Below are 72,089 nucleotides of genomic sequence, written 5' to 3'. Positions count from 1 at the left end.
GCTGGTATTTGCCACCTTTCGCAAACTTCAGGGACAATAACGTAAGGGTCCCATAACACAAAAGTTAACAATAAATCATACACTTGATTTTAAGACCGATTGTACATTATAGTGAAAAGAATCAAACGTAGAAAACTGTTCTACAATCATGGCTAAGCTTCGTGTTACACGCCCTATATATCTGATTTTCGTGTGCAAAATTCTTTCATGCGATACCAGCATGCCATTACAAATTTTTGAAATCCCGCTTTCGTCATCATGGTCATGTACGGCTAGTCTTCAGAACAAATTATGCCTGCCTGAGCTCGCGGCGGGACTGTACACTGTTAGAAAATTTGTCCTTAAAATAAAAGAAGTTCCTGCAGCAGAGTCTCGAGAACACCTGTAATCTTACCAAATAGCGTAATCTTACAGGAAATTGGTATTGGGTGTATGGAACCTTACATATTTCCTTTAATAAAACACCCTTTTCCCCTTTTTAAACAGACCTTATCTGTTAAATTGCAGAAAAATTCCTGTTTTATGAATTTACAGAATGATTCTGTGATTGCTCTTTGCAAAATAGTCTTTCTTTTTTTCTGTAAAATCAGGGTATTTTTAACAGTGTACCTGTACCATGGCTATCCAATCTTCAATTGAAGTGCCCCCGGGCGGCCTTTCGGGTTCTGGGAGGAACCCAATGTGGCTCTGGAAAGTCGTCCTAAATCGGATATATCGCTGTTACCATGGTAGCAACGAGATTTTTGCACACGACCAACAAATTGAATGTTTCCGTTTCAGTTGCGGATCGGAAAAAATTGCATTGTAGGACCAGTTGCGAAACGAAAAAAATATGCATTGCAGAACAAAGTTTTACGACCATGACGACGGGCAAAAAGTCTCTTACAAAATCAACTACCGTCGTTAATAAGCATTCGCGTTTTCCAACGATAGGTCAGGATTAGCAACTGTACAACTCTTAATTTGATTGAAATGCAATGTGAAATATACCTCCTTGATAATCTAAGTTAAATCTGTACAGTGTTATTCTTCCAAGCTAAGTATTAATATCACGTAGTTGACCAGCCTAGACATGTTTGCTTGCGTGCGTAGGTTTCTGTTGCATATTTCTTTTGGGGGGGTACACATCTGCATGTATATTTTTGCATTTTATGTATGTTCCTTCATTGTTTAAATCTCATTTAATGTCGGGCCGTACTCACAAGCTCTGCTATTTAGGAATCCTAGAAAACATTTAACATCTATCATATATCTTTCTGTACCATCTGTCCTTTGATTTTTACCAATGTCCGTTTTTTTTACAACTTGTTCAAGTTTAAGGTTTCAAATTCCTTTATTTCATTTCGAATCAATATATTACACAAAACGTGATGAAACAATAACCATACAAATCAATACAAGGGAATATGTAAACACTATGACCGTAAAAGTAATTTCTTGATGAATAAATGCTTTCGGAAAGTAATGCCATTAATATTAACCACAAAATTATGACAATTAGGGCAAAAAAAATGTATAACCATCTCGATTTAACATCTGCAATGTTATTTTTATTTATCTTTTTAAAATTTGAGGAAATGGACAGATCCACTGAAAAACAAGGCTTGTTAAATGTGATCTTAAGTTTAAATAATATCACCATGAGTGTTTCAGTGCGCGCTGAATAAGAGCATGGTAATTCACCCGAGCAAGTTAAAGAGAAATTCCAGTAGTTGCAGGAAACACTGATTTCATGAGAAAGTCTGTAAAACAAGGCTTAATTGTCAGTATATCATCGATGATCTAGATCTGGTACAGTTACATTAACTGAACATTGTGAAATCTTGAAATATACGCTAAAATGTTCACACAGAAGATCCCCAACAAAGATGAGCGCACGCTCTACCCGAATCCTGTGCTTATTTGCTGATTTCTCAGCAATTACACACTTTCTTCCAGAATCCTTTGGCACATGCGTTTTATTTATCAAATTGAGTACTGTCAGATTATAGACCATAAACATGCTACAAGGAGTAAAGATGCTGATCAATTATATCTCCCAATATGCAGAACCACACAGGGCCAGTTTTCAATTACTTTCATGGGATCAAAAAATTTGAATTGTATACCAAATTATATAAAGGAAAAGAGATCAAGGAACACTTTCAGAAAGGAATTATTTGCTTACCTAAATACAACCAACCCTCTAATTTAATTCTGACAAGAGAATAGGAAATATTTCAATAGAATAAAGAGTATTCTATATAAATCTCTAATTCTAATTATATGTTTTATATAACATAGTGATTTTTCAAACAACATTTATAGCATTATTCACTGTTCACACGTATTTCATTTATGTAAAATATCAAAGATTTGAAGGAATCAGTCTCGACTAGCACTTGTGCTACCTTCTGGTTCCTTCTTGACAACAACATTCAACCATATACGTATCTTTTTGTTCAATCGTCAATATTGGAAACTGTGACTAGGATCTTAAAATTGTTAAAACATTTGTTTTAGGTTTATAAATGCATGTCACATTTTATGTATTCAGATTTATCGTTTGTATTCTCATTTTATCCTTTATAATGTTAGCAAATTGCATCTGTATAATAGAATAGTTACGTTTGTGCTGTGATGTTAACACATTGTTATCGTTATTGATATTGTTGTTAAGTAAATAAATAAACTCAAACTCAAACTCAAATTTATACAAACAGACACTTTGGTTGTCATTTCATTGGATTCTGTACGAACTCATTTTGATATCGTTACCAAAACTAGCATTTACCTTTAAGAATTGATGAAGATGTTTGAGTTTCAGGCCCTGCCTAGTTAGGTCACATCTTTCGAATATCATGTTGAGGTTCAGTCCAGACGTAAAGGCATGGTCACACCGCCCGAGCGTTGTTTGAGCGGTCGTGGAGCGGAGAGAAAAAAAATAATCACCGATCGCTACCGTTCACCATTTTCTGTTTCGATTGTTTTTTTTTTATGTTTTCGATTCCCCCCCCCCAAATTTAGAAAGCGAAATTCGACCCTCTTTCCCTACCGCTCCACGACCGCTCCAACGACGCTCGGGCGGTTGTCACCAGGCCTTAAATTCTAGCACCCTTTTATTTGATTCATTTCAGATGTGATATCGGTTCAGATCGAAGCATCATACATACACAAACACACACCCACACATGCAAACACACACATATCCGCACTCAGATTCTTTTTGAGCACCCGCAGTGACAAATGTAGATAAACGCCTTGCCAAAACGCGTGAGGTCTGCTGTGGGATTCGAACCCTGGACCTTGTGTTTCAAAGTCCTGATACATACTCACTGAGTCAAAACACCTCTGCCAAAACCTCTCAATAACTTACATCCAAACGCCGTCATGGCAGAAGGCATACTGCACGCGAGTCCCAATGACCAGGCATCAGTTGAGAACACAACCAACATGGTCGGGATCAGGACCCCGAACGACTTCATTGTGGCTACCTCAACCATCTGGACGACGAATTTAGTCAAAACGATCAGGTACTTCCGTTTATCTTGTGACTCTCGATAATGCTCCATCTCAAATAATATTCACCTCTGCTAAAGCGCAGCACGTTGGCTCATGGAAATATAAAACTATTCTTGAATTGCAGCGGAAAGGCTATATCTACTGTAAATGAGGTATTTAGTCCACACCGAATGTCCCCGCCTCAGAACATGGCCCCAGGAAACTATTAAAGCGTTGTAAATGACATTGCTAGTTTTGAAAGAAGCCTATTCAGCGATGATGAAAATATATGCTTATATACTGAATAGATCATCCATGTGATCTAGTGCACTGGGAACCATTTTTTGTCAATGGGGGTGCTGACATGTGCTGAAATCTCTCTTCAAAGATTGGAGGGGGAACACAATTGAGTTTTCGCTGTTCTTTTATATACAATCATACATGCAAGGACCCACCACCCCCCCACACACACACACAGATAAATGTATACAAACTCCTAAAAAAAGGTATGAAATCTGAATTTGATCCGTAAGCGACCGGAAGACTTACAGGACTACCTTTTCTTCCGTATATTGCCGATGCTGATGTTGTTAATCACTCCTCGGTTTCAATAGAAATTAATTAAGTGCTTGATTGATACCGATTAACACATTATTTATTTTCTTTAAAATGATACCTTACGTGATGTGATTATGGTTCACATAGAGGTGCAGTGGCTTGAACTGTGGGGCAAGGTCAACATTGAAAAGTTGCAAAATAACACAATATTGAGAGTCAATGTTTTTTCCCCGTGGTGTTGAGTGAGTTTCTCAACGGTTTCTTTTGTTTCTATGCACCTTAACATTATGGAATCAAACACACCTCTGCACAAGCAAACACGTAAACAAACATGCATGGGTATTTCAAACCACGACTCAAACCATGTTACATGTATCTCACTGAACATTCACTACATATTCCACAACGAAACATCAAAAGCGAAGCAGGGGCTGAACAAGATTCGTTCGTAACAAAGAATTACTGCGAGCGCGATCAGCGCGAGCAGAAATTTTTGATAAACCCTCGAGCCTGATTGGAAACGAACCTATTATGAGGACCGTTTGCAGCTACCCATGAAGACGATATATATTTCAAAAATCAAATAATGCGAGCGCGAAGCGAGAGCTGATTTCTTTGTTATAATTGGACCTAAAAACTGGAGATTCTAAACATTTCTTTGCAATCATGAACAATCATGTGTGGCATTATAGATATATATGGCATTCTAAATACGTTTTCATTCCATGACTCAATAATGCCAAAGCGAAGCACTAGCTGAAAATACGTGTATTTCCGATAGGGGGGAAAAGAATAAATTTAATCACTATTTCAAACACTCTATAGGACAATTTTGAAGGAGGATTCCTTCATAAACGTCGTTAATTTTTAGCATCCCCGCTTCCCAGGGCCGGGGTGAACATAGCAACCCCACTTTTTTCAAAAGTGGAGAAATCGTATAATAACCAATATTATGTTTTAGGGCTTGCATGCTTATAAAATCATTAAGCGTAGCCTGGGTCGCTTAAGCCTGGGTGTGATGATTCTCCCGTCTCCATTTCAAAGATAATTAACCAAGTAACCAATAAACAAATTTTCAATGTTCCATTTATTCCCATTTCGTGACACAAATATGTTGGAAAATTTGTTTTGCTGCAGAATTAAGCAAACTTTACTTGGAGAATTGGTTGGCAAATTGCACCACAAAAGTATCAAAACTTTCCATTATGAATGCTCATTTTTTCATTGATATTCTTTTTTTTTATTTTGTGACTTTGAATTCAGAAGCCAACCGATGTGAAAGGCTATAGCTCCCCTTAAAGTGACCTTTGACCTTACCATGTGACCTCTGGCTGCAACATAACATGGACGTGCCCTATGAAGATCTACCATCCAAGTTTGGTTGAAAAGTGATCTACAGTTAAAATTTTATGTGTTATATGTGCCTTTCACGTAAACTTTAACGTTATCTGAAATGACCTTTGATCTTACCATGTGACCTGCGACTTAAAATAAAGGTCTCCTTAGTACAATTACTATCTAAGTCTGGGTGAAAATGGCTTCCAGTTGCGGAGCTAGGTGTCATGATAAAGTCTTTCATGTAAACTTTAACGTTGACGTGAAAATGACCTTTGACCGTACCATGTGACATCCAACTGCAGCATAACAAGCAGGTACCTCAAGTACATCTACCATTCAAGTTTTGGTTGAAAACATGGCCTACGGTTGGGGAGTTAGAAGTAATCAGAGAGTCTTGCATGTGAACTGTTTCGTTGGCCTAAAAATGACCTTTGACTTTCCCATGTGACCTCCGACAGTTACATAACATGCACGTCCCCTAAGTACATCTACCATCCAATATTGGTTGAACAGTGATTGGTTGTACAGTTGCAGAGTTATGTGTCATAAGGTTTGTGACGGATGGCGGACGACATTTGGATCCCTAAGTCTGGTGGGCGAGACAAAAAGTAACCTAATCATGAAGAACGCATGAACTTAAAAAAAAATGCCAAAACATTTCATAGAGCACCCCCCCCCCCTCTTCCCGACACCGAGGGCATCGTAGTGACATCTGCTTCACACGGAGCTGTGATTAACATAAAATGGCATAGGCTTGATTCTCGATCGGTTAATCGTTGTCAAGCATGGCAAAAGTATGGAGAAACAGGTATAAAATGGCAAAAATGTATTATAAACACGCTTTACCGTCGCTGTGTGATCTTTCTCAATAGATTTCTTTCAACTGAAAATTTCCTTTAGATTGGCGCTGTGCTAATGTGTGGCCCATTTTGAAAAGGGTTAATAAAGAAGACCCCGTTAATTATTGACCCATAACCCTGACTTCGCACGTTTGTATAAAGCTACTAGAAAGAATTGTTTACAAACAACTTTTTTCGTCAAATAAATGCTAACAACATCTCACATGACAATCAGCATGGGTTTCGTGAAAAGCGACCATGCGAGACTCAATCGATTGAGGTCATTCAAGACTGGAGTACCTGGTTGGACCCGAGGGTTACACTTCGTAATTCCGAAGGTTCGTAATTCTCAAACTCGTAAATTGCCTATACATGTACCTCGATGTTCGTTAATCCGAAAACGTGAAACGGTTCGTTAATCTGAATATTTGTGGCGTTATTCCGAAGGTTCGTTAATCCGAAAACGAAACAAGGTTCGATGTTCCGAAGGTTCGTTCGTCCGAAAACTAAATAAGGCTCGTTGTTCCGAAGGTTCATTAGTCTGAAAACGCAATAAGGTTCGTTAATCATTACTTTTTTGGACTAACAAACTTTCGGAATTACGAACCTCATTTCGTTTTCGTACTTACGAAGCTTCGGATTTACGAATGTATGCGGGACCCGGGTCGCAATGTTCACAAAGCATTTCTAGACTTCACTAAAGCCTTCAGTAGCGTGTCACACGCACATTTAGAGTTCAAGCTAAAAAAACTATGGTATTAAGGGCTCAAATTTAAAATGGATGATTGTTATATTTTTTCTGCGAACACAAAGCGTGGTATTAAATGGAGAATATACAAAATGGATTGACATGAAATAAGGTGTGCCTCAAGGGACAATCCTTGGCCCCATACTTTTTGTGTTTTATTTGGGATATATCCGATGGGATTGTTTCTGGAATGAAACTCTATGCCGATCTTATGTAGAATTTATCTTATACAGATAAATTCTACACAAGATTGAGTAATTATGCAAAATGATCTCGACACGTTAAAGAAACGGTCAAATAAATGTTTTTTTGATTTTGATGTGTCAAAACGTAAAATAATGAAAATGCCTCAAAAAAATATACACTATGCACATAAAATGGAAGGAAGCAACTTAACCATGATAAGTCTGAAAAGTATTAAGGCATTTTAATTAATGACACAGTAATGCCTCACAGCTAAGTTATGACAATTCTCGTTATATTATGTACAATTTAGAAACACACCTTAGCTCATAAAATTTTGTCATCAATTCATTATATACACAACAAAAACGTATGTCCCCCCTTAAACAAACATCAAAAATTTCCGAACCAATGCGAAATTTTAATATATTTTTACATGAGCGTGTAGGTAATTTTATAGGCTACCATCTGAGTAAATGTTAAGGACTTATTTTGCGTCATGCTTCAGTGAGCACCGTCAGAAGACAAAAATGTCACTTTTCAAAAGTCACAAGCCAAATATTATGACTTTGATTCCATTTTAATGGAACTAATTCCTCATTCTTATCATGGAAAAATAGTCAGAAGGCTTATAAAAGTTACTTTCTAAAGTACGATGCAACTTTTTTGGCTAAATTTCACGGTTGAATAAACACAAGTCCAAATTTGCAATAATTTGATTTTTTACACATTTATATCAGTAAGAATGAAATAATATGATATTTATTTTTGGGAAGAGTATTTTCAACAATATTCATCGTTTCACGGTTCAATGAACATTTAATAAAAACAATAAATACGATTTTCAAATATCATAGGCAAGTATTGTTTCATTTTGGTAACTGAAAATGATCTTTTCTCAACTTTTTTGCTATGTTCACGACCATTTAACATGCTTCAATGATTCAAAGGCGTTTAATTAAACATTCACGCTTGAATGAACATGTATAATGTGATGCTCTCTTTTTTACGTTATCGGAAAAAAATGCAATTCGTAACTATGGATATCTGTTAAAAACCACCTTGCACAGTTCATTTGATTTGATTTTTATGAAAATCCCGATGTTTAATGCATCAGGTAGCACACAAAATTCGAAAATTATGCAAATAAGAAGAAAGTTCAAAGCCTTGGCCCCACTCTGTGCCGTGTTGAATGGTTATTTTGGTGTGCGCGCCTTTTGGATAGTGTTACTCTGAAGCCATGTGCGAAGTTTTATGAAATAACTGTTGGCAGAAGTAGCAAAAACCGTCCATGAAACAAACCCTCATTTCATATTTGTGAAAATGTTGACTTCTTCTCTCATAGACTTGTGTACATTATGGGTGCATAATTATGTTTAAGAATAAGTAACCCCTCATTCAATATGGTGGAACTTTTTTTTCAAGGCTGTCTTTAGCAATGTCATTTGGCAGTAATGTTTATCAACCTATGGGCAGAATTCTGTGCAAACATGAAATCGAGATGTTTATTCATGGATGAGTGGCACGCATCAAAGTGGGGAAAATTTGTATTTTTAATGTCACAGACTCATTTTAAAGGGGAAATAAAGTGAATATTGAGGGCAAATACGGTTTCAATTTTTTTATCATCCATCATTTCTATCACCACACACTTTCCGAACATTTTCATGGTTGAGCGAGCACATTCGAAAACTTAGGAATGAATACTCTTTATACGGCATATTAATGTATTCTTTTCGTAACAATTTCTCATCATCAGTTTACTTTATGGGCAAATAAGTGGTGGACTCAGAATTTTAAAATGGGGAGGGGCCTTTAATCGGGGGAGCCACCAACATTTTCAAATTATAACATGATCTAGCAAGTTGTAAAGGATACTACCATAACGCCCTATGATGATACGTCACAATACAGGGGCCGCGGAACAGTTTTCAAAGTGGGGGTAGCTGAGCCTAAAGTGGGAGGGTGGGGGCTGACCATGCAAAAAATCACAATCATATGGTCATTTTTACATTTTTGTACATGCTTTTTAAAAAAAGTGGGGGGGGGGGGGCTGAACCCCTTCCCCCGCTTCCGCGGCCCCTGCAATACAATGTGCTCGCTCAACCATGGACATATACGATATCAAAATTGTGTGTGGAGTGGCTAAATGATAGAAAGTAAACTAGTATAACACCATACAATTCACCTAAAAACAACTGTTGTCCAACATTGTATTTGCACAATCTGAAACACGACTCTTGTGACTTTCAAAAATTGTCATTTTTAATTCAATCTTTTATTACTCATGCATGACTCAATCTCATATTTCTCCAGGAGCTGCCTAATGAGTGTAGAAACCACATACGAATTATCATATCTCAAAATTATTATGTTCAAAAGTTACAGCAATTTCATTTAGGGGGACTTACTTTTTTGTTGTATATATTTTGTTGTATTATCTTACGCTTGTTTTTTCTATTTTGTTTTTATTTCACAATTTTGATATTTCTAAATGTTTATGTCCTTTTCTTTGGTAATTTACATTGCTTTATGTTTTTCTCCCACTGTTAAACTTATGTTTTTATCTTGATGCTATTTTATTGTCATTATATCATAGGGATACTAAACTTGTACGGGTTTTTAAATCGTTTTTGTATCCCTCGACATGTTTTATTTTGAATTTTTTAATTGTCTAAATAGGTACAAATACAAAAATGCAAATACGTGATTACAAACCTAGTGAAAAAATGCTGGAGATGTCTGAAATATACATTGTTTACTTTAATTGGCTAAAAAATCAGAAAGGCGAGCCCTGTGTTTGTGATGATTTGTTTACAATCGCATGCGAGCTTGGCGAATTATATTTTATTGTATAAAACTTCCAAAAGAATGATACGATACTAAATTGAAGACAAAAATAAAGAACAGAACATAACTTTTTATTTAATAAACGGAACATGTTTCGAGGTGTCGCACCTCATCCTCAGCCTGAAAATTATTAACAGTCATTTGTAATTATACAGTTAGGATGTCAAGTAAAAATTTCAAGAATTACAAGGTGTAAATTCAATTGTTAAATGGAATGAAGTAAAAAAAAAAAATACAAAGTCTATGGATTTATCAGATAGGGGTGGGTTAAATTATTTGGATAACATTATTTGGTAATTGTACACCTGTTGGTTAAGTTGAGGTTGTTTCCTTTTGATGAAAAGCCCTTCTTTTATGTTTAGTTGAAAATCTGTTTGAGCAGTATCGAGAATTTTGAAACAGTGGGTACTGCATTTCAACAAGTATTGGGTGACGATTGCAAGTGTCTCCAGACATGCATGACATGGGAGACATTTTATTAAAACAATTAAAAAGAGATTTTAACATCCAAATGCACCGAAGTACAGGGCGTACGACAAGCTTGCGAAACATATAATGGACGTTATAATTGACTTCACGCAAAATTCCCGTGTTGTGGCGAACGGCGCAAAGCCTGCCGAGCAGATGCTCACTAGTTTTCCATATTTATGTAATACTTTCTTTCTAATCGCACGGATATTTACGGTATCCGCAATCACCGCAGAAAGCAACAGTTTGCATGCAATCAAATGGGGATCTCAGCCAAATTTTGTGCTATGCCCGTCGTTATGGGGCGGGTCAGGGAACAAGGGGCAGAAAATTTGTTAATTATGCCCGTTGCGCTTGGTTACCAAATTAGTTTGTTGATTTTCAGCCATGGTCGTTTACATGACCTCAGTTTTGACCAATCAGAGGAACGCATTAATCAATTCATTTTTTCAATACAATTCACTTTATTCACATCCATTAGAAAAAATATACAGCATTCAACATTATAAGAATAATAAAAAACAATCAATACATAAAAAAATCAATATAATTACAAATAAAAAGAGCAGAACCAACACGCGGTGGATGTAGGGGATTGGAATTACGAAGTGTAACCGTTTCTAGAACCTTCAGGGAAAAGTAGTGCGACTATGCCGGAGAGAAGGGTTTTGCCGGTGCAGTACCCGCCTGCCGTAAGAAACAAACATGTCTCAGGGGCGGATCCAGGATTTTAATATAGGGGGGGGGCGCCAACGGCGAGGGAGTTAAGCGACCGAGCGGGGGGAGGGCAAGGACTTTTTCAAAAAATCATGTCCAAAAGTCGTATTTTGAGAGAACCTTTAGAAGAAAAATGCACACTTAAATCACTGTAACTTCATGAATAAAATACACATACTGACTCATTTAGGAGCTGGTTTCCAGTCACACACCGTATAAGCGGTCATTCAAAACATACATTTGGCAAAGGCTCTTCACTTGCTTGCATCGTGTGATTGAAACGTCAAATTTAAATGATACGAAACTGAGACTTGTAATCGATAAGTTCCGAATAATCCATTCTGTTTATTGTCATTTGTGTATTTACATTGTGTGTTTCAAACGAGAATTGTTTAGTCGTATGGCAACATGCATAAAATTTGGTTCTTTTTCCCCCAAAATGCACAGTAAATTGTTATAAACTACAAAAAAAACGACATCATCTTCTGGTAATCAACCCTTTCCCCTTGTATTATTTTCAAATCATCTTCAATAATCCAGTCATTCTGCACAACCTCAAAGTAATATAATGCTTTTGAAGGGGATTCTCATCATTTTTATTGTTTACGTTCAAAGTCTCTCATCGCGTTGCCATCTTAACTTATGACAAGCCAGGATGAAATTGTATTCATATTTATTTTAACATAAGATAATCAATTTTTCGAAGCACTTGTTAAAACTATACCACAAAGTTGCCTCAAGTCACGTCAATCGGACGGGTGCTGCACGGAGGAACACATCCGGGAGAGGGAAATTTGTCTTCCACCAACCTCCTTGGTCAGATGGATTTGGGTTTACGCGCATATCATCGGCAGCGATCTGGGGGGGGGGGGGACGGGGGACGTGTTCTCCTCAAATATTTCGGGGGAGGTCGTCCCCCCCTAAATTTTAAAAACTATTTTTTTTTCGATTTTGCTGGCAATTTTTGGGGTAAGGGGGGTTAATGTCACAATTTCAACTATTTAACAATACACAATGTGTCCTCGGGACGTTTTTCCCCAGCACGAAAGTATTTTTATTCTCCCCCCAACCCCCACCCCCCCCCGTCACATAAAATCTTCGCTCCTTACGCTGACATATAGCTGCCTATACACAGCAAACGCGGAGTGGGGTCGACTGGTGATTGAGAATATACAATTTTGCTCCTTGATAATTCGTTGGAATGATTGCTTCGGCGAAACTTAGTTGGGGCGCCCTGGATAATATGCCTCTGAATCTACCAGAAAGTGTAAAATTTAGGGGGTGTCCAACTTAATTTTTTTGGATGGACACAGGTAAAAAATTTGACAAGCACCCCCAAAAACCTCAATTTTATGAGTTGCTAACCCAAAATTTTTTGACCAAAAAAAAAAAAAAAAAAGGTCATCAACGTAAATTTTAGGGGGGGGACAACACACGTTTCAGGGGGGTCCACGTGATTTTAGGGGGGACGCAGGAAAAAAGGTTGACAAGCAAAAAAAAACAAGCAAAAAAATCAAAACTAAATTTAGGGGGGGGGACCGTCCCCCCAACTAAAATCTAGGGGAGGGGGACACGTCCCCCCCCCCCGCTTCCGCCGCCTATGGTCTGACCTATACATTTCAGTGAAAACGTACATGACCAAGCGGGTGACCAAGGCAGAATGATAATGCTGCGCACGTGGCGCCCGATAGAGGGCTTCATCTTTGAGTGAAGAATAATCTCGGGGATAGACCTGGAATTGACGAACTTCGAGGCGGTCTGAAACCACCTAATAGGTGGTCGTTGACACTTTCTCTCGCGATCTGTTACTTACAATTTACATGTATTTGCCATAAAGACGGACAAACGCATGTTACAAAAAACACAAAATTTCGGGAAAAAATGATATCCAATCCAACATCTTCACACTGGTCACTGCACTGCAACTCCCGATTACAAGTGGTGCAACTTTACAACCAATCGACTTGCGCGCCCTGGAATTCCGGAATTTACATATTGCAATACAGTATGGCAGAGGTGCATTTGTGCGAACACAAAGGCCATGAGCGTAAGTTAAAATATAGTTTTGACTAGATCTAGCCCTTGAAATTGACTACATTGTACCAATCCAGTAAATATAACCATCCCCCCCAAAAAAAAAAAAATCCGGCGAAAATATATATATTGTATGAACCGAACTATTTTTCCAAACCTATAGTCTACATCTACATCATATCTAAGATTTAACGGAACAACTAACGATAGATCTAGAACAAGTTAGATATAAGGCTATACTCTAGACCTTGATCTACTCATACATTAGTCATAACCTTCCCTTATGTAACTTAGATCTCGCCGAACTCAAATTTTGCAAGCATATGACTTGAACAACAAGGCTTGATGGTTTAATAATTTGATTTAATTTCATGCAAGAATGGATGTAACATATAGAAAAGATTGTCACTCGTCCAAACTTTGAATTGTTGATTAATGATATTAAAAAGAGTGTAGGTCACATATTTCAAATGACAAAGAATGAATAGATTCGAGGTTTTAACTCTAGCTGGGTCAAGTCTTTCCGGGAAGTTAATAGTCGTCAGTCCAGACGTAAATCCTTTATATCTGATTGATATGATGTCAGGTCAGATTGTAGCCTGTGAAAACCTAATATACCATACAAACACAAACTTAGACAAACACCTTGCCAAAGAATGTAAGTACTGCAGTAGGATTCGAACCCCGAACCTTGTGGTTCAAAGTCCGGAGAATTATCACTGAATCACAACAACTCTACAATGACCTCTAGATAACTTACCTCCAAAGGCCATCATGGAAACCGGCATGCTGCAAGCTAGGCCCAGTGACATGAGTGACGAGGCATCAGTTGAGAACACATCTAACATCGTCGGGATCAACACTCCAAACGATTTTATTGTGGCTACCTCAACGAACTGGACGACGAATTTACTCAAAACGATCAGATACTTCCAGTTATCTTCTGACTCACGATTGTGCCCCATTTCAAATAACAATCACAATTTCTAAGGAACCTTAGCACGTTTGCTCTTGACAAATAGAAAATTAGTATTTAATTGCAGCGGAATCACATATATGTGTACATTTATATGGCATATATGTCTATCCTTACTTAAATATTGGGTACACAATCAATGTTTCCGCTTTGAAATATGGCCCTGATCTTCAGGGTTATAAACCTTTGATATCACGTTTATTGACAAAAGGCTTTTATATTTCATAGATCTTTTGAGGAATTGAATTTTTCATACATTTTTTTAGCAAGCCTATTCACTGAACCCTTTTCTGCTTTGATGATTCTTGCATCGAGAATAACGGCCATTTATTCCACTTGGGGGCACAGCGGGGTGGACTTAACAGCCCTGCGTTGGTAAAAAAAAATCACCGTTTTATCAAAATGAATTGGATTTATTTCACTTTACTTGCAAAAGGGGTAAGAATCACAATGACAATTAAAAAAAAATGCATACATACAAATTGAAGACAGGTAGACTTCTTTTATATCAAATTTTATGTTCACATGATGGGGTAGTACATGAAGACAATTTAGTTTCGGGCAGTTCCACGGTTACGGAGTGACAATCAGAAGCAACTCTTTTTTTCAAACAAAGATATCACCCATATTTGAATAGTTATTTGCAAAGAAATGGTACCTGACAGCAGTTGGTGAAACCCACCTTTCAAAATAATAGAATTCATTATTTTGATCCACTGAATTAATGAGAAATAAATATTCATAATCATGGGTACGAAGTGACGCAAAATGGACATGCATATGAGGAGAAAATATATTGCTCAAACTCTGTGAATTTTGAATTTCTATCATAAGTTTGATTTGTTGATTGGATTTCATGTTGTTCTAACTTTGATAGGCTGCATTGCATTAAAATATTGATGTATTATTCATTAATTATGACTTAAAACGCAAACCCGTACCCGTTTACGAAGTGACGGTTACGGAGTGACATGAGAAATATCCACTCACAGGCAGCATATAATGATTTTACATTTTAAATTTTTTGTTTGATTTGATGTAATATTATGACATTCAGATTGTCCGAAAGAAAATTTAATAAAACAAGTAATAGTTTTCTGTTAAATTGAAATTAAGTAAAAAACAAGATATGTAGTCCCATGTATAGAATTTCTTGTATGTTTCAGATTCTCCTATAAGGAGATGCATAAGAAAAAAAATGTGGCTAATTATGCTCCCCTTTTGTATTTATGAAATTCCATATGAGTTTTGATAGAAAATTTTGATTCAAATTTGAAATAGAGCAAATATAATCTTTTAGAATTGTCCATTTTTGCTTGGAACTGCCCTTTCTCATAAATATTGCAGTAAGTGAGACTAAAAACATGGTTTTCCTCGGAATGGTCCAAAGTGGACCCAACCCCTTTTGCAACTAAACTCTTCATAAATGAGACATCTTTCTGCAACAGGATTGAATGAGTTCTATTTGAAGAAAGGGTCGGCAACGTACACTCCAAAGTGATTAATTTAAGGGGGAATCCAAACCCAAATGAAATCTTGCTTTTGGAGGAAAAAGGAAAATCAGACAAGTTGTTAGGTGAAAGTTTGAACAATATCAGAAAGACAGTAAGAAAGTTATGATTTTTTTTTAAAATTGTAAATATTGGTTATCACTATACCCATGGAGACTTCGAATTGGCCGCATATGTGATATCATAAGGCTAACACTAAGACTAAAATGTCATTTTTCATAAAATTTTACCTCAAATTATTATTTTTTTCTTTTACGAAGAGATAAAGAAATATACTACTTGAGTTATATTTACATTATCGCCCCAGAGAAATGGGTAATTAGGAGAAACCCACAAATCGCCTATGGGAAAGTTATCCTTGCCCCTTGTCTTTATTTACTTACCCAGTAGCAAGTTTGAAATCTACATAGTCATGGGGATCTCAATTGTAAAGCAGCCATAACTTTCTTATTACTTGTTCGATTTTTTTTTCAAACTTCACCATTCATGCCATTCCGTTTTATTTATATTTCTCCTTTCCCACAAAACACTTTATGACCAAGGCTGGATTCCCCGTTAATATCATTATCTAGCACCCCCCCCCCCCCTTCACTTCCCATTCGCTTTCATCACATGAACATTATCGTGTATCTTTACCCATCTCCCAATTAAAAGGTTTATTATGAATAATATTGTAGTACACCTAACAACAAACTTGTCTAATTGTACCCTGCACAAGCAGTCATTTACTTCCTTAATACACAACCATTACCAATATACCATTTACATTACCACCACCTCCGCCTTTACAAATAACCTTTAATAATCTCTCCGTGGCACAATCAATTTTAATCTGAAAGAGAATAAGATATTATCTTATTTTAGTTTAATATTTGCTTCCAGCAATAACTGTAGACACTGCGACACATTGAGTGAGAGAGAAAAAAGAGTAAGTAGTTTTCTACAACACCTAGAATACAGTACATTGTTGTTGCTTTTTAAGTAGATCACCATGAATGATAAGTAACCCTGAATAAAAGCAGAAAGATAATGGATTGAAAAACGCATAATACCACAAGCACATAAATTTGTAATCAAATTTAAGTCGCCAACTACCCCCTGGATTTTTGCCTCCTCTTCCGTCTACGTCGAGCAACAGAAAGGCAATGGCCAGGAACATCGATTTGAAATAAGAATGAGGTCGTCAACTATCCCCTGACTTTTTGCCTTCTCTTCCGTAAGACTTGAAACGATTCCACCTATGTCGAGCAAGAAGAAAGGCAATGGCCAGGATCATCGTTTCAAACAAAATTAAGGTCGTCAACTCCCCTCTGGCTTTTTGTTTCCACTTCTCTAGGATTTTAGACGATTCCACCTATGTCGAGCGACAAGGAAGGCGATGGTAAGAAACACTACTAGACAGTTAATAACTCCAAGAGTAAGAAAGACTGACGTGTAGGATCCCGTCTTATCTTTGATCGCACCTGCATAAGATGACAAAAGAAAGAAACACATCCATACATCCAGCTAGTGTATAGGTAAGTTAGAAAAAAGTAAGATTAAATTTTTCAATCGTTTTTATTCACTATTATATTCATTAATAAATTGATTCATTCTATTGTTCATTCATTTATTCAATATTCAGTTTCAGTCTATGTTTTCTTCCGTAGGAACTGGGCAGGACAGCTTTTTTGCTGGTAAACGCCAAGCTGGTATATAACCAATTACCTATGAAACATTTTTCATCTAGGTTAATAAGTCCTTGTGGCTGACCCTTGAGACGACAGATATATGTTTTACTCTTAGGCAGAAGATTTCGAACTCATAACCTTGCGACTATGAGTCCAGTGCTCTAACCACTGGACCATCCGACCTGACATCTTTCCATTTGTTCACAGTTTTGATTCGTGGAGTACATATGCACGAGATAAGTAAAGGATCAGTATTGTTTTTCAATTTCTGGTGCAGATGCAGCAACATAAAAACATACAAAAGTTTGATATTAAACAAATATGAATTAATAGAACATTTGAATTATCATTGGAAATAAAATAAAAAAAATATACAAATAGTTTGAGTCATGTGTCTAATAAAGTATTATTAGTATCATCATGGTTATATATAAATATGTTTTCCTTTAAATTTTGGTGGTAGGTTAGCCATCGAACTCACCCCACTTAAAACACACCAGATTAACAATATTATTAAGAAAACTTTTAGAAACAAGTTGATAATGTTACCGAAATAGTTATTTCTCTTATTTGTTCGTGCCCCATACATGTCTCACCTGACATTAGACTCCCGAGGTTGCCACCAAGGCCTGCAACAAAACCAAAGATTCCAGAGCCAACCGTAAAGTTCTCATTTGAGACGGAACCCTTGAGGAGTGCAGCGTAAGAAATCACAAAGTTAAAGATACACACTCCCTGAAGGAAGGCAGCGACGCACATGACAGAGAATGAAGTCAGCAGTGGATCGAGTAAGAAAACAGTTGATGATATCGCGCCAAAGATCAGGAAAACTAAAATGAAGTCAATTTTGAAAAAGAGAGCTATGATGGAGATTATCCGTCCGATGAACCCTCCCGCGCCGGCTAGAGATGATAGTAAGACGGCTTTTGAGACAGGTATTCCATGCCATACCGCCCGAGGAACAAGGAATAGAAACCACGAATTTACAATAACTGCTGAGAGTAGAAGGCACGGTAATGACAGTAATAAGAGCGGTTCTTGTAGGATGATGCATTCTTGAAGCGAATGCCACAATCGAACCAACAAACTCTGCTTTCCTTGATTTTGCGGTTTGTCTGTTTGTGTTGGAATGTTGCATGGTTGTTCATCGTCGATTTCAATCACCTCATGATCGCAGTCATCACCGTCGATTAAAGGCGTTTGGCAACCGTCAATTGTCTTTGCCATCTTCACGGTTGTCTGTCGGCCCTGTTCCTCGGCTCTTGTGGGCTGTCTAGGAGAAACAGTGGTTCTCTCCGCACTCTTTGTTAATGTCTGACATCTCTCGACTGTTCTTGCGGACCCTCTGAGATAATCACTGCTCTTCTTCGCAGTGCTTTTGGATGTCTCTGAACCCTTCCCAACTGCTCTTTCAATCTGCTTGAGATAAACACTGGTAGGAATGGCATACATGCTGATACCTCCAAGAATAAGCATTGCACCACTGAATCCATATGCGCGTAGCGCCCTCTCGACGAAGAACGGTACGACCAGAGAACCTACCGTGCTTCCGAGAAGGGCGATCGTATTCACAAGAACGAAATTCTCCGGGAAGTGGTCGTTGAGTAAGACATTAACTGGTATATATACCATTGAGAGTCCTATTCCTAAGATTGAGAACAAAAATAATAAGATATATAACACTGTTAGAAAATTAATCTTTGAAATAAAAGCAGTTCCTGCAGCAGAGTCTCTAGAACACCTGTAATCTTACCAGATTGCGTAATCTTACATTATATCATGTAACATTACAGGAAATTGGTATTTGGCGTATGGAACCTTACAAATTTCCTTTGATAAAACACCCTTTTCCCCTTTAAAAAACACCTGCTCTGTTTAATTGCAGAAAAAAAATCAAAATTTATGAATTTACAGAATGATTCTGTTATTGCTTTGTGCATAATCTTTTTGTATGTAAAATCATGTTTTTTTAAAAAGTTTTTATCAATTCAAGAACTTCAAGGAAAAGATCATGGGCATCTTGAATTAGAATTGTAAACATGCTTTGGGACTGTGGTCTCATTCTCTCTATTCTTCTTTCGTATGAATATGTTTATAACTGACATTTGACAAATACTGAAATAGGGGGAAAGCCACAAGATTTCTGTGAGCAAAATATCTGAAATCTTTAGATTGGGAATGAATATAATGTCACGAATCTGGCTGGTTGGAACCAATCCAAAATTAGATTAGGGTTAGATTTTTGGGTGTTTTTGATATCTTGAATCACATTCTCGATGGGACCCTCGTATCAATCTGAAGAAGCTGAAATATCAAAAGTGTACTTATGCATCTTCTTTTACCTGTTAGTGAAAGGCAGAATCCCAGAGCAAATACAGAAGTCAGGTAACCAGAAATGATGATTCCTAAAGACGATGTAATAGCTCCCGTAACAGCCATCGCTCGAGGTGAGACAAAAGCACTCTTGAGTACATACGCCATAGGTAGAGCTGCAATACGTGAAATGGGAAATCAAAGCGTCATTTCGATGGGAAACTGCCTTAACACCACACATTCGTGCATCGCGTGCACCATGAAACACCCTTGGCAGCAGCCAATGTATAAGGTAAATGCATCACTGCATCGTAATGAGGGTTTTATAGATAATAATAATAACAAAGATGATAATGATAGCAATATTGATAATGATAATAATAATAATGATAATAATGATAATAGTATTAATAATAATAAAAGTAATGCTGATAATACTACTAATAATAATAGGTAGTTGCATTGCACCGTCTATCTAGAAACAATCTATTCTGAGGCGCATCGTTGTTATTATTATTATTATTATATTCATTATCCCGGCCTTAGCTCGAGCTGCTTTTCAGGAGGGCTCGTGCAGTCAATGAATTATTCCTGCCGGGTACCCATTCACCTCACCTTGGTCGAGTGCAGCACAGTGCGGATAAATTTCTTGCTGATGGCTAGGTTTCAAACCCACGACCCTCTGTTTGGAAGGCGAGGACCAGAACCACTAGACAACGGCACGCCCCTATATGAGTACAAGTCAGGAATGGATTACCGAGAGGAGAGGTATCATCGTCTCATAAAATTTTATTTTAACATTTGGTAAATCACCCCCAAAAATTACATTTCACTATTCCATTTCATTACTAAACCATACTAATGCACAAGCTCCTAAATGGTTGTTGTGTGAAGAGAAATAAACCAAAAATGTGTTTCATGGGATAAACAGACAGGGGAAAATTTCTTAACCCGGGTGCTCCTTTTTTTAGTAGAACCACTGGTATATGTATACAATATATAATTCTACCTGGCTTGTCTATAATAGACCAGTTCGTAGTTACTTCATGGGCAATTTTGGTCAAATGACCTTTGATTTCTTTCATCATGATAGGCAGATTTCAAAGCAAGATATTACGCAAGCTTGCCTTACATAGCAGGATGAAGAGATTGAATAGACCAGGTGACTAGAATAGCACACCAATGAACACTTAATAAAGGTATTTGTTGCATTGTTGTTTTTTGTGGATGTAAATGAAAACGACAATTCGAAAAAATATATGAATAATCAAGACATCAAAGTTGGTGCTTATCTCATTAGATTTTAAAGCACCATGTCACTTTAGTACAAATGACCTTCCTCTGATCATGCGTAGAATCTTTTGATCATGCGCAGAAAGGAACTACGAACTGGCTTATACTAGGAGGGTCAATCCACAATCAACTTTAAGAATACCTGAATGAAAACAAGATGCCAATGAACTCCCAGTCAGGTTTTAGACCTTTGCATTCTACTACTACATGTCTAACTGAAAGTACAGACTATTTGTTTCATAACATGTATCATGGGCTAATGATCGAAGATATTTTCCTCGATTTACGTAAAGCGTTTGATGTTATACCAACCAATTTAATTCTTGGAAAACTTGGAAAGTATTATGTAGTTTAAGGGTAACGAATACGATTGGATGAAAGCATATTTAACAGAAAGGAGACAGTTTGTCGTATTAAATGATTGTGAAAGTATTAAAATTAGATCAGGCGTCCCACATGGATCCATGTTGGGTCCATTGATATTTTGTATTTTATCAATGATAAATGTACCTTGAATTTTAATGTTATTTCCAAAATGTGTTTTTATGCAGATGATACTGCTCTGTTCTGTCATGATGTATTATCTAAGGAGGTTGAAAAAAATCTGCAAAGTGATTTTGATTTTATCTGTAACTGGCTCAACTTTAATGATATGCATTTGTATCCAAAAAAGACAAAAGTCATGGCATTTGGTCATACGAAAAGGTTGAGAAATTATGTTTTAATGATAAAATATATAAATGACGTGGCATGACGTGGGGAGAACATGGATCTTGTATTATTGTTAAAATATCTCGTAGGATAGGTTGTATAGAGAGAATCAAAGAATCCTTCCGCATAGGATTCATACGAATTTATATTTTACCATGATTTTACCTTACATTGATTATTGTTATACATCGTGACGAAGCTTTCCGAAATCGAGGGCCCTAGAAACGATATTTTTGACTGGGGATGCTGAAGAAGGACCAAATTCAGTGGCGGATCAAGCTTTCACTAATAAGGGGGAGGGGCGGGGAGTTGTTGCGAAAAAAAATCCACCCATATTTTTCCCACTCAAAGATAATTTTTGTTTATTTCAATCGCATCATTTTTCACATGAATATTCATCATTTTATTGTTTTACTGTTGATCTAGTCCCAATTAACGTACAATTGGTTTTCTATACATTTATGGTTAATATATTATTGTCAACCCATTGAAGTAATTTGTTTATTGGGAATTGAAGGTCGTTTTTAAGTACTGAAACATCTCTATTTTCGACAAAATAAAGCAGTGTCTTTGGCATATACACACAATTTAGAATTATTACCAAAATTCATATTGCAAGCATCATTTATTGAATATAATAAAGGAGAAATCATACTACCCTGGGGCATGCCTTTAAATAAAGGCCTAAAATCTGAAAAAAAAAATAAATTCAATACACTGTTCACGTCCAGCCAAGTAATTTTAAAACCAAATTGCCTCTGTATCTTAAAAGCCGTATAGTTCGACAACTTAGATAATAAAAGTGTGTGTGAAACTGAGTCAAATGCACTTTTTAAATCAATAAGAACAACCCCAGTCACCAGACCATCTTCAATATTGCATAATAAATATTCATTAACATCAACCAAAACAGTGAACTGGACGGAATCCTGACTGTAAAGGGCTGAGTAGAAATTTTTCTGTGAAATAGTTGTAAAGTTGAGAGTGTATTGCCTTTTCAAGGATCTTCATTATGTGAGGAAGAGCGAAAATGAGTCTGTAGTTATCAAACTCTTATTTACTTCCGCTCTCAACTCTTTGCACGCTGAATTAATTTTTGGGGGATAATATTGACTATTGTTTTTATGTTATTTTCTTTAATTCAAGATTTCCATACTGCACGATTTATACTAATGATTGTTTTATATATGTTAACTAAGAACAATTAGCTTCTCTAATTTGAAGGTAGGGGAGAAAACTAATTATTACAATTGTTGACTGTAATCGTACGAATACGCAAAATTGCAACATCAGCGCGCAAAGGGTTAAAATAGGGGTTACACGTGCCCTTTTCCAATCTTTCAGAATACAACCTGTACATAAAGACGTATTGAAAATGTGAGCGATTACGTCACAAATAAGATGAGCACTCTCCTATACCCTGTTGCACCCACAAATGTAATAATCGCCCACAAATGTAATAACGCCAACAAATGTAATAACACTTTACCCACAAATGTAATAACGCCCACAAATGTAATAACACTTTACCCACAAATGTAATAATTTTTGATCGCCCACTAATGTAATAACACTTTACCCACAAATGTAATAACGCCCACAAATGTAATAACACTTTACCCACAAATGTAATAATGCACTTTACCCACAAATGTAATAATGACTTTACCTACAAATGTAATGAATTTGAAGTGATTTTTGGCGAATTCGTTCTAAACTAATATCCTATAGTAATGCGTTCATATAGCACAAAAGTTCAAAGTCTTTTTTTCAGACCCGGTTAATGAAATATTACAGTACAAGTCTTTTTCCAGACCCGGTTTTTCAAAATTGTAATATACGTCCAAAGTCTTTTTACCAGACCCGGTTTTTTCAAAATTATGATATACGTCCAAAGTCTTTTTTCCAGACCCGGTTAATTCAAAAATTATAATGCAAGTCCAAAGTCTTTTTTTCAGACCCGGTCGTTTCAAAAGTTATAATATACGTCGGTGAGGGGTAAAGACAACACTCTAAGCCCAAGCATTTTAAGTGGGTTTAATTTTGAAGATTGGTCTCAGCTGTCATTTTTTTTTTCAATATTTCTTTATCTTTTAAATAACCGGGTCCAGACGAAAGACTAAGCATAATACTCGTGTTATTCCACAAGAATAATAATATGAGTCTTTTGTTTTTAGGATTGTTTAAATCATTTTTAAATCACCGGGTCTGGAATAAAGACAACGCTCTAAACATGTACTTTTCTACATGCATGGTCTTAATTTGGAGGATTGTTGGTTCTTAGATTCGTTGTTGGGGGTTGAGTTTTATTGATTTTTTATTCCTGAAATAATTGTGTCTGGAGGAAAGTCGATCTTCGACAATCGGTCTTCATGTTGTTCCACAGTAATTAGATTATTGGGTATTCGTTTTAGAATATTTGTAAAAAACTATTTTATTTTTCAAATAGTAACCAAGTCTGGAGAAAGGATGTCTGCTTTACCCACGCGTTATTACAATGTTTTGTAGGGGTAGTAGTATTATTTTAAAAAAGACATATTTTTACTGGGTGAAACTTTGGAAATTTGGTCTTAGATTCGAAGTTTTTCAGTTACTTTTTTTAATAGCCGGTTCTGGAGGAAAGAGTACGTTTTAAACTCGTGTTATTCCACGAGAATAAGAATATAAGGTTTTATGTTAGAAGATTTTTTTTCGTAACTGTTTTAGGTCTGGAATAAAGACAACACTCTAAACCTCTTTTTTAAACAGGTTCTTAGGTTGAAGGTTTGTTTGGTCTTAGACTTTGATTTTTTTATTCTTACTATTAGCGTTTTTTTAAAGAAAAAAATGGTCGGGCTGAAAGACTACGCTATATCCAGCATTAATAAGATTATGGGGTCTTTATACGGTTTTTAAACTGTTATTCATAATGTTTTGATAACAGGTAACCGGGTCTGGAGAAAAGACTACGCTTGATTCTCAATTTACTCTTAGTGCATATATTCACAATATACACCGTATTAGTTGAAACAACAACAAAGACATTAATTCCACCAGTTTTAATTAACTGGGTCTGGAGAAAAGACTAAGCTCTATTCCCCTTTTTTCCACAGGAATATCATTATCGTATCTTAGTTTGGACTTATATTATAAATTTTGAAATAACTGGGTCAGGAAAAAGACTTTGGACTTATTAAAATTCTGGAAACAACCGGGTCTGGAAAAAAGACTTTGGATTTATACTATAATTTTTTAAACAACCGGGTCTGGAAGAAAGACTTTGGACTTTTATTATATTTTTTTAAACATCCGGGTCTGGAAAAAAAGACTTTGGATTCATATTATAATTTTTAAAACAACCGGGTCTGGAAGAAAGACTTTGGACTTGTACTTTGATGTTTTATTAACCCGGTCTGAAATAAAAAGACTTCGCACTTTTGTGCTATATGAAAGCATTACTATAGGATTTTAGTTTAGAACGGATTCGCCAAAAATCCCTTCAAATTTATTACATTTGTGGGTAAAGTCATTATTACATTTGTGGGCGATCAAAAATTATTACATTTGTGGGTAAAGTGTTATTACATTTGTGGGCGTTATTACATTTGTGGGTAAAGTGTTATTACATTTGTGGGCGTTATTACATTTGTGGGTGCAACATACCCCCATTACACCAACGCTACGTCCATGCAGTTCTCGCTACGTCAAAGAAAAATTGCCATGACGCAGTGGGAACTGCTGCAGCGTACTGAGAGCGTAGAGAGAACTGTTATTGACGTGGCAATGTCTGCATGATCTCCGAAAACAAATTTCCGCTACGTGGACTTTGAACATGTCCAAAGTACGCGTAGCCGAAGCGCCGACTAAACCGAGCGTAGTAATGACGCAGTAAAGACCTACCAACAGCTTCATAGACGTAGCGGACACCGAAAGAACGTGGCAACAACTCTGTCCATGTCTACTGTACTGCCACTACGCGGCCACCACGTAAGCTCGGTTGGCTCTACGTCCAAATAAACGAAGGTACAGAAAGTCGCGCAATCTGCTGGATGTAGTCGGAACGTAGCGGGAACCGTTTCGACGCAGCATGGACAGGCTCTGCTCGCAGAATGAACTTTGTGGGCACACTACACACGCAGAATAAACGTCACATAACGTGATGCGGACGTAGCACGTGACAATTTCATATCTTTCGAGAAATTCAAACAAAGTTGGCGCCACGTCCAAGGGTTTCTTCTGAACTTCAAGAACGTAGCGGGAACTTCGTCTGGTGTAAAGGGGTATTACAAAAGAAGTGGGTGTAAAGAATCTAAACCTGGTGCTTTCTTTGTGTCTAACTTATTTAGCTCCTTAAATACGTAGTCAACCTTGATGGGCTCGAACTTGAAAGATTCGGAGGTGAACTGATCAGCATCTGCGTGTATGTCTATATTCTGATTATTACAGCAATCTGGTGTGAAGTGATTATTGAAAAAATTTGCAGCTTTTTTAGAGGATCGCTTTCTAGTTTGTCATTAATAACATCACGCATCCCATGGTAATAGGTTTGTATTTTTTCCATATTAAAAAGATTATTCTTATCGATGACATCATGTTTACCATCGATAAGGGTTATTGTTTCCATATTAAAAAGATTACCCTTATCGATGGCATCATGTCTACCATCGAATCTTTCTTTCAAATAATCTCGTTCTCAAGAAAGACACACATATTCATCAGTAATCATTGGAGAACGTTTGTGTCGCTGCCTGACGGATATGTGTTGTGCATGTTTATCACATCAACAAATGAACATATTTTTTATGCATTCCATTTTCCATCGATATCGCCATTTTCGAAGACATAATGCCAGTCTATTAGTGCACCTTCCTCCCTAAAACATCACGATTGAAATTTCGGAAAGATCGAAATGGTTTAATCTTTGTAGTAATGGGTAGCCTTGTCGCTTCGGTATCAACACAGATAAGAGAATGATCACTTAGTCCAATCGATACTACTTCGCAATGAAAATTGTTCGTCTCAATTGGAACTAAAATCAAATCAATGCGAGTTATGCTATTATTTTTTACTCTAGGGGATTCATTCACAATTTGTTTTAATTGCAAATACGTCCAACCTTTTTTTTCAGTTTTGCTGACAATGAGTTCTCGGTGAGCATATTACAATTAAAGTCTCCAAGGATAAAAACATTCGATGTATGTTGTCGAGTTTTTAAAAATTGAATTTCTGATTAATCGAAGAAATCATTTACAGAGTTTGGAGGAGGGTAAACAATAGCGATCATATAAGGTTGTGAATGTTTATGCTTTACTTCGACCCATAGTATTTCCAGATCTACAAGTTCTAAACTGTATCTGCGACTGTAAGTTGAGTTTGAAGTAATATAACAAGCCACACCACCACCAGTTGAATTTCTATCTTTTCTTTCAAGATTATATCCGTTTAAATGGATTTCAGAATCAAGAATGAAATGATCTAACCCAGTTTCCGTCAGGCCCTAACTTCAAAAGGGTTGTCAAAAATGAAATCTTTCACGTGATCAAATTTGCCCCTAATACTGCGTTAAAATTTATTTTAGCAAGCTGATATTTTTATTATTTCTATTTTGATCTAGGTCATGGGCATTCTAAGGACACTTTGTCAGCAAAGAAAATGATGGATTTCTCCTATTCCTCTTCCTAAGCGCGAAATAATTCATTCTTAAAAAAGGGAAAATTTAATATTACGAACTCAGGAAAATTTTATTTTATTTATAAATCTAATAAGCCTATTTACAGCTCTAAATTTTTTGACATTTATTCCTGAAAAATTGACATTTTAAACATTTTTGTAATTATGAATAGGATGCATGGGTTGATATTTTTTAACAAATTAATGAGAGTGGAAATCGCAATTTCGTGAAAAGGGGAATTTATTAGTTTGTTATAGAATTGTTAATAATCATAGAGGAAATTATTGAGGTATACATTATTCGCAAGTCAAAATGCGAGCGCGCAGCGCTGGCCGACAGATTTTGACCATCAAACCTCTAAAGGGACATTATGAGAACTTTATGGAATACACGAAAAAAACGGAAGGAGAAAAATTCACTTTTGAGGCACATATTCAGGCCTAGGATTACGAAAATGTTTCATACAAAATAAAAGACAAATATGAAAAAAAAATCTTTTTTCTATCTAATTGTGCAATGATATTCTCCCAAATCCCTTCTCTCATTTTATCTATATGTTTTTATACACATCTGCGTGCCGATGTGCGAATGTTTACTTACTCAACGCTAGTGGGCGTCCTTCCCAATGAACATTTATCGAGACTTTCAAAAAATAATCACCGACGTATCCGATTTCCCCTTGTAATATCGTTGATATAACATATAGAAAAAAATTGTCCCTCCTCCAAACTTTTAATAGTTTTAATTGTCATTTTATAATAAAAGTATAGGTCGCATTTTTAAAATGACAAAGAATGAAGAGGTTCGAGGTTCTAACCCTAGAAGTCTTTCGGGGATGGGGCTAAGTTAGAGGTCGGTCCAGACGTAGATCCTTTTTATGTGATTGATATGATCTCCAGTCAGATTGTAGCCTGTGAAAACCTGATAAAAAATACATTCACAAATGTAGACAGACGCCTTGCCAAAGGAAGCGAGTACTGCTTTGAATCTTGTGGTTCAAAGTCCGGAGACTTATTCACCCCTAAAAATACCTCTAGATAACTTACCTCCAAAGGCCATCATGGAAACCGGCATGCTACAAGCTAGGCCCAGTGACACGAGTGACGAGGCATCAGTTGAGAACACATATAACATCGTCGGGATCAACACTCCGAACGACTTCATTGTGGCTACCTCAACGAACTGGACCACGAATTTACTCAAAACGATCAGGTACTTCCATTTATCTTGTGACTCACGATTAAACCCCATCTCAAACAACAATCAATTTTTTCCAAGGAACCTTGGCACGTTTGCTCTTGACAAATAGAAAACGATTCTTGAATTACAGAGGAATTATGTATTTATATGTATGTGTAGGATCTTATTCAAAACCGGATAACTCTTTTGTTAAAGTCCATGTACAGATGTAAATTGTGTACTTTAGCATTCTGTAGTCATGGTAAATGTAGGTTGCCGGGCATTTCCATAGGCATGTTACCCATAGTAACAAGACTGTAGGCGTGACAGGTTGCCCGGTATTTCAGCAGGCTGGGATGTCATTATATTAAACTATAGATTAACAGGTGTGTAGGATTACGGACTCTTTGTGTTACATATTTATGTTTGATGTGCTGGCAAGAAAAGCCAATCCAGATCACTCTCACTTTTGATTTTGGAGAAGAAGGGGCCGATTGCATGAAAGGGTCTTTCCAAGGACCGTCTTTCGTGTCGCCCATCTTTTATGGTACGCTATAAGCGGAGTGTTTCTGAAATTTATGATAAAAATAAGATTCGTTAGCTTGTTCTTAAATCAAATTGTATACAATTTCATGATATATTACATCATTTTATAAACAAATATTTTGTTTATTTTAACGGACGAATAGTATATGTTTGCAGATAAAAGATGGGCTACACGAAAGATGGTCCTTGCAAAGACCCTTTCGTGCAATCGGGCCCTGGTCTCTGATTTCTAGTAGACTTGTTAACAGGTTGAACGCTGCATTTTTGAGTACAAATGTCCCACTTGACACAAATGTTCCTTGAGTCAAAAGACAAAAAAAAAACTTCCAAAAAGACACGCGCTGTATCTATGGAAATAAGCTAGTAAATTGCATAAATTTACATATATTTGCATATTATTTCAAAAAAGTAAAAACAAGTATTTCAGAATACATATTTGATCAGAACTGCCCTAAAATTGGAAACAAAGACTTAGGGTACAAAAGGGAAGAAAATTGTCATAAAATGATTGGGATATCCTTGTTAATTATTACCTAATTTACATAAATTATGCAAATTATAATTTAAAACAGAGTATTTTTCCATGATTCCTGAACTGTTTATAAAAACAGCAACTAATACACAATGTCAACATTCTACATGTAAGAGAATATATAAGCGAAAACATCGATATGCTTTCATGCTTAAATTGCTTAGAAAGAGGGCAAATATGTCAAAATGTATGACGTGATATTGCGCTAAAACGAGACCAAAACAACCTCTATGTCACAGTCACACTCATGGATCGGACAATAAAGCGATCAATGGTATGCATTCGAGATAACACAATCCCAACACAATAGCTTCCATAGGCTTCTCGTATCGCTTTTGTTGGTGTGTCTGCCACTCCGTAATCTACGGTAAATACGGGCAAAATGCATTTCGGTATCGGTAAAATACTATTACTTTTGTTTTATTTGCTTCTCTTCGAAAATTTACAGGAGACATTGCTTTGCATGTTACTGCTTTAATGAAGCCCTGGCACATAAATCATGACGAATGCATCCTCCCTCAATCCCTACTTTTTTTTTTTTTTTACTTTATTGAAATATATATTGTTTGGAGACCCCGAAGTGGCAAAACTGCATTCCCCCGGTATTCCCGCCAATTTACATTTACTTGAAACGTTGACTTGAAAATGACCTTTGAACTTACCATGTGACTTCCGACTGTAACATAACATGTACATCCCCTAAGTACTTACTTATTTGCATAGATACACCGTGTCTCTTTGGATGAATATTTTTCATTTGACTCAAGGAATGTTTTGCCAAGTGGGACATTTGTTATCAAAGATGCAGCGTCCACCCCTTTTTTGCAGTTAACAAATCTACACAAATCTACTGTTGGGGTGTTTCCCAACCAAGCAAAGGGCGCGTGCCAATCTACCCAGTGCAGGCAGGTTCCTCTCTTCTTAATGCCGAATTGTAAGTAATGTTTGGTTGATATATTTTAATGTTTAGGTCATTCTTATGCTTAATATGGCATGTCTGTTTCCAGAAAAATAAATTTTCATAGACATATGTTCTGCTCATTTTGTCACCAGATGACATATATTTCTTATTTTACTCCATTCTTCAAAGTGAATATAGTTATCTTTACTAAAGGGAACAAAGTTGTATTTTGCTATTTAAAGTTAAACAATTCTGTGTAATTTCTAAAAAGCCTTGGTTTGGGAAATTATGAATATTTCACGTGATACCTCAGGTGAAAAAAGGAGTTTGCAAGTTGTTTAGAGTCGATATTTATATTTGATCTGATTCAGAGAGAGATAATTTTTTATATCATATTTCTTGTTATGTATTTTCTTGACTATCATGAATTTCATGCTGAAAGAGGCTTGTCATGTATTCACTTTGATAATGAATATGAAAGCTAATTTTGACGAGCTGATATCTTTGTGAATGGAACATTGTTAGGGCCTTTGCTGTTTAGTTTTTGGTCTATTTCTATTTTAGACGGCTGTCAACCTCGGGTCAGCCCGGGGTCAATGTAGATTCAACATAGGTCAGGGTAGTACCTACCCTCTATGTCAAGGTCATGAGTCACAAGTTCATTCAAGGGGATGACTCACTTCAGTCAGCCAAATCTACTGTTCGTCAGACTCGACCGACCGTAATTCGTCCTAGTAAGACCTTCAACTCAAATCTGATTCTTCGTTCTTTAACATGTTTAAGGACACGTGTCTTCGCTGATGACGTCAGCCGCGTCTTCATCGTTCCATAATCGTTCCTCGTCTTTGTCGATCATCGGCATACTTCGTCCATCTTCGTAGTTGTCGTGGGTCGTCGATCTCTTCTGTCTTCGCACTCCACAATACCCGATTGAGGTATGATCAACCAATGTATAGATTTTCCAAGACTTTCGTTAACATAATTTTAAAGGCCTATTTTCAGATCGATCTCCTCCCATACATAAACTTGGACAATCAATGTATTTATACTCCTTCTCTAAATGCATATATATTCCATTTTATGATTTGTGCATGCAAAGATTTCTTGAATATCCATTTGACAATAAACTTATTTTTCAACGAATCGATGATAATGATTATTTTATTTTGTGACATTAAATTGATCACTTCATTTATATCATTAATGTCATTGGGTCTTTTCTTCAGAGTGTTTAAGTAGCTTGTAGACTAATAAGTTAATAAGAGCAGTTTCGCTCGTGACAGTATGTATGTGTATGTATATACATATCTACCCTTATTTAAGTATTGAGTACACAATCATTGGGTAATTTCAAGTTCAGTTTTGACCTATTGGTGTTGGTGTTAGGTCAATTTTTACACGATTATATCACCAAACATGAAATAAACATGGTCCCGAAAAGTCACTCACTAGTTGTTGAGATGTCAGTAGTGTGATCTGGATCAGTTTTACAAACTCTAAGTAAGTTTTGGAGCAAGGGGAAGCAATCAAAATTTCAACACCAACACCGAGGCCAATTAGTTGGCTTGTTAACTGCAAAGAAAGGGGTGAACGCATACAAATGTCCCACTTGGCACAAATGTTCCTTGAGTCAAAAGAAAAAGATTCATCCAAAGAGACATGCTGTATCTATGCAAAGAAGCAAGTAATTTGCATAAATTTGCATATTATGTCAATTTAGCGAAAACAATTAAGAATATATATTTAACCAGAACTGCTTTAAAATTGGAAATGAAGACTTAGGGTAAGAAAGGGAAGAAAATTATCATAAAATGATTGGTGATATCCTTGTTTATTATTACCTAATTTACATAAATTATGCAAATTATAATTTAAAATAGAGTATTTTTTCATGAATCCTAAACTGTGTTATAAATAACAGCAATTAATACACAATGTCAACATTCTACATGAAAGAGAATATATTAGCGAAAGCATCGATATGCTTCATGACAGTATTAGTGTCTTAATTTGCTTAGAAAGAGGGCAAATATGTCAAAATGTAAGACGTGATATTGCGCTAAAACGAGACCAAAACAACCTCTATGTCACAGTCACACACACGAATCGGACACTAAAGCAATCAATGGTATGCATGGTATGTCATTTGAGATAACACTATCCCAACACAATAGCTTCCATCGGCTTCTCGTATCGCTTTTGTTGGTGTGTCTGCCACTACGTAATCTATGGTATATACGGGCAAAATGCATTTCGGTATCCGCAAAGCACAATTTGTGTTATTTGTTTCTAATTTGTTTCTCTTGGAAAATTTACAGGAGACATTGCTTTGCATGTTACTGCTTTAATGAAGCTCTGGCACATGAATCATGACGAATGTACCCCCACCTCAATCCATATTTTAACTTTACTAAATTATATATCTTTTGGAGACCCCGAAGTGGCAAAACTGCATTCTTCCGCGGCATTCCCGCTACTTTACACAACCAGTTTGACTTGTATTATTATTTGCACTTTTAAAATGATGTAAATTTGAAAAACAAAAAGGTTCAGTGTAAAGTTTTGGTCCCGAGATATTTAACAAGCAAATAAACAAAAGGATTGCACTACAATATGAAGGTTATTTTTAGTAACGTTTCTTTTTTTGACACATCTGCCGGAATTCTAGGGGGTGCTGTCTATGGAGAATAATACACACAGCACACCCCCCCCCCGGAAAATCTTGTGGGTGCTTCAGCCCCCGCTTCCCAGTGCCAGGGCCTCCTCTATATAATGTAGATGCTACCTTTAATAAGTGCCCTTTTCCAGATGTGGGCTTCATTAGACGATATTTTAAATGTACATGTATATTGTCAAAACAAAATAAAGGGTTGGGCAACTTCGACAGGCCACTGTCATGTACACAAACTTATTTTATGCGATATAAAACAATGCCTTCTATGTTTGTTTATTTTTTTCAAGAGGAAAACCTAAAGAGGCTTTACTGTGTGTAGTAGAAATGCATCTTTTTTTCCGATTGGGCTCTAAAAATATTTAAATTTAACATAGAGTGGAATCAATAAAGGGGTTTGAGTATTTCAGAGCTTACGTGTGGCTGCTCTCCAATGAACCACAGCTCTTCTACATGTCAATTGTAGAGTATTTTCTTTTCAATCTATTCCAAGATATCAATACAAACAAAAGTAATCTTTAAAGAGTTCTAAAGAAAAACTATTTTTTAATACATAAAAACAAAAGGGAGAAGGGTATCCTAGGCATGCTCCTGTTGGGTTATAGCATTTACTGTGCTAGAGCATTATTACAAACGGCAGAGCAATGATAATAATAACAATAATCATAATAATTATAATAATATTAATTGTAATTATAATAATATCAGTAGAGATGAATGTAAATATAAGAATATAGATATAAAAGTTGCTTTATTATACCAAAAAACGCAATTTGCCTTGCCAATGGCTTTAAAACACGATATTTTTGTATTTAGTGTCGAAATACGGAGAGGGGATGGAGGAAATTCGGAGGGCTCCCGTGGGCTTAAATAAACAAAAACAAACTTTCTTCAGGAATCATGTTAACTGATGTCTCATACATCTGTCTTTTCCAAGTCGATAATACAAGTCAAACTGGTTGTGTAAAGTAGCGGGAATGCCGTTTTGCCACTTCGGGGTCTCCAAAAGATATATATTTTAATAAAGTAAAATATGGATTGAGGTAGGGTACATTCGTCATGATCCATGTGCCAGAGCTTCAACATGCAAAGCAATGTCTCCTGTAAATTATCCAAGAGAAACAAATTAGAAACAAATAACACAAATTGTGCTTTGCGGATACCGAAATGCATTTTGCCCGTATATACCATAGATTACGTAGTGGCAGACACACCAACAAAAGCGATACGAGAAGCCGATGGAAGCTATTGTGTTGGGATAGTGTTATCTCAAATGACATACCATGCATACCATTGATTGCTTTATTGTCCGATTCGTGTGTGTGACTGTGACATAGAGGTTGTTTTGGTCTCGTTTTAGCGCAATATCACGTCTTACATTTTGACATATTTGCCCTCTTTCTAAGCAAATTAAGACACTAATACTGTCATGAAGCATATCGATGCTTTCGCTAATATATTCTCTTTCATGTAGAATGTTGACATTGTGTATTAATTGCTGTTATTTATAACACAGTTTAGGATTCATGAAAAAATACTCTATTTTAAATTATAATTTGCATAATTTATGTAAATTAGGTAATAATAAACAAGGATATCACCAATCATTTTATGATAATTTTCTTCCCTTTCTTACCCTAAGTCTTCATTTCCAATTTTAAAGCAGTTCTGGTTAAATATATATTCTTAATTGTTTTCGCTATATTGACATAATATGCAAATTTATGCAAATTACTTGCTTCTTTGCATAGATACAGCATGTCTCTTTGGATTAATCTTTTTCTTTTGACTCAAGAAACATTTGTGCCAAGTGGGACATTTGTACTGAAAATTGCAGCGTTCAACCTCTTAATACGAAATACCGAACTTGAAATCACCCATAGTCTCGTTTTGGAAATATGGCCCTGAGCTTCAAGAGTTAACCATTGATACACGTATATTAACAAAAGGCTTTTGTATATTACCAGTCTTCTGATGAACTGAATATTTATATTGTTTTTCTTAGAAAGCTTATTCACTGATCCTGTTACGCTTTGATGATTCTCGCATCCAGAATATAGGTCATTTATGCCACTGACAGTCACAACGTGGTGAACAAAACAACCCCACTTAGCCAATAGTGGAGCAATTTCGTAATAACCAAAACTATTTTTTTCTTAGGGGTGGCATTCTGATAAATCATTAAAGGAAAAGTCCACCCCAACGAAAAGTTGAATTGAATGAAAAAAAAATCCAACAAGTATAACACAGGGGATTTCATCAAAATCGGATGTAAAATAAGAAAGTTATGACATTTTAAAGTTTCACTTAATTTCACAAAACGGTTATTTGCGTCCTGGTCGGTATGCAATGAGGAGACTGATGACGTCATCCATTCACTATTTCTTTTGTATTTTATTATATGAAATATTCTAATTTCTCCTCATTATCAGGTGAAACGACAATAAATTCCTCCCTGAACAAGTGGAATGTGCATTGTTAAATTCTACATGGTTTAGTCAAGTTGGTCCATAAAGTCAAATTTGTAAAAAAAATGAAATATTGTATAATTCAAACAAAAAAACAAAACAAAAGAAATAGTGAATGATGGGCATTATCGACAAACTCATTTGCTTGTTACTGAGTTGTGCATAACACTGTTTTGTGCGAAATAAGCTAAACTTAAAAATGCTATAACTGTCTTATTTTAAATCCGATTTTGATGAAATTTTCACCGTTATGCTAGATTGATTTTTCCCTATTTATTGAAATCAATATTTTTCTGAATAGGACTTGACCTTTAAGCGTAGGTTTGGCCTTAGCTTGTCTAAACTAGAATTTTAAACAACTTCCGAGGTAACCTGGTTGTGATAATTCTTCCGTATCCATTTCAAAGATAATTTACCAAGTACTTTAATTAAAAAAAAAATCGTTATATTTTCGTATTTTCCAATGATTCCCATTTCATGACAAAAATATTTAGGAAAAATTAGCATCTATCGAGCGTTTCAAAAAATAAGTGATGTGTCTGATTTCCCCCTTGTAGTATCTTTTTTTAAGCAGGTATTTCTGCATTTATTAATAAATTATATTTACAAATTTATAACAATGATATAATATCAAACATATATAATGATCAAATTACAAAGGTGGCAATAGTATAGTAATTAAGCAGATATAGTGTGGGCGCGTCGTCGTCTAGTGGTTCTTACTCTTGCCTTTGAAACAGAGGGTCGTGGGTACGAATCCCAGCCATGGCGTGTTTTCCTTCAGCAATAATTTCATCCACATTATGCTGCACTCAAACCAGGTGAGGTGAATGGGTACCCGGTAGGAGTAATTCCTTGCATTCACTGAGCGCCGGTGATGGTAGCTGGAGCTAAAGCCGGGGTAATAATAGAAGCGCTTTGTATCCTCAGGCAAAAAGCGCTTTGTAAATCCATCAATTATTGTTATTATTATTATTCATGTAAACAATAACAAATAAATCTAAATGCAGAGGCCAGCTATCGTAAGCTGAAAGCTTGAAATAATAGAAAAAGATACGATACATAGACAACATATGACATATAGAACTGATTGTCCCTCTTCAAAATTTCAACGTTAATTTATCATTTCATATTAGTAGTGTAGATCGCATCTTCAAAATGGCACAGAATGAAGCGGTTTGAGGTTTTTAACCCTAGCTGGTTAATGGTTAGTCACGTTCATTTGAGTGTCCGAAAAGTCCACACATACAGCCTCAACACAAGGAACAGACGTTCTCACGAGCGTCAATATTGCGAAAATGCGGGTATATCTTTTGAATTATTAATCTCACACCAGATTGATTTGATTATGAATATTGTATTCACTTCGTTTAATTCGATGTAAATATTATTACAATTAATTCACTATTTACGTCTCGCCGTTAAGTGTCCATGTTCACAACTCTTGCTATGGCAAACGGTCTAAAACCACCCATATTTTCAAGACACTGGCCCCTTTGATTTCCAACTGAAATATTCCTAAGGGTAAAAAAGGTCGAGATTGATTGTCATCTCTATGTTAAATAGATTATCTACATGTCGATGTATAATAAATTGTGACTGGTTTGATGATTACATCTCATTAATCCTTTCTCCAGAACTTTGAGATCGAGCAGGCAAAACATGGCTTACTTGTTGTACATTGTCACGTGACAAACGTATGATGGTTTCCGTTCCAAAACCCTTTTCATTTGAAAAAGAAAATAATACAGTCCTAACAATATTAATTAACGCATTTAATGTTGAAATTAACAATGTTCTTGTACTATAAAGCTTTGCCTATGATATTTATAATATAGCTACAGTTTGAGAAAGCAAACATTTAGTAGCATAGAGTCCGGAATTGATTTTGATTCTCAAAAGGGTCTGCGTACTTATATCATAAACTAGCAAGCTAGCATAGTCTGCTACGTAAACTTTACAAGTGAACATAACCCAAACTAATTATGGGTCAAGTCTTTCGGAGATGGGGCGAAGTAGAAGGTCGGTCCATACGTTAATCCTTTATATCTGATTGATATGATGTCGAGTCAGATTGTAGCCTGTGAAAACCATATTTACCATACATACACAAATGTAGAAAAACGCCTTGGCAAAGGAAGCGAGTGCTGCTGTGGGATTCGAACCCCGAACCTTGTGGTTCAAAGTCCGGAGACTTATCCACTGAATCACAACAACTCTACAAATAACTCTAGATATCTTACCTCCAAACGCCATCATGGAAACCGGCATGCTACAAGCCATGCCCAGTGACATGAGTGACGAGGCATCAGTTGAGAACACATCTAACATCGTCGGGATCAGCACTCCGAACGACTTCATTGTGGCTACCTCAACGAACTGGACGACGAATTTACTCAAAACGATCAGGTACTTCAATTTATCTTGTGACTCACGATTATGCCCCATCTTAAACAACAATCACCTTTGCTAAGGAACCTTGGCACGTTTGCTCTTGACAAATATATGATTCTTGAATTGCAGATGAATCATATATATATAAATATATATATATATATATATATATATATAATTTATTGGTTGGAACTAATTAAGCTGGTCGTACAGACTGTTTCACCCGAAGGATCATCAGCGACTGGTAGTATGAAGAACACAATTTTTTTGAGACAGAATAAAGTATATACAGAGCATGTGCATTAGGGTATAACATTGGGTTGACAGAGCATGTAAATATGAAAGGGGTTACTGAAGGGGTACATGTGCTTTGTTTATTACATTACATTACGTACGCCATGCACAACCATACTCTCCACTCACAAAACGCTTCAACCTCTGCCTATGGGAGAAATTTTTCATCATCACTGCAAAGAAAAACAACAATTTGAACTCTCGAACTGAACTCATATCTACCTGTATACATAAGAAAAACTCCTCCTTGCTGGATACGGATAGCCCTAACCCCCCCCCCCCCCCCACCTCACTTGTAACCATGCAGTAGTGACCCCTAAGTACCCCTTATGTAATAAACAAAGCACATGTACCCCTTCAGTAAACCCTTTGATATTTACATGCTCTGTCAACCCAATGTTTACCCTAATGCACATGCTCTGTATATACTTTATTCTGTCTCAAAAAAAATTGTGTTCTTCATACTACCAGTCGCTGATGATTCTTCGGGTGAAACAGTCTGTACGACCAGCTTAAGTTAAGCTTCCAACCAATAAATTATTTATTTACTATTTGTATTATTTATTTATACTCAGCTCCTACACAGTCGAGCACTATTAGATATTGCAGTATATCACTACTCAATTGCTTACCTTTATATATATATATATATATATGTGTGTGTGTGTGTGTCTACCCTTATTAAAGTATTGGGTCCACAATCAATGTCTCCGCTTTAAAAAAAGGCCATGAGCTTCAGAGTCATAAACCTTTGATATCACGCATACTGACAAAGGGTTATCAACCTTTTGATGAATTGAATATTTATATATATCCTTTATTTAGAAAGCGTATTCACTGTCTCGGTTACGCTTTGATGATCCTCGCATCCAGAATATAGGCCAATCATGCCACTGAGGGGCACAGCGGGGTGAACTTCATTTTTTCTTTCTCTTTCTTCCTTTGTTTCATTTTACCATTTTCTCTCTTCACTTTTTTATTTTTTTTATTCATTCCTTTTCTCTTTTTTTTCCTACTTTCTCTCATTGGCTTTTTCCAACTTTTTTTTGTTCTTTATTTCTTCATGTTATCCTTTTATCCTTTTTATATTGTCCTTTTTCGGTTTTTTCTTTCCCTTTCCTTCTTTATTTTTTTTCTTCAATTTTTTTTATTCATCTTTATAGCATTGATTATCGTTTTATTTATTCCCACCTTTTCTTTTTTTTATTCATTCTTTTTTTAAATTCATTTTTCTGGAATGTTCAATTTTCTTTAAAGTTCTTTTGCTTGCTTTTTTATCGTTTACCTTTTCTTTCATTGTTTTCTGCTTTGTTTCTTTATTTTTTTTATTTCTGCTTCATTATAAACCTTTTCTGTCTTCTTACTTACCTACTTACTTTCTTTCTTCCTGTTTTATTCTTTAATCGTAACTGCTTTATTTACCCTTTTTCTTTACTTTCTTTTTTGTGCAAGTGTCTCGAAATAATAATCTGTCGTAGCGTTTAATATGCCTTTCGCGCAATGCGTCAGAAACAGTGTGCCCGCAGCGCCCATAATTGACATAAGGAACGCTTCTATTGGTTAAACTGCCAATATAAAGCGCATTTTGTTGGTAATATCTCAAAAATGGGCGTGTTGAAGATAAGAAGGAGGCAGTCCTTACAGAGATAAGATCGCGTTAAGACGATTTTCAGAATACCGCTTTGCGATGATTTTAGAGTCTTCCTATCTCAATAAGATAAAAGATAAGGACAAAGATAAGAACGTTTTCAGAATACCACCCCTGGATTACAAGATCACTAAACAAAAGTATTAAACAGAAACAAACTTTAACAAAAGTTGTATAATCCGAGTTTGATCCTAATGTATACAGTAAATATAAGAAATATATAAATGTATATACATAGGTTCTTAGAAATGCGAACAGATTATATTATGGACAGTTGTTTGAAACGTATAATGGTAACTCAAGCAAAACATGAAAAACAGCGAATGAGTTATTGGGCAAAAATAAAATCCCAAAGGATTAGTTGAGAAACTGCAAGTTGAAGATGATTCTGGAGTTCATGAGTATAGCACACGAGATGACATTGTTGAGGTATTTAATAAATTTCTTGTGTCCATCGGCCCACAGTTAGCTGGGAAGATAGATATGTCCAAGGTTACCCATACTTATGAAAAATTCTTACGTTCTCCTCCAGAAGATTAATTTTATTGAGTTCCAATTTTAAGTGAAGAAGTTGGAAATATACTACTGAAATGTGATACAAAAAAGTATTGTGGACATGGCAATATCCCTATAAAACTGATAGTAGATGGTGCTCATTATCTATCACAACACGTTTCATGAAAGGATTTTATCCGACAAGTCTTGTTTTATCCGACAATTACCATAGTAACAGTACCTGTCAGCCAATCAGAATCAGGGAAAGTTGTCAGATCTGACAACTTGTCGGAAAAAAAATGTTGATGAAACGCTCCCCAGTTTATAAGAATGGCAATAAACTTGATCCAAGCAATTATAGACCAGTTTCTGTCTTGCCAGTTTTAAGTAAAATATTTTAATAACTAGTACATGTAAAAACTCGTGTGATGAAATTTCTAAATAAATTTGATTTGTTATAAAACACCAATATGGTTTTAGGGAAAACACAGCACAAACTTATCACTTATTAGTTTAGCTAACCAACTAATTTAACATCAAGATGAAGGGCAAGTAAAAATAGTTTTTTATGTAAATTTTGCTAAAGCTATTGACACAACAAACCATGATATCTAATACTGATATAAATTCAGAAACTATGGCATCCGAAGCATACAACTGGATTGGTTTCGTGATTTTCTAACTAATCGCCTTCAGTTTGTTCAACACAAAAGATTCACATCTTCCCTTTCACCAATTGTTTGTGGCATGCCTCAAGGTTTTGTATTAGGTCCCACGTTATTTTTTTTATATATATCAATGATCTACAGTACCCCAATCATCAGATTACTTTAACTTCGGGTTGTTTGCAGATGATTCAAATATTTTTCATTCTTTTCCATCACAGAAAAATTGATTTATCAGAAATAACAGATAATTTAAGACCAATAAGTGAATGGTGTCATGCCAACAAAATCACTCTTGACACAAAGAAAACCGATTCCTTGGTAATAAAGCCAAAAGAGAACGTAAGTGTGGTAGGTGAGGTAAAATAAATATATATATAAGTTAACTGAAGTACATTATATTTGATTTGTTGGAGTATATATAGATGAGTACTTGAATTTGAGTGAACATGTTAATCACGTAAGAAATGTCATTCATAAGCAGGTAGGAATTATATATCTATTGTTAAAAAAAGTTTACTTGTATTTTTATATAATTCTTTTAATCAGTCTCATATTTCATATGGGTTGGAAGTCTGGGGATGTGCCCCAGTAACAACACTGCATAAGATACACATTACACAGAAAATGGCCTTGAGAGCAACTACTTTCAATACAAGAATGACCTGATCATCACCTTTGTGTCGATCAGTAGGTATTCTGGTCATATTCAAACTGTACAAACATTCTGAGGCGATGTTCATTTTTTAGCCTCGTGTATAAATAACTTCCCCAATCAGTGTACGAATATCATAATTTTTTTTTGAAAATTGTTATAGTACAAGACAAAAAGAGTCAAATATTTTACTTTTGCCTAGAGTGAAAACAGAACACGGTAAAACCTAAATTTCTTTCTTGGGATCGCAAATCTGGAATAATCTTCCAGAGCATGTAAAACAGCTAAAAAGTGTCCAGTCTTTTCGCACAGAGCTTCAAGAAAAGCTTCAAACAAGAATATTGATATATATTTCCTTTACTTTGTAGTTTGTATTCCACGTAAGATTGTCTCATACAATGCACTTAATTTACTTACATGTATTCAGTTTTATTCAAAAACACCTAACCGTAAGATATAATTATTCACGTTGTATAAGATATTTCTAGTTTCTCGTATTATTTCATGCTATATCATGCTAAATACTTCATGTGTGTTCATATTGTTAATAGTCTAACAAAGGGTCTACATCTCACTAGAAGAACTTGCTGTCTCCGGAGATTCCTTTTACCAAACAAATGTAAAACAATTCATCTCTATTATATGTTTTTATCTTGTTTGTTTTTTGGTAATAAACTGTCTTATTGATTCAACTTAACAGCCCTGCGTTGGCAAAAGGGGGGAAGGTTCATGATGACCAAAACTATTTTAGTGCTAGGTTTCTGATAATTGATCCTCGATCAAATTAAAGTAGGAACTAAAATCGTAGATCAAACTTTTACGGAAACCAGGATGTAATAATTTCTCCGTATTCATTTCAAAGATAGTTTTCCAAGTCATTAATTTGAAATTCAATATATTTTCGTATTTTCGAATCATTCCCTTTTTACAGTAAAAAAAATGACAACTTTCTGCCGCAGGATTGAATGAGTTTTAGTTGAAGAAAGGGTCGGTACCTGACACTTCAAAAGTCAGGTAACATTATTACCTATACAAGGCATTTTAGCAGATGAATAAATGTCATTTTTTGGTTCACCTTTTTCAATCTGAGATCAACGGGTAAACATTTGCCATATTGGCTTCTCCAGGCTTTGCCCACAGGAATACTGTAGGCTACAAACACAGGGGGCAACATTGGTCATATTCCTGATGGTGCGCTTGCGCAGTAGGAGCTTATTTAGATCGGTATCAGAATTAGCGAAATCTGCTTGTCCCAGTTTGCAAACCAACGACCGTAGAGGGCAGCAACACACGACAGTGTTGCTATTAGGAAGGTCCACTCGATACGCGAATAGAATTAAGGTGCGCAAACAATTTGGCAGTCATGCCAACGAAACCATGAACAGACGCAATACATTCAGACATTAAGAAATGTTGATAGTTCATTTAATTTGTTTTCTGATATAATTACCTCTCAACTAGATCTAAACTTACCTAAGCAAAAAATTAGGTCAAATTATAAAAAAACACCTAAACTTTCCTGGCTTTCGAAGTCTCTACTCAGATCAATAAATCGAAAAAAATAATCTACAAATTCAAAATAAAGGGTATTAAACAGTCTAAGCAAAAAATACACAAACTATAAAAACACGTCGACTAGAATTTTTCGTTTAGAAAATAAACAATATTTTGTTACTCGTTTAAAAAGCTTTACACATGATACGCAAAATACCTGGAAAGTAATTAAGCTGGTAGGTAGATAATAATAGGGATGTTACTAAAATAAACGATGAAAATAAGATAGCAGAAGACCCCAGGGAAATTACAATCATTTTTAGTGACTATTTTCCTTCAATTGGAAATAATCTTGCTAAAACTATTTCACGAACAAATATAACATTTTGAAGATTTTCTAGGCAATCAAAATCTCAATTCCGTTTTCCTTTTTTACCAACAAATAAACAAGAAATAATAAAAATCGTTTCGGATTTGAAAAAATAAAAACACTGTATGATATGATGAAATCAACAATGTTATATCTAAATCCATAATACCTTTTATGTAGACCCTTTGGTCCATATTTTTAATCTTTAACTATCGTTGGTCAATTTCCCAATGCTATGAAAACTGCGAAAGTCATTCCACTTTTTAAAATAGGTGATAAGCTTGATGTTGGAAACTATAGACCTATCTCTTTATTTTCTTCGTTTTCTAAGTTATTGCAGAAGATTGCATATACTCGTGTAATTTCGTTATTTAAGAAGTTTTATATATTTTCTCACTTTCAGTTTGACTTCCGAGAGAAGCACAGTACCATACACGCTTTGTCTTTTGTTGAGAAAGTCACTCAATTGATTTATCGTCTCACAATATAAGTATATTCCTGGACTTCTCCAAGGCCTTTGTCACCATTAACCATGACTTTTTACTTTATAAATTGTTACAATATGGTATGCGTGAGAAGGCCTTGGAGTGGTTCAGGAATTATTTACTGAATAAGAAACAATATGTAAATGTCTTCACTCATCATTAAACCCCCCCCCCCTCTTTACCTAAACCTGGAAAAGTGGTATATGCACCTGTCTTCAACATCAATTAATTCGGTTTTATGCGTGACACAAATGCTAAAAATAGGGAGATAATGGAAAACATGGCCATGTTACGTACTGATCCGCAGATGCTGGTATACATGTAATTATTTGGATAAACAGAATGCGTAATTATTATCCTCAATATTGAGCAAAAGTTACCTATTATCTGCTGACGATATGGCATATTTACGGAAGTTATGGGGCAAACCTGAGGATGAGCTCATCCGCTCCCAACCTGCTGACACATGTCACAGACGACTTAAGGATGCAACGGATGACTTACGGACGATACGGATAAGTTACGCTCGTGTCTGCGACCTCAGAAGTCTGCGCCAACCACATATTAAGCCACGCGCGGAACTCATTAAATGTGCTTTGATATACTTGCAGACTGTTTGCAGATATACAGATATTTTTTCAAAGAAAGTCTTTGTTCAATAGTACACTACAAGCACTATTGTACATGTATGTAAAGGAAACAAAATATAGACAAAATTTTATATTTAGCTCGCTATGCATCGACCCATCAAGATGTACAATAAACTTCATCTGTTGCGTGTTCATAATTTTATTATTTAACTTCTTTTCAAAATGGTAAAATCAGAAATATAAAAAAAATAGATGAAGAATAATATACAGCTGGTACGCCATATATAAAATAATTGAAAGATATATAATATCACTTTTGAGGGTGTATTTTTTTAAATAATCGAAAATCTACCAGAAAAGGGGCATTCCCAAAATGAATGGCGAACGGGAGACTTGTTAATACCAAGGATGTTATGAAGAATATTATACTGTAAATATCTACTTTTTTTCTTAATAAAGATCAATAAACAAATCATATAAAGTAATAATTGGTTTTGAAAGAATGTTCCTCCTTTTTTTTGTGAAATAAGAGATTTAAAGATTTGTTGATGATCAGCCATGCATTAACTCCTTTGTTACCGTGCGATAGCTTCTTAGGGAAACTGGTGAAAACACATTTATTTAATGAAATTGTGGAAAAACAAGCATTGTTTCGAGGGATCCTAACTTTTTTACTTCGTGACCATATTTTGTGTTTAAGGTATCAAAAAAGAGCAGATATTGAACTTTTTAGTCATGTGACTTTTTCAAAAAATTTAGATACCCCCGCCAAATGAATATTTGGCATCCTTTCTTTGAATTGTTTTTGCTCACTCATGCGTGAATAAGGAATAATCTAAGTAATATTAGATGAAAGATGAGATTTACTTTTTATAGGTCATTTGTCTATTTTATTTATGATTAAGTTATGATAAATCACCACTAAATCTCGTTTTCGTTATTTCTGGGACGCATTGTATATATATATATATATATATATATATATATATATATATATATATGTATGTATAAATATATATATATTTAAATATATACATATATATGTTAATATATATGTAGTCCCATCATGCCCATGTATATAATTTTGTGTATGGTTTGGATTCTACTATAAGGAGATGCGTAAGAAATTTGATTTGTGGCTAATTATGTTTCCCCTTTGTATTTATGAAATTCTATATGAGTTTTGATAGAAAAATTGATCTTGATTTGAAAAAGAGGCAATATAATTTTTTTAGAATGTCCACTTTTGCACGGAAGCGGCCATTTTTTATATTTATGCGGGTTGGCACATATCACAAGTTTGGTGGTGATACATGTAGTCCTGTTAACAAAAGAACAACAAATAATATTAATAATGAAAATATTAGGTAAGTAATGAACAAGATATAATACACGTACAGTAATAACTATGTACAGGCGCACAATATAATTATGTAAACATGTTGTTAAAGGTCAAGTCCACCTCAGAAAAATGTTGATTTGAATCAATAGGGAAAAATAAGACGAGCATAATGTTGAACATTTCATCAAAATTGGACATAAAATAAGAAAGTTATATTAAACATTTCAAAGCTTCGCTTATTTTCAACAAAATAGTTATATGAACGAGCCAGTTACATCCAAATGAGAGAGTCGATGATGTCACTCACTCACTATTTCTTTTTTTATTTTTTGAATTATACAATTTTTCAATTTTTACGAATTTGGAGATTAGGACCTCCTTGCCTGAAGCACAAAACTTTAAAATAATGTAATTTCACATGTTCAGGAAGGAATGAAACTTCATTTCACATGAAAATGAAAAATATTTCATATTTAATATAATAAAATACAAAAGAAATAGTGAGTAATGTCATCAGTTCCTCATTTGCATACCGACCGAGATGTGCATATAACTGTTTTGTGAAATGAAGCGAAACTTTAAAATGCCATATCTTTCTTATTTTACATCCGATTTAGATGAAATTCGCAGTGTTATGCTTGTTGTTTTTTTCTCTTTTTATTCAATTCAAGTTTTTGTTGGAGTGGATTTGTCCTTTGAATAAATTATTGGTATACTAGAAAACACGTGCATTTGAGAATCAAGTTTGACAATTTGAATAAACTAAATCTAAATTTTGAAGGTAGAGCATAACAACGATTAAAGAACGAAAAATAAATTGCCAAATATGAAAAACGAGATAATGATTACCAGTCAACACTGATACCAATGTTTTATATATACATATTTACATTTTTCCCTACATTTTGAAACAATTCATTAGCTGCAGCAGTCATTTTGCTAAAGCAGCACAAAATTTGTGCAATCCATGTATTTTTTTACAATTAGATTAGGATACATTAAACATATATGCGTGAACAACTCTTTGACATCGTGCAAGAATGTTGCAGCTGAATGCTATTGTTGGGATCCAATGCACTGTCATGGTTTTGTTCATATATTTTCGAGGAATCCTGAACCTCGCCGTCGGGTGATTGCGATGAGCCTGCCTCCTTGACGTCCTCAAAACCATGATTCGAACCCGTATCTTTGTCGGTCGACATTGAGGACTGACCGGCATCACGAGGCTGCGTCTGCTGGGCGCAGTTTGAATCGTTCATCGTCCTACAGGGAGCCCGAGTTAAGAAACAAAAATAAAAATATAAAGAAAATAATCAATATGCATATATTCTGTTTTCTTACCCATCAATCTTTCATGGTGACAACCGTTAACATTTCTTCATATATAAAGTAACAATACCCGATACTTACTTTCGTAGCTGGAGGATGTGTAGACTTAACGCAATAACAACCACCATTAGAATAATGATGACAATGCCTTCGCCAACTCCAGCACTGATACCTGTGCCAATACAAAGGGACCACACAATGTCAAATAGTAACAACTTGCTTAGAACTCAATTGATTAGATTGCTATTTGGCTGCTATCTTCTTTATTGGTCTTCTGTGTTTTCCATATTTTTTACTGTTCGATCTAGACACCAGACATGAAATACATGTACTCCGTAAATTTGTTTTGCCCAATTGATCGTGGGCCCGGCAGCCGCTGCCGCCAGATCGACGAGGCTCTATCCCTTTATTATTGAATGCCAAACAGGGTAGCAGCAACTCCCATCTTTTAACGTCTTTTGGTCTGACACGGCCGGGGTTTGAACCCCGAACTCCTTGTGAGACGGACGCTTTACTAACTGAGCCTACATACTGGTTTTGACATGAATCTTCACTCATAATTCAACAGTCCCTTTTTAAGATATTTTCAATGACATTTTGCAATTTTATCCTGTAGTTCCTTCCGGAAGAAAGAGTCTTGTAGTGCTTCTTGGAAGACTATTAATATGGAATAAATATCCATCATCATATAAAATATAGCGACCAGTCGACGTCCCATTTTTTGTCTTGGGAAATTATAAATGATATCAAGAAACTTATCTATAATATACGAAATTGCCCCCCCCCAAAAAAAAAAAAAAAAATCGTATATACTTACACGGAAGGGAACCAGTTTCCACGAGTGCTGGTGACAAGTTTGTCATGGTTGTAGTCGTTGGCGAAGACGTCAAATCATTTTTCGTATTACTTGTAACCTCTAAGGTTGGTTGATTAGTTATCAAGGCACTTTCGGTGCTCCTTTCTTGTACTTTCTCAGTTGACAAGATGGTGCCAATAGTAGGTGCGGTTTCCGTGGTTTCGATGTTAACTACAAGGTTACAAATACCAAATTAATTCCCCAAAGACTGGAATATTTTCGACTCGATATAAAACAGGGGCTGATTAAGCCCCCCCCCCCCCTTATGCTCTTAACCGTCAACCGCGCGATCGCGACGAAAATCTACATGCGCGTTACCCATGGCATTATCTACATGTAAACAACTATACGATCATTTTCCCCAAAAAATCCCATTGCTAACTATTTATGCAGATTTATTGGTAAAATCACAGAATTGCTCTAATTAAATCAGGCTTCACAACTTTTTTAATGACACTTTTTTTCTTATGAATTTTATTTTGTATACATATATCTTTCTTTTTTCCACTCTTTCATTTTTTCATATTTTACTATTGAACTTATCGACTTCTGTCTGACCATAAGCATTATGAAGTTGATTTGTTTTTAAAGGTTGCGCAAGTCTTGCCGAGAATAAGAAAAATAGACCAGCACGGCGCAAATTATTCGCCTGACAGATTTATCGCGAGAAATGTCGAAGGAGCTGACTCACTCCCTCTCCAGTCTTCGGATATTGGCGAAAATAACCCAAAACACACTATAAACAACAGCCTCCATTTACGAATAATGTATTTGAGTAACTGTAAACGTAGAAGTAATAACTACTCTGTATTACTAAAGCCGAACTGCACAACCCCACAACGGCCAAATCTGTGTTCTTCGTTCTTTGTTAGCAGCCGAAATAAACAAAAATTCAAACAAAGATGAAACAAATATACAAGTGCATGTATTACAACTAATAAACCTTGAAAACAACTATTATTGAGAATGAAAAGCTGAAACTACAAGGCAAACCCCGATTTTGTAAACAGGCGTCTTATAGACACCTAAATAGTACACATAAGTTAATGGGATGAAATTGAGATGGTCTTTCCGGTCACTTTATATTTCAATTTTTGAAGCACTAAATAATTATTTTCGAACGCAATTTTTTTCTGGCCTTTATTTTTGTAACATATCACAGACACAGGTGACAAGTGTGACCTTCTAGCTCAGATTTTTAAAAAGTCAAACCAATGTTAACCAATCACTTCAATTTGTTTTGCTGCCGCCTCCTTATGTACAAAATGTTCTCCACCACCATTCTAGGTTGCAATAATCTTATCCAGAGATTTCGCATTTAACACGGAGACATTCTCTACAACGCACCGATTCCTTTGAAAATTGTGTGTTGTCAGAACCCTGTTCAATTACTTTATAATTATATTGACGACTACGGAATATAGTACTGATTTTATTTTTGAGTTGATGCTTATATGAGGTTAATGGCAATTGTTATAACACCAACAGAAAAATGGTATTGATGGGGATATGGGAGGTGAGACCTACCAGAGGCTTTTCGAACCGTCACTGTAAATGTGCATGTGTCGCTGTTTCCTGCAGCATCTGTGGCTTGGTAAGACACCTGAGTTGCGCCAACAGGGTAATGCCCGCCATTCGATCCTGGTCCTAGGAAGTCCATTCTGGGACAGCTGGACAAACTGTTTAAAACGGGTTCAGCCCAGTAGACTGGCAATGTGTTGACAGTGTTGGTGGCGTTGTCGTCAATCTCAACTTCGATGTTCTCAGGACATCCTTCTATGGCAACTGGTTCGTCATACAGAACTGTTTCACGAGTAAAATAAAATCCTTTACTTAATCATAATACGCCTATTAGGCATGAAATTTCATCTACATAATCTAGTAAGCCTTCATGACATACTATCAAACATTCTATAAGCAATAAATCCACGTTGACTTTGAAATTGGCTTTCTGTTTAAGTTCAATTTTTAACAAGCCTCCAATTATACAGTCGTTTTCGATCCACCGTGGAACATTTATTTTAACTTTGATATAGGACAGAAATAATATATAACAAAACTATAATTGTGTGGCAGAATTGTGTGCAATTGTACCTTAGTTGTCAGTACAATTGTGCTTGGTATGTGATTTCTTGGTCTAATCAGGGATTTGTTGGTGACTAACAGCAGGTTATATTTCACAATTGTCACTGTTGTACATCATGAGCCGCATATTAACTAAATGCTCTGTCTATCACATTGATAAGTTTAGTTTTTCTACAGATATCCTGAAGTAAAATCCATAAAATTGTCAAAGAAATAAAAAACTTAATCATTCAAATACCCCCCCCCCCCTCGAACTTTTCTAGTAGGCCTTTCATGATGTACATATCTGCATGAATGGTATGTCATTCGAGATAACACAATCTCAACACAGTAGCTTCCATCGGCTTCTCTTATCGCTTTTGTTGGTGTGTCTGCCAAACTGTAATCTGTGCAAAATACGGGCAAAATGCATTTCGGTATCGGTAAAACACTGTTAAGTTTGTTTTATTTGTTTCTAATTTGTTTCTCTTGGAAAACTTACAGGAGACATTGCTTTGCTGGTTACTGCTTAAATGAAGCTCTGGCACATGAATCATGACGAATGTACCCCACCTCAATCCCTATTTTAACTTTGTTAAAATATATGTCTTTTGGAGACCCCGAAGTGGCAAAACTGCATTCCCCCGCGGCATTCCCGCTACTTTACAAACCAGTTTGACTTATATTATCGACTTGGAAAAGACAGATGTATGAGACATCAGTTAACATGTTTCCTGAAGATAGTTTTTTTTTTTGGGGGGGGTTTATTAAAGCCTACGTCCACGGGAGCCCTCCGAATTTATTCCATCCCCTCTCTGTATTTCGACACTAAATAAAAAATGTCTTGTTTAAAAGCCACCGGCAAGGCAAATTACGTTTTTGGTATAATAAAGCAACTTTTATATCTATATTTCATATTTATCTTTATTATTATTGTTGTTGTTCTGCAGTTTGTAATAATGCTCTAGCACAGTAAATGCTATAAACCAACAGGAGCATGCCTAGGATACCCTTTTCCCTTTTGGTTTTATGTATTAAAAAATTGTTTGTCTTTAGAACTCTTAAAAGATTACTTTTGTTTGTATTGATATCTTGGAATAGATTGAGAAGAAAATACTCTACAATTGGCATGCAGAAGAGCTGTAGTACATTGAAAAAAGAAGCCACACGTAAGCTCTATAATACTCAAACCCCGTTATTGCTTCCACTCTATTTTAAATTTAAATATTTTCAGAGCCCATTCGGAAGAAAGATACATTTCTACTACACAGAGTAAAAGCCTCTTTACTTTCTCCTCTTGAAAAAAAAAAACATAGAAGACATTGTTTTAGATCTTATAAAATAAGTTCGTGTACATGACGGTGGCCTGTCGAAGTTGCCCAACCCTTTATTTTGTTTTGACAATATCGTCTAAATGAAGCCCTCATCTGGAAAAGGGCACTTATTAAAGGCAGCATCTACATTATATAGACATGATAGAGGAGGCCCTGGTACTTGGAAGCGGGGGCTGAAGCACCCGCAAGATTTTCCGGAAGAGGGGGGGGGGGGGGTGCTGCGTGTATTATTCTCGACAGATAGCACCCCCTGGAATTTTGTAGTGCAATCCTTTTTGTTTATTTGCCTGTAAAATTAATTGATGTAAATTTGAAAATAATAAAAAAGGTTCAATGTAAAATTTTGGTCCCAAGAAATTAAACAAGCTTCAGTCCCCTCTTCCCAGTCCAAGGCCTCCTCTATATAATGTAGATGCTGCCTTTAATAAGTGCCCTTTTCCAGATGAGGGCTTCATTTAGACGATATTCTAAATATATATTGTATATATTGTATGTATGTTTTGATATATATATTATATATATCAAAACAAAATAAACGGTTTTGGCAACTTCGACAGGCCACCGTCAGGTACACGAACTTATTTTATAAGATATAAAACAATGCCTTCTTTGTTTGTTTGTTTTTTCAAGAGGAGAACGCAAAGAGGCTTTAATGTGTGTAGTAGAAATGTATCTTTCTTCCGATTGGGCTCTCAAAATATTTAAATTCAACATAGAGTGGAATCAATAAAGGGCCGTGTGGCTGTTCTTCAATTTACCACAGCTCCTCTACATGTCAGTTGAAGAGTATTTTCTCCTCAATCTATTCCAAGGTATCAATACAAACAAAAGTAAGAGTTCTAAAGACAATAAACTATTTTTAATACATAAAAGCAAATAGGGAAAGGGCATCCTAGGCATGCTCCTGTTGGGTTATAGCCTTTACTGTGCTAGAGCACTATTACAAACGGCAGAACAATAATAGTAATAATAATAATATTAAATTAATATTATTATTTTTATAATAATATCAATAATGGTGAATGTAAATATAAGAATATTGATATAAAATTTGCTTTATTATACGACACAGAAAATTTACACACAAATCACATGTCATACCAATAATCTTAAGTTTTGGGTAATATTAAATATTCCTCCTGAGTAATGACATGGATTTTTTTTCTATTTTCAATACAAACAATATATCATCTGATAATAACTATTACTCAACTGAAGATTTTACTTCTAGATTTAGAGACATGGAACATAAATTCAGTTTGCTTCATATTAATGCTCGAAGTTTGAACAAAAATTTTGAGTCATTGGAATCATTACTTTTCACTTTAAACAATTTCAAATTTTCCATTATTGGTGTCACGGAAACATGGCTTCACAATACTTCACCTAACATATTCAGTTTGCAAAACTATAATCTCATTAGGCGTGACCGGGAAGAACAAAGAGGAGGAGGTGTAGCATTTTACATCAGTGAACATTTACAATTCAAAGTAAGGAAAGAAATATCATTAAAACAGAGTGAAACTTTATTCATAGAAATCACGAAGCCAAAAAGCAAAAATATAATTATTGGATTGATTTATAGACCCCCTCATGATAAAGTAAATTTATTTTGTGAAGACCTTGAAACATGCCTTCATACTATTAGAAAAGAACAGAAACAAATATATTTAATGGGAGATTTTAACATCAACCTGTTATCCCAAAATAATGAACACGATTTATTCCTACACACAATGCATTCATTTGGCTATTATCCCCATATAAATAAACCGACCAGAATTGATAACCATTCATCAACACTTATCGACAACATTTTTTCAAATATATTAAACAGAGATATTACCAGCGGATTGTTAATATCTGATATATCGGATCATTTGCCGGTTTTTTCATTTTGCGATAATGATATTCCAAAAGAAAATATACTCAAATCGACAATGTATAGAAATGAATCTCAAAATAACATTGAATCGTTTAAAAGGGATCTTGCAATTGAAGAATGGTTGGATGTATTTCATGAGTCTAATCCAAACATTGCTTACACAAATTTTAACAATAAATTGCAGACATTTTACGAGAAAAATTTTCCCCTGATATCACAGGTCAAAAGAAAGAAGGCAAAAATGCCATGGATTTCTAAAGCAATTTTAAGATCCATACGTACCCGAAATAAAATTTACAAGGCATTTTTTAAAGAACCCTTCTATTCAAAACAAAAATAAATACAAAACTTATAGAAATAGACTAACCAATACAATTCGAGCTTCTCGCAAATTATATTATTCCGAGAAGCTTTACAAAGTCAAATCAAACATGAAAGCAACATGGGAGATTATAAATGATTTGATTGGCAAGAAACCCAAAACATTACCCAAAGATAATTTCACAGCTCATAATCTTGCAATAAATTCAGAAGATGTAGCTGATACCTTTAATTCTTTTTTTTGTTAACTTAGGACCCTCCTTGGCAAACAAACTTGACAGAACTGATGAAAATTTTGGAAAATTTCTTCCCACACCCATTAACTCTTCTTTATTCTTTAACCCAACAAATGTTCAGGAATTAATTGAAATAACAAAAAATCTAAAATCAAGCAAATCACAGGGATTGATAGAATTAGTACTTCCCTTCTTAAGCAGATCATACACTATATTGCCTCTCCTTTGTGTCATATTTTCAATCTCTCAATTAGCACTGGAATATGTCCTGATTTCCTAAAAATTGCAAAGGTAAATCCTGTTTTTAAAAAAGACAATCCGCATGAAATAACAAATTACAGGCCTATTTCTATTCTTCCCAGCATTTCCAAAATATTAGAGAAGATTATCTACAATAGACTTTATAAGTTTCTAGATACTTTTCATTTTCTAAATTCTAACCAATATGGATTCAGGAAAGGACATTCGACTGATCAGGCGTTAATACAAATATATGATAAAATTACAAATGCAATGGCAAATAAAGAACATATAATAGGTGTATTCATGGACTTGACCACCAGATATTACTTAAAAAACTTGAAAATTATGGAATTCGCGGAATTACACTATCTTGGTTTAAGAGTTATTTGTCCAATAGAAAACAATATGTAATTCACAATAATATTTCTTCTGATTTTCAGTTAATACAATGCGGAGTTCCACAAGGATCAATCCTAGGCCCCTTGCTCTTTTTAATATATATTAATGATTTGACTTCTGTAACACCTTTATTATCATATGTATTATTTGCAGATGACACCAACATTTTTTGTTCACATAATAGCTTAGAAACTTTAGTAGATATAATTAACCGTGAGTTACCAAAACTATCTTTGTGGTTTAAGTGTAATAAGCTTTCACTCAATATAGACAAAACAAACTTTATGTATTTCAAGCATACACACTTACATGGTAATGAATTTCCTTATAATATAAACATAGACAATATTCCTCTCAAAAGGAAAAGAGAAACAAAGTTTTTAGGTGTCACAATAGATGAAAATTTAAATTGGAATGAACATGTACGTTGTATAACTACTAGTATTTCTAGAAACGTTGGTATACTTTACAAAATGAAGAATATAATTCCACATACAACTCTTGTCATACTATACAATTCATTAATATTGCCTTATATATCGTACTGCAACATAGTTTGGGCAACATGTGCAAAAACTAAAATTAATACAATATACTTATTACAGAAAAAAGCAATTCGAATCTGTACTGATTCCCAATATTTATCACACACAAATCCATTATTCCATAAACTAAAGACTCTAACAGTATTTGACATAAATACTCTTCAAAGCTTACTACTTATGTTTAAGTACGTAAATAACATGCTCCCACCTTCATTCCACAATTTTTATACTCTGAATACATCTATTCATTCATGCTTATGTCGAAAGGGTGGGTGCTGTCGCGTTAGGGTGCGTCAACGCGAACGCGAAGATTCGTCCAAAGCCTCCCCGGTTTGGCCGAAAGGGTGCGTTGGGAGCGCCACGTCGCGTCGCGTTCACTTGAACGCGCCCTTTCGTCCAAAGCCCCCCCCCCCGGTTTTGACGAAAGGGTGTGTTTAATAATAATGAATAAATAAATACAAATATTTATAAGAAAGCTGAATATAAGGTATTTTGTCAAACATTGCCAATTTGCACGTAAAATAGTGGATTTTCAATCATTTAAAGCATTGACAATTTGAGGAAAAGAAAGAAAAGTTCAACTAAGAATAATAATAGTAATAATAATAATGATAATAATAATAGTGATAATAATAATAATAATTATGATAATAAAAATCAGATACCCACCCTTGCAATAAGCCACTTGGCGCCAATTTTTCACTCCAAATTCATTTATAAAAATTCACTCTTTGGGGTGAAAATTATTATTATCATCATTATTATAAGTATTATTATTATTATTGTTATCATTTTTATTATTATAGGTATTATTATTATTATACACACAACACGCACACATACACAACAGATACATCTCACAAAATATACTGAGGCAGGGTCTCAAGTGTAAAATATAGTAAGGTAGGGTCTGAAGAGTTAAACGTTGTGAATGCTGACCCGACATCAATTTTGGCCTTGCCCTTCCAGGACACATCTGCCGTAAGTTTTATAATTTTGGGGACACCAAATATCTCCAGGTATACGAATGTTTTCCTTTGTAATAAATACACACCTGCAAAGTATAAAATTGAAGGTAAGTTACTTTTTTTATTTGAAAGAACCTTGAAATCAGTCATATTTTTTTTCATGTATCAATATTACACCATAAAACATTTCCACCGAAAAATCCTCATGCAGCATGCCGTCATTGTTTTTTTTTTACCTTAAAAAGAATGTTTGTGCCATATGATGATTTATGTTCCTATGCAAATTTCACATATCACTCGTCTTTTTTGTTTGTACAGCTTTCTTATAAATATTTGTATTTATTTATTCATTATTACTAAACACACCCTTTCGTCCAAACCGGGGGGGGGGGGGGCTTTGGACGAAAGGGCGCGTTCCAGTGAACGCGACGCGACGTGGCGCTCCCAACGAGTCCAACGCACCCTTTCGGCCAAACCGGGGGGCTTTGGACGAATCTTCGCGTTCGCGTTGACGCACCCTAACGCGACAGCACCCACCCTTTCGAAATAAGCCATTCATTCATACCCTACCCGTAACTCTTCAAATTTCCATTTAATTAACCCCAAATTGCTTATTGCGCAGAGATCCATAAGACACCATGGTCCAGATTTATGGAACTCTCTACCAGAGCCTGTTAAACAATGTTCGTCTCTTCACTCATTTAAGGCAAACGTTAAATCTATGTTATTATCAGAATACTTGAAGTAAAATTTCTGTGTCGTATCCTTTTTATCGTGAATTTATTCCTCCTTCGTTTTAGTCATTACCAATATCTTCATCTTGACCATCATCATCTCCATGGCCTTCATCATCATCATCATCATCATCAACATCATCATCATATCACCATCACCCTCAGCTATTTGAAAGAATATGCCCATTCTGCTTTATCAATGTTAAAAATGTATTAATTCAATTAGTATAAGTTTGGGATTGTCATTTTTTCAAGCAATCTGCTTATGATGACAATCCTTCTCCTGCAAATTGTGAACATCATATAGTTAATCATTTTTGTCTGGAATTAAATTTAGTAATCTTTATTTACAATTTATGCCAAAAATGCTAACATATTATGTTTATTATGTTATGAAAAATGTATTATACAAATGTTATGGATGCAGAAGAAAACAATAAATCAAATCAAATCAAATCAAATCAAAAAACCGCAATTTGCCTTGCCGATGGCTTTAAAACATGATATATATTTTTTTTTATTTAAAGTCGAAATGCGGAGAGGGGATGGGGTGAATTCGGAGGGCTCCCGTGGGCTTATATAAACAAAAATAAATAACTTTTTTTTTTCAGGAATCATGTTGTCTGATGTCCCATATATCTGTGTTTTCCAAGTTGATTATGCAAGTCAAACTGGTTTTGTAAAGTAGCGGGAATGCCGGGGAGATGCAGTTTTGCCACTTTGGGGTCTCCAAAAGATATATTTTAACAAAGTTAATATATGGATTGAGGTGGGGTGCATTCGTCAGGATTCATGTGCCAGAGCTTCATTAAAGTAGAAACCTGCAAAGCAATGACTCCTGTAAATTTTCCAAGAGAAACAAATTATAAACTAATAAAACAAAATTAATAGTATTTTACCGATACAGAAATGCATTTTGCCCGTATGTATCATAGATTACGGTGTGGCAGACACACCAACAAAAGCGATACGAGAAGCCGATGGAACCTATTGTGTTGAGATTGTGTTATCTCGAATGGCATACCATTGATCGCTTTATTGTCCGATTCGTGAGTGTGACTGTGACATTGAGGTTGTTTTGGTCTCGTTTTAGCGCAATATCACGTCATACATTTTTACATATTTGCCCTCTTTCTAAGCGAATTAAGACACTAATACTGTCATGAAGCATATCAATGTTTTCGCTAATATATTCTCTTTCATGTAGAATGTTGACATTTTGTATTAATTGCTGTTATTTATAAAACAGTTCAGGATTCTTGACAAAATACTCTGTTTTAAATTATGATTTGCATAATTTATGTAAATTAGGCAATAATAAACAAGGATATCCCAATTATTTTATGACAATTTTCTTCCTTGTCTTACCCTAAGTCTTTATTTCCAATTTTAGGGCAGTTCTGGTGAAATATATATTCTGAATTACTTGTTTATAGCATATTGACATAATATGCAAATTTATGCAAATTACTTGCTTATTTGCATAGATACAGCGTGTCTCTTTGGATGAATCTTTATCTTTTGACTCAAGGAACATTTGTGCCAAGTGGGACATTTGTACTCAAAAATGCAGCGTTCAACCTCTTAACAAGTCTACTAAAAGGTTGAAAACGCATTTAAGGGCTATACGCTCCTCTCCCAGAGATAAAAGTTACTTGTATAATAATTTCAGCCAAAAACCCTCCTCATAGTAAAACATTCTTGGTGTTATATGATCTTCGTTTTGCACAAGTATACCGCTTGATAAAGCACGGTAAACATTATCTTTCAGATTTTTAAGTATTTTTAATCTAATGATCATTTTGATGCCATAAAATTATTTTCAGGATCTCATACACACTTTTAAGGCATGTGAGAAGCATAAACTAACATTCATTCGGGGGTCAATCTTAAAGTAACACATAACACAAAGTTTATAAACTGCACATTGTCTAGCGTAATTTGTCTTTTCACAGTTTTAAGTAGCCAATCAAAATTTGGTATCAAAATGACGTTATTTCGGCTTTTGATTATGTTCAGTCGATTATCCGCGCAATATTACCCTAAATCAACATGTTGAAGTAAAACTATAACAAGGGATGTATTTTTGGCGCACTTTCAACTCATTCTGGCCCACTGTGCGACGGTAGTTGATTTTGGAAGAGACTTCTGGGCCCGTCGTAAAAGGCTGTCTTGCAATTTAAAGTATGTGACATGAGGATTTTGTTTAAACTTTCGCAACTGCAATGGAAACATCAATCCGCGGTTCGTGTGCAAAATACAACGGTAACAGCGACATATCCGATTTAGGACGACTTTCCAGAGCCACATTTGGTTCCTCCCAGAGCTCGAGAGGTCGCCCGGGGGCCCACTTCCATTGACGAGTGGATACCAGGCGCGAGCACGCGTAAAAAGGGAAAGAATGGGCAAGTACGTTACGTATAGGCCTGTATGTAACGTTTAGGGTGTCGAAAACGATTTTTAAAATGCTGAAAAGGGGATTAATTTCCAATACAAGTCTTGTGTGGTTTTCTTGTTAAGGGATGCATTTTCATAATCTGGAAAGGACTTGCTTCCTTTGTATAGGGTGCTTTTCGAAACCCTATGGTCGCGCCTGGTATCTACTCGTCAATGGAAGTGGTGCATTCCCCCGAAAATTTGAATATAATGACCCATTTCGGGGGAAAGTAATACTAAATGCCCATTACATTGTATGCTAGAGGCATATCGTTTGTGTAGGAGGAGCAGGGGAAGTGGGAAAAACGCAAAGTTTGGTGGGTTTCAGACGATTAAGCCTATTGCATAATGCTGTGTAGATATCAGCGCATGCAAAATGGTTCAGCTGGAGAGGTGATCTGACCCATGGAATCAATTGCCACTGATCCACCAAAAATCCACATTAGATGCAACATCGATTCGATGGACTAAATTAAATGATTTATATCTAAGTCTGAATTCAGTAAGTTTTCTTCACTCAATATGTACTCGATCTGTTTGAAAAAACACTTTCTAATCCATGTCACAATTTACATTTCGCATGTCTCCAGCCAGCTGGAGTCATGATAGTACAGTCCCGCCGCGAGCTCAGGCAGGCAAATGGCATGGCATGTTGGTATCGTATGAAAGAATTTTGCACACGAAAAGCAAGATCTATAGGGCCTGTAACAAAAAGCTTAGCAATTATTGTAAAACAGTTTTCTACCTTCGATTGTATTGACTATAATGGACAATCAATATAGAAAATCGAGTCTATGATTATTCGTTAACTTTTGTTTTACCGGACTCTAATGTCGCGTTGTAGAGTTTGCGAAAGGTGGCTAGTGTAATCATCCAGACATTTTAAGGGGACCAGACATTGTGAATGGGGCATATCTTTCTAAGCAGATGCGTGAGCGAGCGGAGTGAGAGAGCAACAATTGATTTGAATACAAATATCGAAATATGTTAGATACTTTGACATAATGTTCAGAAAATGATATAATATTTCAAACATTTTCATTTTCATTCGTTTTTTTCTCATTTCTGACTTGGCCGTGAAACTTTTTTTCTGGGGGGGGGGATGTCCATGATTCTCAAGCTCCGCCCCCGCGCCATCTGTACCCCATGTGTTCCGAACAAACTGTTGACCTTACCATTTGAAATAATCCTTATTGTGCTTGGATAGGAGATGGTACGCTGGCTGCCGTCATTCATTGTCACTGTCTTGTTGAGGAGCCTGAAAGAAGAAAACTTTAGATCGTACTCGTATATGCCTACTCCTACATCTTCTAAACTCACTCCCAGCCAGAATAACTTGCTCCCATGCTTGCTGATCGGTGAGTAGCCATAATATTGGGTGGAGAATACCTCGATTGTCCGATCCGCGCTCCCGTCAGCATTCATTACGCCCAATCTAGTGAAGTTCGTGTAGTAAAACAGGCGGGCTGTTGCAAAAAAAAAAAAAAAAAAATTGCACAGAGTCTACAAATAAAAAAATTGCATAGATATTTTACATGGAAGCTTTAAAATGAAAGGGTTCTACAGGCTGAGGAAAATATGAATATATCAGATGAAGAATGATATGACAAACAAGGCACTGAATATTTTGTCCCCTTTTGGTAATACAGTTCTATGCATGTCTTGATGAATATTCAATGAGCAAACTGATGATGTAATATCCGCGCTTGTTCTTTGTATTTTATTACATGAATTTAGGATTGTTCTTTTTTCCATTCAAGAATTGAAATAACACAGGCAACTGATTTGATATATTTGATAATATTGCTGCAAATTATTTCATTATAAGGGAGACAACTCATTTTATTTCTTATGAATTTCGTTTAAAGTACCATTTTAACACACGAGTCTATAGGAAATGATTACGCTCATGAGACCTTAACCATATTAGCACCCGAAAATGCAGTAATTTATATACCACGTGGTCATCAGTTATCACACCTCACCGAACAAGTGCGGACATGATCATTCATTTAATTTAATTTGAAATGTTAGGCCTATTGCATGAAAATAACATGAGTCCCGGGTATTATCTAAACAAAATTAGAATTGATGCGCATAATTTTGAGGGCTAAATACCCATTTTCCATAAACGTGTTTTACAAGAAAATTTCAGCCAAACTCTCCTAACATGCCAAAGTGACACACGTATGGTTTATATGATTTGCATTTCGACCCGTCATCGGAGCATGCTACAATCGGCTTTATATAGAAATAATTTAAAGTTGTTTTTAATTACCTTTGATGTCAAATAATTATTTCATACACCTTTGTTAGACACATGGGAAGCATAAACCAATGTTTTGCAAGGCTATTCTCGAAGTAATACCCTAAACAAAGAGTCCAAAGTGTTACCCCCTTCACAGAGTGGCAGTACTTAACCAGTAAAAACAAATGAAGAGCTCACTTGCAAAAGGGGCTAGGTCCATTTTTCATCAAATTTGATTTCTTTTTCTCAATGTGTACATTTTTAGTAGCTCTATAAGATGATACCAAAGTAAAGTTGAAATTCCCATTAAAACGTGATCTAAAATGGCAAAGAAAAATTCCTTTTTTTTAAAGGGGTTAGGTCCATTTCAATTTGGTTGCAAAAGGGGTTAGGTCTACACGGTATTTTTTGGAATATTCTAAAAAAATATGAAGACAGGTAGATTTCTTTTATACCCAATTTAATGGTAGCATATCATGAAAATTTAGTTTCGCATGAGATTATTATGGGAGAATAAAAAATAACTTTCTTGAAGTGGACCTAACCCCTTTTGAAAACAAACTATTCTGAAGAGCTAATTTGTAAAAAGGGGTTAGGTCCATTGTTGATAATTTTTTATTATTTTCTGTCTCAAAACCTCTGCAATTTTAGTCATTCTGATGAAAACAACGAAAATTTGAAATTCACATGAAAACGTGAATAAATGAGGCCAAGAAAAAAAATCACCTTTTTAAATAAATTAGATGGGATTCATTTTAGTTTAGTTGCAAAAGGGGTTAGGTACACGATGATAATTTGTAAAAGAATATATTGAAGAAAGTTGAATACAGTTAAATTTCTTTTATACCCAATGTTATGTTCACATGATAGGGTATTACATCATGACAATTTAGTTTCTCATAAGAGTATTGCAGTAAGTGACAATAAAAAAACTTGGTTTTTCTTGAAATGGTAAAAAGTGGACCTAATCCCTTTTGCTAAACTCTTCAAATGATGGCGTCATATGGGTTAAAACTATGACATGTCGACTCTACGCCAATAATTCCCCCCCCCCCATTTAAATAATTTGGTAAACAAACACAAAAATAATAGCACGAAATAGAATTTGGGCGCTTTTAGGGCTCAATCTTGGCCAATGTGCGTCAAGGTTTAGTGGTTATGTTACGGTCTCGTCGTTCGACCAAAGGAACGTGGCGTGTTTTCCTTCGAGAGAAAATGCCCATATATATATATATATATATATATATATTATATATATATATATATATATATATATATATATATATATATATATATATATATATATATATATATATACAGTGCGTCCCAGAAAAAACGAAACCGAGATTTAGCGATCATTTATCATTACTTAATCATAAATAAAATAGACAAATGACCTACCAATTTAAAGCTTAGAATCTCCTCTTTCATCTGATATTACTTACATTATTTCTCATTCACGCATGAGTGAGCAAATACAATTTGAAGAAAGGATATCAAAAAACTCATTTGGCGGGGGGTATCTGGGTTTCAAAAAGAAAACCACATTTCTGAAAAGTTCAATATCTCCTCTTTAATTTGATACCTAAATTACAGAAAATGGTCAAGAAATAACAAAGTTCTGGTCATTTGAAATGAGGCTTGAATTTCAATAATTTCATAAAATGAAGAGGTTCTCCAGGCTGGCTTTCAAACTCACTCATCACTCCGTTTTGTTGACGATCAGCCATGCATTAAATCTTTTGTTCACTATGCGAAAGCTTCTGTGGGAAACCGGTGAAAACACGTTTATCTCATGAAATTATGGAAATACAAGCCTTATTTCAAATGACCAGAACTTTTTTATTTCTTTACCATTTTCTGTAATTGAGGTACCAAATTAAAGAGCAGATATTGAACTTTTCAGAAATGTGGTTTTCTTTTTGAAACCCAGATACCCCTCGCCAAATGAGTTTTTGGTATCCTTTCTTTAAATTGTTTTTGCCCACTCATGCGTGAATAAGAAATAAGCTAAGTAATATCAGATGAAAGAGGAGATTCTAAGCTTTAAATTGGTAGGTCATTTGTCTATTTTATTTATGATTAAGTAATGATAAATGATCGCTAAATCTCGGTTTCGTTTATTCTGGGACGCACTGTATATATATATATATATATATATATAATCTAGCACTTACAGTGCTTGTATAGTTACTGCATTACGAGTGCTGATTTTCTAGTTTAAATCTGAACTAGAAAATCAGCACTCGTAGTGCAGTCACTATACGTGCTGTAAGTGCTAAATTAGAACATCATTTTTTACAGTGTATATATATGTACATGTATGTGTGTGTGAGGGGTTGTGATGATGTGTATGGGTGTGATATTACTACTAGTAAAATTGTTATTATCATTGGGTTATTACTTACTGGTATCATCCGCACATCGCTCTAGTCCCATTGGCTCTGCTTTAATGGGTTTTACAACCTCCTTGTCACCAGAATTTGGATGTACTTTCGCAATTTCTGCTTCACCAGCGCGTGTTGTCCAGAAGAGGTACCTTATGAATGAAAGCAAAATAATGAAAATACCCGGGGGCGCCACTTCTATTGACGGGTGGATACCATGCGCGACCATGGAATCTCCAAAGGCACCCCCAAACACGTATTTTCCATATTTTGAAAATGCACCCCTTAACAAGTGTTGGCGTGTGAAGCCCTACCCGTATTGGAAACAAAACGATACTCTTGGCAGGCAGTCCCTGAAATGAACTCCTAAACAAGTACAGCGATATGTTATTGTTACGTCACAGGTCCGCTGGTCGTCGGTTTTAACCTTTACACATCACCTCGAGCAAATTGGACTCAAAACACGTAATGTTTGGGGCAAAAAGGACATCCTTTGTAAAACATTTTAATTTCGGTTTATCATCCCCGCAAATATCGCCCTACGCACGTAGCTTTCCTCGCGAAATGGATCCATTTTTTCATTATGTTTGTGTTTTTGACACCCTTATCACGGTACGTACGTAACGTGCCCTATCTTAAAAAATACATCATTTATACGTGTTTTTTTTTTTGGGGGGTCGCGCATGGTATCCACTCGTCAATGTAAGTGCCCCCCCCCCCGGATGAAAATGTCAATTTTTATTGAAAATGATGACATAATCGTATGATTACGAAGGGTATCGTGTTCAACAAATAATGCGAGTGAGAAGACTCTGGACATCTTTATGTTTATAAATAAAGAACAATCTGTGTCTCTCAATAATTAATGCGAGCGCGAAGCCTGAGCTGAAGAAACGCGCTTTTATAGCTCTCTTATCTTGCTCAACCAATGGAAATCCATTCCGTCAGAGAGATGTATTGACTTCTAATACGCTTGCACTATACGCTTGTGAGTCTTTACCGAATTTTTTTTATCACAATAATCTCATCTTTTTTAGAAGTTTATATCGCATTTTCAAGCATCATTTCACAGACAATATTAGTCAATAGACGTCTTATGAAATAATTCCTGATTGTACAGCAATAGAATTAAGATGAAATTCTCAATGAATCATTTTTCTTCACTTTCATGCCAATTTTTGGAGTTAATTCACTTAGGAATATTGATGAAATCAGCGTCGCGGAGATAAAGCAGCCACTACCCTCTTTTAAGTTTATTTCATCTTTTTTTTCAAATTAACATGGACCAGAGCACTTCATTTCATGTCATTTTTGTACGACAAAATTAAGATATATACAAAGCAATATACAAATACATTTTCAAATAGTGGTGGACCAAATGAAAGCTCATCAGGAACATAGTGCGTAATACATAATACATAAAACATACACAGTAAAAACGCTGTTTAAGATTTTATACAACTCTGTTTACTATATGAACCTTACAGTATTTGTTTAACCGTCTAAACAATCACGTTTAATTTATTGAAAATTAGATATTGAAAAATTAAACTTTGTTGCTTAAGATTTAAACAGTTGTTTTAACTGTTTAAACAATTACTGTAAGGTTCATATTGTAAACAGCGTTGTATATTTTTTTTTACTGTGTAATACATACATAATCATAAAAATACATCCATATGGCATAAGACAGGACAGGAAAGAAGGAGGAAAAAAACAGAGAGGCTATGATTATTTGTTAAGAGAAAGGGGTTGCTGGGTGTAATTCAAGCTGATAAGAGTTTACATGTCTTAGCTGTCTGAAGTTGAACAGAGAGATTGTTCCACAGTATAGGGCCCTGATAAAAAAATGTTGATTTGGCTAGGTCAGTGCGACACAGAGGACGATGAAATTTACACCTATTTCGTGTATTATGGGAATGAATGGATTGATTCAATATAAAATAATTTAAAAGTGACAGTGGTATATTACCATGAAAACAGTTATTCATGAATGAACCAGTTTGTAAAGAAATAATACCGTGGATTGAAAAAATATTAATTTTGGAAAATAAAGGGGAAAAAGGACGAAAATGATGTCTATGTCTATGTTTTGTAGTGTGTTTTGTTTTGTTTCTTTTCCTTTTCTTTTTTTTGCTGTCTGTTCTGGCCTGTTTTGTTTTTGTGTTTGTGCCTTTTTTGTTTTTGTCTTTGTTTTGTTTTAAGTATTCGTCCTGTCTTGTCCAAGTGATTGTCTGTTCGCATACTCCTGAACTCAGGGGGCGGGGTTATACAGCAGGGGTTTGATATAATATTTTTTTTGTTAATTGTAACATAGTGAGTGGGCATAATAAGGTTGTCCCCACTAGTATTCTTTTTTCATTTTACAAACCTTTTTAATTTACGAATTGAATTTCATCGATCAAAGGTATACTTTAATTAACTATTTATTGCAGGGAACCCATACTAACAAGCTTTGCTTTCCAGTGGGTTTCCTTTTTTCATTTCTGTATATCATATTTTGTTATGTTTTGTTAAATTTTGGAATAAAACAGAATTAATGCAATCAATCAATCAACTCTTAGTGCCCTTTTCTGTAGACGAAATATACGATTAAGATTATATTAAGATTAAGAATGATACAATAATTTAAGATCATTTTTTCGCAAAAACGATAATTTCCTAAGAATTCCAAAACATTTCTAGATATGGTACCACACAGACGACTTATAATTCCAAGACAACTTATCATCAATAATAACACCTAAGAACTTAGTACTTGACACTCTATTAATAATACGATGATTATAATATATATTTAGGATGTTATCACTAATTTTACGTGTACCAAATATTACATAGTTTTATCTACATTTAAAATCAACTTATTGGCACACATCCATTTATGTAATTTTATTAATTGGATGTTCATGGTATTGATAAGTTGAGTTGGATTAGGATTGGAAAGGAAAATACTGGTATCGTCTGCAAATAATATGTAATTCAATAAGGTTGAACATTTTGGCAAGTCATTAATGTAAATCAAAACCAGAAGGGGACCAAGGATAGAGACCTGGGGCACTCCACATCTTACAGTATTTTGTTTTGATTCCATGCCATCTATAATTGTATACTGTTGTCGTTTATTTAAATAACATCGAAATAAAACCATACCTCTGATCCCATAGTAATGCAATTTATAAAATAAAATTGAGCGATCTATAATGTCAAAAGCTTTTGACAAATCAATAAAAACTATTAATGTATATAATTTTTCCTTTTTATTGCTAGCGTAATTTTATGAATCAATTCCAATATTGCAGAAGATGTGGACTGCCCACATCTAAAACCAAATTACTGAGTACAGAAAAGAACTTAGAGTTTATAAAAAAAACTCTATTATACATACATCTTTCGAGTATTTTAGCAAATATTGAGAGTACAAAGATTGGCCTCTGATTATAAAGGTCAAGTCCACCTCAGAAAAAATGTTGATTTGAATCAATAGAGAAAAATCAGACAAGCACAATGCTGAAGATTTCATCAAAATCGGATGTAAAATAAGAAAGTTATGACATTTCAAAGTTTCGCTTATTTTTAACAAAATAGTTATATGAACGAGCCAGTTACATCCAAATGAGAGAGTTGATGATGTCACTCACTCACTATTTCTTTTGTTTTTTATTGTTTGAATTATACAATATTTCAATTTTTACGAATTTGATGATTAGGACCTCCTTGCCTGAAGCAAAAAAAATATTAAAATAATGGAATTCCACGTGTTCAGGGAGGAATGAAACTTCATTTCACATGACAATGACGAGAAAATCAAAATGTTTAATATTTCAAACAATAAAAAACAAAAGAAATAGTGAGTGAATGACATCATCGACTCTCTCATTTGGATGTAGCTGGCTCGTTCATATACATGTAACTGTTTTTGTGAAATGAAGCGAAATTTTGAAATGTCATAACTTTCTTACTAAAAATTATTTAAAAATATTTACAAATGACTGGTAAACAAATCATTTTCTTGACAACTTTGATATCTATAGAATCTTGACCAGAACTTGTATTTTCATTTTTCAAAACTATATCAAATATTTCACTTGGTTTTATTGGTTTGAGATATAACGATTGCAAATTTGGGTCATCTAGATAAGAAGCAAAATTAGTGTTAGAATTATTAATGTGTTGAGGAAGATAATTTAGTGGCAAAAAAAAGAAGGCATTTGCAATTGTTTCGTTATCAGTTACAAAGTTATCATTCAATTTTATAGAATTAATACTTGAAGATGAGCTTTTGTTTTTCCCCAAAAAATTGTATTAATACATTGCCAAGTTTTTATTGTATTGTCTTTTTAAATCATTGAATTTCTTGAAATAAAAATTACTCTTAGCTTGCCTAAGCTTTAAGGTTACATAATTTCTGAATTTTTTGTATGCTTTCTCACGATACTGTGTAGGATATTGTAAAAACTTTTATAAAGTTGTGATTTTTTCTGGCAGAGCTTTTAAATCATGCGTCATCCATACTCTTTCATTACATATCTTTTTCTGTTGACTTTCTTTTTTCATAAAGCATTTATGATATAAATTGGTAAAATTGGTGATAAATGAACTGTACGAACTATTTACGTTATCAGTTAGACTAAATGACAGATATTGAACTTAACTATAAAACATATTACTTGTGTCATCATTAATACAGCATACAGTATAAGTATCATTCGCGTTGCAATGGTAAAATACGCAATTGGTTAGTCTACGCAGGCACTGCTCTATCATCTATAGATACGCAAGATGAAATTCATACGCAATAGATAAAAATGAATTTTAATTGAAAGAAAAAATGCCATTTCATTTTACGAGATAAGATCAAATGACCTCAGACCACCGCCCCGAGTATGTGGCAACATTGTAAAAGGATATGGCGAAAAATATTTTTCTACACTGTAAAAAATGAAGTGCTAATTTAGCACTGACAGTTCTCGTATAGTGACTGCACTACGAGTGCTGATTTTCTAGTTTAAATTTGAACTAGAAAAACAACACTCATAGTGCAGTCACTATACAAGCACCGTAAGTGCTAAATTAGCACTTCATTTTTTACAGTGTACTTACTCAGAGAAGGGATCGAACAATGTAAAAGTAGGCTGCACAGTTGCGTCATACGTGTAGATTCGATTAACGGAGCTACCGTCTAGATTGGCAGATGAGATAGCACCGCCCTGATTGTACCCAGCCCAGTAGATTTTTCCATTCCGAAGATCAAGAGCGATGGATGTAGGTTCTAGGACAAAAAATAGAGCAAACCCCTTTGAAGATAACATAGCTTTACTTGGTTAACGATGGTAACTTTTAGCAGATGTGCTAAACAATGCCTTACAATAACAAACAATTCTTATTTCATATAATCCTTTTCAAATTAACTGGGCTCGCTCGGAGTAATCATGTAATAGTCTTTCTGAAATGTGCCACTTGCATGTCTTGAGAGAGTTTCATTAACATCATCTGACAAGGTCTCAAATCTAAGAACTTTGTGGGTTGAGATTGCCATAGAAGCACCAGTGTTCCTTTGTAAGTCCCAATAAAAAAGGACAACTTTCCTGAAATGGTACCTTGAAAGTACAAACCATATTTACATAATACATGACTAGGCAGCACTATAGCAGTAACTACGGGGGGGGGGGGCAAGGAGGGCAGTCTGCCCCCCTCCCCGACGAGTCACGACCCATTCAAAAGACGTATCTATGCCCCCCCCCCTCCCTGACGAGCTTAAAGACCTTTTTGCCCCCCCCCCCTGACGAGCTTGAAGACGTTTGTTGTTGTTTTTTTGCTTGTCAATATTTTTTCTGGTACGAAGTCCTTTATTTTTTAGTGAAGACCTTTTTTTCTTCGTTATCAATTCTTTCGGCCCACGGTTTTGTCCCCCAGTGGAAAATCCTAGGCAGCAACATACTTAATTTCTGAGAAATACGGGGATTTCCACGGCGATGCCACACAAATTGTTGAAAAAACCCCGCAAATCCAATCGAATATACATTTGACAAAAGCGCTTTTACCTTTCGGTTACAAAGCGACACACACACAATACTCTATGTTTGAGTCATTAACATAGCTTAGTCACCTTAGTGTATGCCATCCACTGTCCTTACAGCTAAAAAGATGGAATTTAAAGGTTTTCTTAAACTGGTCCCTAGGGGGGGGGGGCGTCTTAAATGCAACTGCATGTAGATGATTCCATGCACAGGAAAGGACATTTAAACAGCATGATGTGGATAGATTTCTTGCCGGAGAAAATTTCGCCATGGGCGCGATTCGAACCCACGACCCTCTGTTTCAAAGTCAAAAGACTTATCCACTGGGCCACAACGGTCCACTCTCACTTAAAGTACCTCCATACCGCCCTGCGGATGTATTTGAAGCGTGTTCTTCTATACTCACGGCCTGTGGTTATAACGGTTTCTTGGGGACTCTCTCCATCAATGGAAATTCGACATATTTGATCATAGTAGTAATCGTTCCAGTATATCAATCTATTCTCTGGGTCGTAGTCGATTCCGTCTACATAACTACCAAAAGACAGACTTATCAGATTGAAGCGCGATTCCAAGATGTTGCTGTCATCACTTGGTTCCGGCAGAGGAGCATGGAAAATGGCAGGTATCGTATTATCGCCGATAAATATATGACCAACGTCTGTATCAAGATAAAAATCATGAAGAATATAATAAATCATAGATTAATAAATCATAAAATATCCAAACAGTTTTTGTTTCTGTTTGTTTCTGTTTGTGGTAACTCCCGTAGGAACTCGACAGGACAGCATTTTTTGCTGGTAAATGCCAAGCTGGTATATGACCAATTACCTTGGAAATATTTTACGTCTAGGTTAGTCAGTCATAGTGGCTGATGTAATAGACGACAGATATAACTTGTGGGACTTTTTTTCATCAAAGTGGAGACAATGGCAGAGTTTGGGTTCGAACTCACAACCTTGCGATTATGAGTCCAATGCTCTAACCACTGGACCACACGACCCGTAAAAACAGTAAAAAAAACAATTACAAAATCACAATTTATCAAAAATAAAAATATAGTGTTGTAAAAGTAATCGAACTGAAATATTCTATAACTTTCCATTTTTTTCTTTTCCTTCTCTCATTTCCCTTACTTCCGTGGCCGTAAAAGTTATTGGGGGGGGGGGGGGGTGCGACTGCTTAACTTTACCAAAAAGAAAAAAAAAGTATCAGAAACTTGGAGGAGAGGGACATCTCTCGCATGCCCCACCAGTAGTAGTCCTGTCTGTGCACTTAATGTTATGTTTGAATTGACATAAGGGCCCGGAACCATTATCACATTCATGAATATTAGAACAACAAAAGCAAGAAAACAACACGAAATAATTTTTATATCATTATTTCAAATTATTTATTTGGTCCTTGCATACAACCACATAATCAACTGCTCTGCGATAGCCTGCAGACACAACTCGTATAGTAGGCAGAAAGTGGCTGTTCTAATACGCGACTACCTTCCTAACACACACACACACACCCATATATATATATATATATATATATATATATATATATATATATATATATATATATATATATATATATATATACGTTTTCGTTGTTATAAATCAATCAAATAATCCGATGGCGTAGCAAGACAAGAAACTAATTCATATTCAGCACTTTTTTATTGATTATGAACATGATGCGTATATCGCTGAAACAAAATTTTTATTTATCCTCTTAAGCACATTATTATCTTTTTCAAGATTAGCCAAATCCGAGCGAGATATTTTCTTAATAATGATATAATGAGCTCTCTTTTCTTAACTTATCTTTTCCAATTATTCCCCTCCCCTTTTCCTTTACTTATCTCCTTTTTTTCTTCCCTCCTGTCCTTCCCCTTTTTCATCTTTGTTTCTTTTTTTAAATGTAAGTTGGCAAGGGGTGGATGGCAGCCAGATCCCCGAAGGACCCCATCCCCCGGCTACTTGCAAGCTATTTGTTCTGTTTTGATATGTTTATGCTGTTAAT

At 35.3% G+C, this 72,089-nt stretch overlaps 4 protein-coding genes across 5 annotated transcripts in view; all 4 read right to left on the bottom strand.

The window, feature by feature from the left end:
- Window positions 1-3,551, bottom strand: part of LOC121417799 (monocarboxylate transporter 4-like) — an 11,392-nt gene extending 7,841 nt beyond the window's left edge. Inside the window, exon 1 of the mRNA XM_041611536.1 lies at window positions 3,356-3,551. Coding sequence (XP_041467470.1) covers window positions 3,356-3,551 — 196 coding nt within the window. The remainder of the gene's footprint in view (window positions 1-3,355) is intronic.
- A 12,700-nt stretch (window positions 3,552-16,251) lies between these two features.
- On the bottom strand, window positions 16,252-38,169 carry LOC121417438. 2 transcript variants are annotated; one of them, XM_041611152.1, is made up of 4 exons: window positions 37,880-38,169; window positions 19,715-19,861; window positions 17,969-19,018; window positions 16,252-17,165 (listed from the first exon to the last, which is right to left on the bottom strand). In XM_041611152.1, the coding sequence occupies exons 1-4, from the start codon at window positions 38,082-38,084 to the stop codon at window positions 17,035-17,037; spliced, it is 1,533 nt and encodes a 510-aa protein (XP_041467086.1). In that variant the 5' UTR covers window positions 38,085-38,169; the 3' UTR covers window positions 16,252-17,034. The 2 variants fall into 2 exon arrangements, with proteins under 2 accessions (XP_041467086.1, XP_041467087.1); XM_041611153.1 differs by lacking the exon at window positions 37,880-38,169 and adding an exon at window positions 28,386-28,590 and having other exon boundaries at window positions 16,253-17,165.
- An 8,631-nt stretch (window positions 38,170-46,800) lies between these two features.
- On the bottom strand, window positions 46,801-48,436 carry LOC121416630. The gene is made up of 3 exons (XM_041610111.1): window positions 48,215-48,436; window positions 47,479-47,569; window positions 46,801-47,331 (listed from the first exon to the last, which is right to left on the bottom strand). The coding sequence occupies exons 1-3, from the start codon at window positions 48,258-48,260 to the stop codon at window positions 47,067-47,069; spliced, it is 402 nt and encodes a 133-aa protein (XP_041466045.1). The 5' UTR covers window positions 48,261-48,436; the 3' UTR covers window positions 46,801-47,066.
- A 1,267-nt stretch (window positions 48,437-49,703) lies between these two features.
- On the bottom strand, window positions 49,704-70,774 carry LOC121417798 (low-density lipoprotein receptor-related protein 5-like). The gene is made up of 5 exons (XM_041611535.1): window positions 70,480-70,774; window positions 69,157-69,325; window positions 64,075-64,205; window positions 60,594-60,884; window positions 49,704-50,056 (listed from the first exon to the last, which is right to left on the bottom strand). Exons 1-5 carry the CDS (start codon window positions 70,772-70,774, stop codon window positions 49,704-49,706), a joined length of 1,239 nt encoding a protein of 412 aa, XP_041467469.1.
- Window positions 70,775-72,089: the final 1,315 nt, after the last annotated feature.

The sequence above is a fragment of the Lytechinus variegatus genome, chromosome 6 (assembly GCF_018143015.1).
Source record: "Lytechinus variegatus isolate NC3 chromosome 6, Lvar_3.0, whole genome shotgun sequence".
NCBI lineage: Eukaryota > Metazoa > Echinodermata > Echinoidea > Temnopleuroida > Toxopneustidae > Lytechinus > Lytechinus variegatus.
Note: the sequence above shows the minus strand (reverse complement) of the source record. Positions and strands in the feature narration are given on the sequence as shown.

Excerpts from the sequence above, each read along its gene's own strand:
- LOC121417438 (XM_041611152.1), bottom strand. The coding sequence starts at position 38,084 with ATGGGGCATAATCGTGAGTCACAAGATAAATTGAAGTACCTGATCGTT. Across the intron at positions 19,862-37,879 it reads TTCCATGATGGCGTTTGGAG|CTCTACCTATGGCGTATGTA; the intron begins GTAAGATATCTA and ends CACGTATTGCAG. Across the intron at positions 17,166-17,968 it reads CCTCGGGAGTCTAATGTCAG|GTGCGATCAAAGATAAGACG; the intron begins GTGAGACATGTA and ends CATCTTATGCAG.
- LOC121416630 (XM_041610111.1), bottom strand. The coding sequence starts at position 48,260 with ATGACAAACTTGTCACCAGCACTCGTGGAAACTGGTTCCCTTCCGT. Across the intron at positions 47,570-48,214 it reads GGAAACTGGTTCCCTTCCGT|GTATCAGTGCTGGAGTTGGC; the intron begins GTAAGTATATAC and ends GTATTGGCACAG. Across the intron at positions 47,332-47,478 it reads CACATCCTCCAGCTACGAAA|GACGATGAACGATTCAAACT; the intron begins GTAAGTATCGGG and ends GGCTCCCTGTAG.
- LOC121417798 (XM_041611535.1), bottom strand. The coding sequence starts at position 70,774 with ATGATTTATTATATTCTTCATGATTTTTATCTTGATACAGACGTTGGT. Across the intron at positions 69,326-70,479 it reads AACCGTTATAACCACAGGCC|AACCTACATCCATCGCTCTT; the intron begins GTGAGTATAGAA and ends TTTTTGTCCTAG. Across the intron at positions 50,057-60,593 it reads AATAAGGATTATTTCAAATG|TTCTGTATGACGAACCAGTT; the intron begins GTAAGGTCAACA and ends CTCGTGAAACAG.